Below are 72,089 nucleotides of genomic sequence, written 5' to 3'. Positions count from 1 at the left end.
GTTTATGGGATAGGGCTTAAGGATTAGCAGGTTGATGGGCTATGTGATTTTTGTATATTTATTATTATTTATTTATTTATTATCATAAACCTGGACATTATGATCTTTGCGATCATAATCATAACATTGTGGTAAGGTAAACATTTATATATTAAGTAAATGATGAGTTGTTACGTTAAGAATGAAGGGAAGCTAAATAAAGAGATGAAAATATGAAGAAAGTAACCACAAAAAATAGATAAATAAAGAAATATAAATATATCGAAAGTAACATGGAGAAATATAGATATTTGCATACACATAAAACAAACTTCGAAATATAAATATAAAATATTGATGGTGTAGACATTAGTATATGTTCAGCTATGGTTTAGAATATAATGAAGGTGAGTGATGGAGTGAGGTGCGATACACAGGACAACACAGGAGATGTTAGCAAGACAGATGAAGTTATCTTCTGCCTAGGGGCTGCTCTAGGCTGATGAGGACATAGGGAGCCCTGTTAGAGACAGAATGACTTACTGTGCTGAAAATGATGGAAATAAGTGAGGTAGATGGGCATGAATTTGATAGTCGTCGAGTAACAGTAAATCTGGGTGCGCAGGTGGCAGTGTATAGCAGTAGAGAGTGAATAGCAGACTGAGTGGGGAGTAGGCATAGCGATGACGAACAGGATCAAGAGCATGATAGTGCAGTGTATCGAGGAGTAATGGCTGGTGAGAAATATATCGGACTGTGATGAACTTCTGACGAAGGGATTCGAGATGAAACGTGATGTCGGGGAATGTGATGAGATTGTAGAAGTCGCGGGTTGGACTGGGTAACTGGATACGGTGTGCGATGCGGAATGCGTGACGCTCAAGGACACGTAACTTTTCGTAGTATGTAGGAAGAGCGGAAACCCAGGCGGTAAACCCGTAGGTAAGGACTGGGCGCATGAAGGCTTTGTATGTGTTAAGAACTGTTTTAGCTTGTAGGCCCCAGGTAGTGCCAGTTAGGCGCTTTAGGAGGTTCAGGCGCTGATAAGCTTTGGCAGCTACTTTCTTCAGGTGAGGTTTCCATGTGAGATGTGAATCGTAAAGAATGCCCAAATAGGTAACGGTTCGAGTTGGAACAATTGGAGTGTCATTAACTGTGAGGAAGAGCAGTGATGGATTGCGGTGAACCCTAGAGCGTTTTCGGGGTGGTATGAAAGTAATGGCCTGTGTTTTTGCGGCATTTATTGTAAGACTCCACTTCCGACACCAACTGGTGAACCGATTAATGGCTTCCTGGAGAGCGTGATTGATCTGGTGGATAGTATTTCCTAAGGCCAAAAAAGCAGTGTCATCTGCATATTGAAATAAATATACATCAGGAGGAAGGACGGGGAAATCGGCCACAAAGATGATATATAACAACAGTGAAAGAGCAGAACCTTGGGGTACTCCTGACAGAAGGAAGATAGGATGAGAAAGTTGATTATTGATGCTGACGTAGGAGAGACGACATACAAGAAAATGATAGATGAAGCGAATATAAGTAATGGGAAACTTGAAATGTAGAAGCTTATGAAGAAGTGCCAGATGCCAGACTTTATCAAAGGCTTTTTCAAGGTCGAACAGAAGTAGGCAGGATGGTTTAACGGAGTTATAATGATTTGTGATGAGACTGGTGAGGCGAAGGAGTTGATCATTGATAGAGTAAAATGGGCGAAAACCTGCTTGGTGAATAGGAAGGATATTTTTTGATTCTAGGTACGGGTGCAATCTTTTAACGATGATGCGTTCTAGAATTTTGCTAAAAGTAGATGTCAGTTGAATAGGTCTATAGGAAGATGTGGCAGTGGGTGGCTTGTTTGGCTTCAAGAACATGAGTGTTTTAGAGGTTTTCCAGTCCATTGGAAAGAATCCGGTACGGAGAATGAAAGTATAAATGAGTGCAAGAAGTGTCAGGAGTATAGGAGGACTTTCCTTAATGTGTCGGTAGGTTATATTGTCAAAACCTGGAGCAGGGTTTCGTTTGCGATTAACAACAGTAATGATTTCAGCTGTGGAAATGGGTGTTGTAAGTGGATGATTTGGAAGCGTATGTGATATATTGGGCTGTAACTGAGGAGAGTTCAGAGGTAGGTGGGAAACAGGATGCTGAGCGGGGATGTCGGAAAGCGGTGTGGGTGTGAAAATTTCCTGCAAGTAGTCTGCAAAGGCGTTGGCTTTTTCCTGATCACTCTGAAGTGGTGTGTCATTATGGAGTAGAGGATAGTGAGGTTTAGTGTATTTACCGCACAGAGCGTTAAAGCGTTTCCAGAATTTGGAAGGGTGACTAGTGTCATTGAGGTTGTTACAAGTTTTCACCCAGTTTCTCAGTTTATATGCCTTGAGATAATTTCGAACAGTGCGTTGCAGTTGATGATGGTGATGAAGGGTTTCTGGGTTACGTGTACGCACATATTCGCGATAGAGCTGCCGAGAGCGGCGAATCATGGTTAAGTATTGAGGTGGTAGTTGTGGTTTGTATGGAATAGAAGCTGAACAGGGAATATAGAGTTCTGATGCATGAGAAATGATAGAACTGATTGTAGTAATGCTCTCGTACAACTGCTCTTCCGTAGCTGGTGGGTTTTGATTAGCAAGAGATTGGGATATACGATCACGATATTTGTTCCAGTCGGCTTTGTCGTAACGAAGTGTTAATCGAGGAAGTGGTGTGTTGGCAATTTGAGGGGCGTGCGTGGTTTGATAAGTAAGTTTGAGAGGTGCGTGATCGCTGCCAATTAGATCGAGAACTTCGACTGTGCAGTGGGAAGTTATAGAGTTTGAAGAAATGACCACGTTAGGCGTTGTCTGAGAGACAGGACGAGACGGTTTTTGTAGATCATGAAAATTTCCTGTTGTATGCGATGTAAGAAACTGTAAGAACATAGTACGTTCATTATCTGTGTGACTATGGAAATTAATGTCTGCCATGATGAGATAATGTTTATAAGTATTTGAGATGTGTTGAAAAAAAGCAAGAGGGATCTGATGTCCAGGTCGGATATAAACTGTGATGAGAGTGATTGCGATATTTGGGAAATACAAAGTTGTGATAACATGTTCTGGAAGGTTGGGAAGCGGACAGGTATGGCGTCGAAAGGGCAAAGTATGGTAGAAGCCAATGGCTGCTCCGCCGTTAGCTCGTTGAGCAAGAATCTGGCCATCACAGCGAAGGATGTTGTAACGGGGAAAGCGGATCGTATCAGTAGGTTTTAAAAAAGTTTCGTTGAGAAGGAAGGCATTCACATTTTCTGCCAACAGGAGCGTGTCAAAGAGCAGTTTGTGTTTGGATAATGATCGAATGTTCAGGAACAGAAAGACAATACCCATGATAAGAGGTAGTATGTAGGAGTAGTTATTGGTTGGACGAAAGATTTGTGGTATGAAAATAGACATCAGTGTTTGAATAGGTCGCATTGAAGGAGGCGTGGAAGATGATGCGGGCAGCATGAGTAATTTGTTGTAAGATATGTGGACGGATAAATGGATGAATGTTTTGTAATGCTAGAGTTGTAAAAGCTAGAAGTTTATCAATAGTGACGGGGGTCGATTCTACGGGAAAGTCGGTATTGGTGGATGAATCATGTGTTCGCAGTGGGGCTACTAGTTCTGGATGGGATGTTTCTGGCGCAGGTTTACCCTTGCATTTGTAGCTGTAAGTGGGATGTTGTTCGTTGCAAGTAGCGCACCGAGGTGGCTGAGTTAGATTCGTACATGAGCGAGTAGGATGTGTGCCAGTACAGTAGCCACATACGACAGTATTACGGCAATTGGCAGTAGTATGTTGGTTATATGCTTGACACTTCTCACAACGAATGGGTAACGGGGGTGAGGACCGAGAGGGTTCCACACGATGTCGTTGCTTATAGATGTAAGCTTCATTAGCAAGTAAGATATCAATGGTTTCTTGAGAGGCACTAAGGATTCGCACCATATATGTGGGTCCTTGATCGTTGCGAATGCGAAGGGATTTTGTGATGGTAAGACCCTCTGCCCTTAACTCTTCTGAAATTTCGTCGTCGGTGTACGACGAATCGACACCCCTTATAACCACAGAAAGGAGAGGAGATTTCTTAGGTGGTGGAGGTTGTTTGCGCCTAGATGAACTAAGAGTTTCTATGGTGGCGTTCTTAACGAAAATTTCAAAGGAGGCCTTATTACGGACAGTGATGGCAAATTTTGGATCATGCGACTGCAGTATAATTCCGTTACGGGTTTTAACGACTCTAATGAGATTGATGCTTGGAAGATATTTGCGTAATTGCAGAACTACAAACTTGACATTTTCGAATTTTGGGTCAAACTTTTGGAGTAAGAATGAATGAAGCTGATGATCGAATGTTGAGGGAGTGCTCAGAGATGATTCTGAAGATATATTAGCAGTTCCCAGGTCCATGGCGTTAGCTGTTGACGGTGATGGTTCAGTTACATGCAGTCTCTTTGCTGGCGGTGAATTTCTGACACGGTCAGCGTAGTTCTCCGTGCGAATGGGCGATCGTGATCGGCTGGAGGCGTTCGAGACTGTGGAGGCATTGGAGCGCTCTGAGGCTCTACGATGTCTGCCGCCCTCCTTCCGCTTTTCCACCTTTGTGGCATGTGCCGGTGGAGCGAGAAAGACTGGGGTAATCCTCCGTGACGACCATCCATCGAAGCCCCAGTGATCGGATGAGGATCCGCCATGGAGATGAACAGGTGGGCCGAAGCCCGAACTTAAAGCACCAAAGCAGTGTCCAATGATGTGATGAGAGATGTTGAAGGTGAGGTGACCCGTTTGGATAGCCACCAAGGTAGGAGGAAGTTTCCGGACAGACCCGTAGCTCTGCACACCCTTGGCTTGATCAGTCTGGAGAGCAGAGGTCGTAGGAATGACGCAGAAAAGTCTCCGGGATATGGAAAAGGAAGGTTTCAAAAAAGCACAATAGCCACGCTATTGCGGTTGTCGCTAGCAGAAACTCGCTTGCGACCGAAAGTCTTTCATTGCAACCTACTTCTGACCCAATCCACTAACGGTATTATGTTACAAATGGTTATTTAAATTTATGCTTACCAAGTATAAGTGTTTTAAAGCATGTGTAGTTTGAGTTGGCTGCTTTATTACGCCCTTTAGAAGAAATATCTTTCGAGGCGGTACTATTCAAAGTCTGTGTACTTTTTATCAGATTTCTCCGAAACAAATATTAGCAGTTTGTGCTGCCATCTCTTGACGTACATTAAACCATTAATTTTAATAATTAATTTCGCTCTATATAAAGAGGTGCTTTATTATCTTTGGTTCTTTCCTCTTCTATTACCTACATAAATAAATAAATAAATATATATATATATATATATATATATATATATATATATATATATATATATATATATAGAGAGAGAGAGAGAGAGAGAGAGAGAGAGGGAGGATAATACATTTAGGGGCAGAATGGTAAATTTAAAGGAGAAAAATAGGTTGCGTCCAAGCGCATGTAGAGATAGTCATCCCTATATTAATTTCTAGATTAAGTGGACAGAGGGAATATATATATTACTGCTGAACCATTTCGGGTTAATTACTGGTTGATTTGTTCGTAGGTTAACATCGTCTCCAGCACCAAGGCTATATCAGGTATAACATTACAGGTTTAGATAGCATAAAAAAGTACTACTCTCTCGTTCAAACTCCATGATGCTTGAGGCGTCTCTCCTGTTGGAGTAGCCAGTGTTGCCAATAAGTTGATCAAAATGTCCCTAAATGAGAGATGAAATGACTCCAATTTTTGGGTGAAAAGTCGAAGTGTCTTTTCCGTAGCTTTTACGTAGTGACTAGCCACAAAACCGTAAATGAAAGAATCTAAACTAACAATAAATATTTCTATAGTTATGAGAAATTTCTCTTCAACGAAATCAAAAATACTCACGCTTCTACAGATAATAAACTTGCTTTTGGTAATATATTATTTGTGACTCGAAACGGAAGCCCTGCAAACTAAATTAAATGTTGGAGTTAATCCCCGTTATAGGGCAGGAGATAACAACAGCGATCAAAGCGGAAATATGGAGATAAATGCTATGTACGTTTCGAGCTCGTCAACACCTGTGCTTATTCAATTAAGCAACGGGAAAATAAAAATACGTATATTTGAACGGATTCGATCTAATAGTACTTGATTACAGGACAAGCTATTTGCAGCACAAAAGTAGCTAGATTTGTAAGTCGCCAAATTTCACACAAGAATCACCAAAAAGCCGCTGATAGGAAAATCTTTATTATTATTATTATTATTATTTGTCGCTTTGCTGGAAGTTTAATGTCCTAAATTAAGTGACTATTTCCCCAAATTGGAAACACTGGCAATAGCCAGTAGGTATTATGTTGCGTTGATGCATACGAACTTCATAATCCTTACTTGTAGAATTTACGCTAATACTCGCGATAAGAGTATTGTTCTTGGAAACTCCTTTTCCCACTCCAAATGAAAGACCTCGTTCTTCTGAACATGTACGAAAAAAATTACATTCATATGTCAAGTAATTCAGCTTTTATTATACATCTTTTGTTTACATGTTAAGCCACATAAAAACTCCCAGGCATCATATATTAATCAGCTGTATATGTATAAACGAACTTCGAAACAAGAGCCCATGTTGAAGATAAAATCCAAACAACCAGACTGCCTTTCAATAACTGGAGAAACAAAGAACCACAGTATCACCCTCAGTCTGAATGTTTACTTTGGGGTGTGCGGTGGAAGAAAATTTCGTTGTAGTTTTCAGATAGATTTGTTGTAGCGAAGATTAGATTAAACTGTATTATTTTTGTGTTTTACTATGTCCCTTAGTAAACCCAGTACAAGTAAGACTGATCGTTCTGCTGGTTACGGTAGTAAAGTTCGGAAAGTAGTGTTCAGTGTTTATTTATTTATTTATTTTTTACAAGATGGCCGAATAGATCTCGACTTTTCCAAATGCAAAGAACTGACAGCAGAGGTGTGTTCTGTATGTGTGTCGACTGTTTCACGTATATGAAGGGAAGTTAAGAAAGCAAAAACACAAGGTGCCCCAAAGGTATTTGTTTCCCCAAGAAAACTCATACACGTTCCTAAAGGAGTCACAAAATTAGATGACTTCGCTAAAGATATCTTCCGTCGCACAGTGCTCGAATTTTATGATAAGGGCGAATTTCCGAGAGTCAAAATAATTTCTTGTATACTTCAAGAAACAAATATCATATACTGGTTCGGTTTCGTCAAAAAAAAAAAAAAAAAAAACTGCCGAACATTTCTTACGGAACGGCATGACATTGTTGAAGCAAGATTGAAGATGTTGCGAAGAATGCATACGTAACATTAGGACATGGGAAGATACACGACCTGTATTCTATTTAGATGAAACGTAGATCAATCAAAATTACACTGTCCAATTAGTTTCGCAGGACTCATTGAGAAATGGAGGACTCAAATTACTCATAGGTAAAGAAAATAGACTTATTACTTGTCACGTGGGGTCAGAAAAAACATATTTCATTCATTATAGGAAATGGGTGTTTAAATCAAAATCGACTGGAGATTATCACCAGGAAATGATCTCAGATTAATTTCGAGATTGGTTTTTAAACAGATTTTTAAATTATTTAGAGGAACGCAGCATAATTATTATGGACAATGCTTCGTATCATGTTATCTGTATAAATAAAATTCCTAACTCGTCTACAAAAAAGCAAGATCTTACGCATTGTTTGGAACAGAATGGCATTCCCTTCTTCCTCTCAGAAACGAAAATAGGACTCCTAGAAAAAGTGCCCTCTTTTAATAACAGGCAGAAGATGTATGAATTCAGGCCGGTAGCCAGACCAAAAATGTAGGGCGGACCCGGCTGAAGTTAGAGGGGCGATCCAACTTTATTATAATTCATCACCATATTATAGTTCAAGTCTACCGTGAAAATTTTATGGAGGGCAGCAAAAATTTAAGTTGGAGCCGTCCCCCTAGACCCCTCTGGATACTGGCCTGTATGAATTGAATCAATTTGCGATCGAAAGAGGACTAAAATTATCTGACTTTTCCAATACCACTGACAATATAACGCAACTGAGCTTATGTGGGGTAAAGTGAAACGTGAAGTGGCGCAGGAAAACACTACTTTTAAAATTTTGGACGTAAAAAAAAAAAAAGTTACCGAAGAATTCGATAAAGTGACTCACGAGCAGTTGGCTGCTTGTGTGAAAAATGCAGAAAAATTGCAAGATGATTTCGTGAAAGTATTAGGAAGCGATGACATTTTAGATTTGTGTGTGTGTGTGAGAGAGAGGAGGATTTTAGGTTGAACAAGGAATGGGTTTTCTTATAGGATTTTTTGTTGGTGTGGTATTTATTTTTTGTAGTGCATAATTCATTACCTTGGAATTAAACATCAATTATTTGCATATGAAACTGCCGCTAGAGGGTTACGCCTTCTCTCTCGGCATATGATGTGTTGAAGACAAGTGCAAACATAAATTACATTAGTTGTACAATGTGACATAAAGAAATCTATACGTGCAAAATAGAATAAGTACTACGAAAAGAACAATATGCATGAACACATATAATAAACACGAAGATACTGAGCTTTGCGGAAGATATAACCTGAGAAAGCTATGAACAAGGAAGAAGCGACAAAAATAATGAAAAAATAAACTGAAATGATATATAAGATTATATGTTGAATATAATTACAATTCTTATAAATATATTTGAATGATTGATGAGATAAAAGTGCATTATACGCCACAACACAATGAAATGGTTAATATTAACGAATGCATGTTAGGCTTCTGTCTTGGGGTGGCCAGATTATTAGTGAGGGAGAACAGTGCAGCTATGGAAAAACATGAGGGACGGCTTGATGAATGATTTGGCGTTGAAAGAATCTGCGATGAAAGTGAACATTAAGAAGGTTGTTTACGTGAAGTGTGATCAAGATACCTAACGGTGTATGACAGTATTTGAAAGTGGAATTCTGCCCAGAGTATGAATATTGTGTCCAGAAAAATATCTTTATGAGATTCTAGGCATTTGGCTATGTATAGTTTACGTAAGAGTGAGATATGTTCTACAACTGGTGGAAAGTCTATTCGATTGTATAGTTCTCGGTTAGGATATGGTAATTTGATGGCATAAGCATAGCGCACTTTATGGCGCTCCATAATTTCGAGCCTATTGTAGAATCTAGATTGTGCTGCGATCAAGCAATATGGCCGAATGTAAGTATGTTACACATGAAAGCTTTATAAGTGTAAATAACCAATCTTGAATTTAGCCCCCAATGCTATCCTACGAGCCTGCGGATCAACTGTGGCCTTTTTTGCTTTAAACACAAGTTTCTGGAAATGAGCAGTCCGTTGTAATTTGTTATTGTACATTATTCCTAAATACGTCACTTAGTTAGTCGGTTCTAATCGGTGTGTTCCAACAGTGATATCAAGCAGATTAGGGTTGCGGTGAACTTTACTGCGGCATTTAGGTAGTACGATGACAAGCGTTTGAGTTTTCTCCTCACTTACAGTAAGTTTTCATTTCGTACACCACGCAAGAAATTGATTAACTGTGAGTTGTAAGTTTCTATTAATGTGTTGAATAGTTGTTCCAAGAGTTAGGAAAGCAGTATCATCAGCATATTGGAATAAATAAGTTGGAGGAGCAGGTACTGCTACGTCTGATGCGTACAAAATGTATAGAAGAGGAGACAAGCTGGGCCCTTGAGGTACTCCTGTGTAGGGAAAGATGGGATGGGAGATGGTATTGTTGATACATACATATGCGAGTCGATTAAACATGATGGGAGCGATCTATTATACTGGTTAACGAGACTGGTCGTCAAACGAAGCAATTGGTTATTAATACTGTATGATGGTCGAAAACCTGTCTGGAAAATTGGAAGGAATTGACGATCATGCATATATTGATGTAAGCGTTTTACAAGAATTTTTTTCCAATACTTTCCCCAGTGTTGCAGTCAGTTTTATCGGCCTATACGAACTGACAAAATACGGTGGCTTGTTCGGTTTTAGAAACATATAAACTTTAGGGACTTTCCATTCAATTGGGTAATATCCCGTACGGAGAATAAAAGTATAAATAGCTGCGAGAAGAATAAAAAACTTTACTGAGCATTCTTTGATAAGTAGGTAGGATATTTTATCAAAATCAGGCGCTGTGTTGCGTTTTCCTTTGATACTTGTCTGTATTTCGTCATGGGTGATTGAAACTGTTAACGGTTGATTCTCATCTGAGGTGTGAATGGTTGATAGCTGTAATAGTTGAACGATGGTAGTTTCTGAGAACCTGGGACTATCGTCATATTGCCGGACGGGCGGAGTGAACACAGTTTGTAATTGAGAGGCAAATGCATCAGCACTATCCTGATTTGAATGCAAAGGATCATTGTTTCGGAACAGTGGATATCTTGTTGTTGTCTGCTGTCCGGTCAACAAATGAAACTTTTTGCAATATTGTGTAGGATGAGTTTCTTCAACTGACTGCATGTTTTGTGCCACGTCAAGCGTTTATGGGCGACATTATAATTGTGCACAGTTGTTTGCCATCTACGTGCCTGTGTTAGATACTCAGGATTATGGTACGCTCATATTGTCTATAATGATGCCGAGATTTTCTTACTAATTGCAAATATTGCGAAGGCAAAATAGGTTGGTAAGTTTTACCGTGATACCTGGGAATATTGTCATGTGCGCTAGTTGCGATAACCTGCATGAGTCTAGTTATGGTTGTGTTTAGACTCTCCTCTGTATCCGGTGGTAGTACAGTTTCAAACGCAGCGTAAATATCCGAGCGATATTTATGCCAGTTAGTTTTGTCATATAAATATATGATGCGTTCGGCTATCGGAGAAACATTTTTACATACATCGTTGACCGTGATTTTCACAGGTAAATGGTCGCTGCCTATGCAATCCAAGACTTCGATATGAGACCTGTCTATGAGTGAAGTGGTAGAAAGAACAACATCCGGTGTATTTTGGCTACTTGGTCTGGTGTGCTTCGTTCGGGGATATATGTGACCATGTAAGTAAAGTGCTATATGGTCAGCAAACTGAGTCTTTTCCTTCTTGGAACGGCTATGGATATTCATGTCTGCCAGTATCAGAAGATGCTTGTATGTTTGAAACAAATGTGTGTAATACTCGAGTGGTATCACGTGTACGTGACGTACATATATTGTTAGATAGATATGTTAGTTGCTATGTTAGATAGATATATAGTTGCTATAAGATGTTCAGAAGTCGGTAGTGAAGCCAAGTCTGATGCTGTCGGTAAGGTAATTTGTTATTGATGCCAATTGCAACTTCGCCTTGCGCTCGTGCATTATCTTGTGAAAAGTCGTAGCGTATGCGTTGATACCGTGGAAATCGTGATGGCATTGATGGTTTTAAATCAGTTTTATTCAAAGCGAAAACGACAATATTTTCTTCTAAGAGTAGGTGTTCAAAAACAGTTTTATGTTGCGGCAATGACCGTATGTTCATAAATAAGAAGGCCAAACCCATGAAAATGTGATAATGTAGTAAGCTATTTGCTTAGACAGCAGTTTCTCTCGGAGATATGTGAAAGTGTACATAATTCCCTGAATATGTGGAATACAGATTGATATGGAAAATGCTCGTGGCGGCAGCAATAACATGTTCAAGAATGAACTGTCTTTATAAAGGAAAAAATATTTTGTAGAACAAGCGTGAAATATCGAAGAACATTTTCAACTGTAAGACCCGAAATGATTGATTGGTCGGCTTGAACTGGTGGATCAGTTGAACGCAATGGCACTGAGAGTTCAGGACGATCTGCTGGTGGAGTTGGCTTAGCTTTACATTTGTAGCTGTATGTAGAGTGTGACCCAGGACATACAGAGCAGTGAGCAGGCTTTTGGTGATTTGGACAGTCTTTAGTCTCGTGCTGTTCAACACAGTAACCACACTTAGGAATGTTAGGACATTTTGCTGTCACGTGTGAGTTATAAGACTGACATCGTTTGCATCGAATAGACAGGGGTGAATTAGTACGTGAGGGTTTGAATCTGTGCCTTTTCTTAAAGATGTACGCTTCCTCTTGAAAGGGGGGTATCAATAGACGATTTGTTGGAGGTTAGCACACGAACCATGTACGTAGGTCCGGTTTGATTTCTGATGCGAATGCATTTGTCGACAGGAATGCCTCCAGCTGTAAGCTCTTCCAGTATTTTTGCATCAGTGATTTCCGGTAGAACACCCCAGATAACAACAGATAACATTGAAGTCTTTGGTGGCGGAGGTGTTTGCTTAATTTTACTGGTAAGCTGTTTCAGCTTGGCATTTTTTCCAAAGATTTCACAGCTAGCCTTGTTTCGTAAGGTATTCCAAAGTTCCCATCCTCTGATCGGATAATGACACCATTCTTGGTGAAGACTATTTACTTGATGCTAGCTCTTGGAAGGTACTTAACTATTTGGTTGAAAATAAGCTGAGAATTATTGTGTTTGAGATCGAAATCCATCAATAGAAATGAGTAAACAGGTAAACGTTGAGGAATTAGGTTTTTAGCTCCTGGATTGTTTTCAGAGGTTGCATTAGACGAACATTGCATCGGTTCCTCAATGCTGGTAGATGGAGCAACATAGTACGGTGACTTAGAGCGAGAGCGCTTTTAAATGGATTCGATACTGCTGTCAGAAAGCTGTCTACTACGGCGCTGTTAACTGGGATCCCTCCCCTTATCACCCGGAGGTGGCGGGTCTGGGTCCTTAACTAAAGAATTCAAGCGATGCATGGTCTCTTGGTCCAGTAGTGTGCCAAAGAAATGCAATAATAGGCAAGGTAATTTAAGTAAAGAGCACCCAGTTAGGATAAGCACTCGGATAGCTTCAATCACAATAGGTCCGCAAACGCAGATGATAACCCAGGTAACACAAATTGGAACAGAAGACGTTTTTTTAAGGGTATCACATGACGTCATTTTTTTGGTGATAATGTCATCAAATATCACGTGATCTGCGACGTCTTCTGTAAGGTGCAGTAGACGTCTACAGAGGACGATTTGTGCACCGTCATTTCTTTCACCTCGATTTCGTCGTTCGTAGACGTCTACTGATGACCTATATGGTACCATCATGGTACGTCATCTTTTTAACCTCAATCACGTCATCCTGGTACCTACTTGAGGTACCCATTGCTTCGTACGTTTTAAGTCGTCTGGTGACCTTGGAGGTACCTTGAAAAGTGCTCTCTCAAATATATGGGTGGATTTGGAACGGATTCGACTAATGGGTTATGAGTGAAAATGGGTAGGTAGGGTCAATTTATTTTCGTGCTTCATTGCATGGATTTTGGGTCAGAATTGAACTTTCCATGGCTCGTCCACCCATGCAATGAAGTATCAGCATAAACTATTCCCAGCCACCTAATTAGACCCACAAGAAATGGATCGACTCTGTCCGAAACTACTCATTTATTCGAGAGTACTGGGGGCCGCGGTGGCTCAGTGGTAGAGCGTTCACCTCTGGTGCTTGGGGTCTCGGGTTCGATCCCATCCCCGCCAAGTGAACTTTGTGGTGGACAAACACCGTGTGCGTGGGTTTTCTCGGGGTTCTCCCGTTTCCTCCCACTTTCTTCATTCCACCATTTCATTCATTACTCATCATCACAGTCTCCTTTAGCCTAACCGGCATAACCGTGGGACGTAAAACTCAAAGATTTCATTTCATTTTCATTTGAGAGTACTAACGAAGGAACTTCTAAGGTCGATGAAAGTTACATCAACCGCAATCCCAATCCATGTTAGATGAAAGGAGGTTTCAGGTCTTCTGGTACAAAAATAGGAATTGTGAGTTGATTGAGATAACTATGGGTTCTGTTGGTCAATATCTTTGTACAAAATGAAATAACTTACTGTTTTTATGCACTGATTTAATTTTGGAACACATACTACAATATTGCAAGTGGTTTTACTGTATGAAACTCATACACATGTGTGTTTATTAAAGTTACAGAGATACCCTAATGTTCAGGAAACAAACAAAAGAAAAATCAATATACGTGCATACAAATATTAATCTGCAAGTGCTTTTGCGAAACACATAAGGGCAGCTTCAAACTTACATATTCTTTATACATGATGTTTGCTTTTAGGGAGTGGAGGGAATCATGAAAACAAAGCTCTCTCGATTTTTGACCTCACACACTTATCACCAAAAGATATTACACTCTTTATATAAAGAAAACGTCAAATACTATGTGGTTGCTCAACCATAATGTTCACTAAATAATAATAATAATAACATAAAGAATGAGGAGCACATAGAAGAGTAATGTTGGTCAAAGCTGTCCACTGCAAGCTCTTTTAACTTTTAAATAGAACAGGTTTCTTTCCTTACGGCAGGATCCACGCTGGTTAAAAACACTTTTAAAAGGTAAAGTCCACAAAGCTTTTCGATTTTCTCCTAAAATCGTCCTCAGGTGGTGGAAATGTAGGCGATTAATGATTAAAATATGTAAAAAAAAAAAAAAAAAAAAACACTAGCATCTGCTTTTAGTTCAGACCAATGGCATGGCTGCTAGCATTGGTCTGGACTAAGAGAGTAGACCAATGCTAATGCCAGAAGGGCAGCTGCTCGTTTTTTTCTTTACTATTTTTCTAAAAGTGTTTTTAATCAGCGTGGATCCTGCCGTAAGTAGAAATTATGTTATCCACGCAGCGTGTTCAATACATAAGTTTCCTTACCTTTATAATTTTAGCTTAGAAAGAAAACTGATATAGAATTTAGAAGAAAAAGTAACAAGTAAGTACAAAAATGAATATTAATTTTAACAATTTCAGAGGAAAACCTTTTTCACCCGTTTCTAAACACCACTCAATGGGTAGCCTTATGGCTGAATATCACTAGGCTTTCGCTCCATTTTCGGGTTACGTCTATTATTTAAATATCAGGGCAGCAAAACAGTAAGTAATTTTGGCTCGTTTTGTGCTTCAATAATGAGTACAATTAGTTTTAAACAAAATGCTATTAATGACTTAATACACGATTGTAGACACTTTTTGGATAAAGCAATGTCCTGAAAGTGTCCGCACACAATCCTGAATCTACTAGTAGCATTTGTTTTTTTTAAAAAATGTACTGATTATTGAAATAAGAAATGCACATTAATGCATGAAAATTATTTTCCAGTTTACCTAGAGTGCAATTTAAAAAACTGAGGCAAAACTATACCTTCTCCTTGACAGATTTAAGTGGCTTTCTTTAGAAAATTAAAAACAATGAATTAAAGGAAATGAAACAAACTTTTCTTTCAATGGCAACAGTACACACTTTGCAGCCACTTCATTCACACACAAAACTGAAAGGTTGTCAGACAATCGAGACAACATAAAAACGTCAAGTTTCTTTGATTCACATGGCCTAGTATATAAATTTTCGTAATTTCTTGACAACAAGCTGCAAGGAGTTACTGTTGCGTGGTTGAAGTACGTTGTAAAGAACAGCTACCTGTCCACTCTTCGTGAGAAGGAAACTGTCGGTCTCACTACATGCGACAAGCACAAATTTCATAAACACTACTTTCATATATTGCGTACCAGTAAACCCATAAGGTGTTGGCCCATCTTTGTGCTACAAACCTTTTGGAGCCGGACTAGTTCCTCGACAGGAACGATATTCCTCTCTGCTATCCTATTGTGTATCTGTGACAGAGCCTGACTTGGGGACCTCAGTTCTTGCTTCAACTGCCCTAGAAAGTTCTCAAAGCAGTAGGCAGAGTAAGAATCTAATGGCCCAAAATGTTCTGCATCGTTGGCCAAGTGAATTATGGAATGCACATTGTACACTAAATAAGAAAGTCCATACACATTCTTACATTCCTCAATAAATAACTTTAACACAATCTGAGCATATTGCGAGTACAAGGGTAAAAGTTTAGAGTTCCTCAGTATTGTTATTCCAACATGGAAAAGAAGGAAATGATTATATACATTTCTTTCCATGTGTTTCTTGAGAATTACTGGTCCAAGATACAGGAGGAAAGTGCGGTACTCAGTGCCCTTCCAATACTCCAAATCCTTAAAACCCCTAGGTCTTCTGTTAAATTCCAGAGGAAAATGATTCTGAAAAGCTATTATTTCGTCTGAAACCAACTGAATTGTTTGGCCACTAAACTTTGCCCCACTTTGTAAGTGTCGATCTTCTGCTCTGACATTTCCAGGTCCATTTACCCACGTGCGAAGTAACTTTCTCATTACACCTAAATCCACCGCATATATGGGTTCCACCGGCAACTGGGAAACAAGACTGATACCCAATCTCAACAAGGGTGAAACTCTCAAACTGTGCTCCTCATCCTCCTGGTTTTCTAACATCTTATCATCTCTCAGTCGACAATTCAAGTCGTCAAGAACCACACGTCTTTCAGTATATGTGCCATAACATACACATTTATCACATGAGGAGTAACCCCCATGTGATTTAACACATTTTAAGTAATCCCTGGCAGGCATATCACATACAAAACTATGGACATTAACTGCGTATGTTTTGCTGTTGACAGTGAGTCCATTTCGCCTGAGAACATTCATTTCATTAATGAAGTCCTCCAGAAAAGTTTCCAAGGGCTTTGGTTTCTCCCTTCCACAGAATAACCCAATTACAAACGGAGGAATCTCCAAACCATAAACAAGTCCCAAGATTGGCCAAAAGGAGACGCTGGAAGCCTCAAATAAAGGTATCCCGTCTATATTTAAAATAAGCTGGAGTTTCGAATCATTTTTAAGAACACCCTCATTTTGCTTCACAAGCTGCTGCAGGCAGCTTTCAAGTCCAATATGGAGATACTCTCCATTTTCAAGAATCTTCTTGTGTATTTTTCCCCTTGGGGTTCTTAATAAAGTTCTAGCATCTGTTGGTAAAGACGCGTGTAATGTATGAAGTCCTCTCAGCAATGAACTTAAGGCCTCGTGACTAATTCTGTATTTCAGAGACCAGGTGCACAAGAAGGCTTTCAATTCCTCGTCAGAATTTATGGGCGTGCAGACAGTATTTGGAATTTGGCCTGAAGTCTCTTCTGTACTCCTTTCTGGGTCAGCTTCCTGGCATTCACCCCAAAATATTTCATCCTCTGAAGATGAACTATTTATCGCGTTGGCAGGCTGCTTAGAAGAGGAATTGCCAGAGCCAAGAATTTCACTGACTGCCTCATTCAATTCCCTGGCAATTCTTCTTCTTAGCTGCTTGTATGAAACTACTCTAAACATGTTACAATGTAAATACAACTAATGTAAAAACAAGTACAAATATGAAAGCACTTTACAATGTAAATGTAACTAATATATAAAAAAGTGAAAGCACATTAAATGTAAATGTAACTAATGTACAAACAAGTATAAATGTGAAAGCACTTTCCAACAAAAAGCAGTTCATGAACAAAAACTTCACTGACTACTTCTCTGAACCATTTGTTTCGAGAACCGTTGTGGGGCATGCTTCAGCCACGTCTTAATTGTGTCCTCTAAAGTTCGTTCGGTAGAGTTTGGGTCATGCTTTCGTGCTGCTCCTAAAAAGAAAAGATATAATGGTAAGTAGAAAAAGAGAGAAAATCATTATTTGCATATCATTTAAATATATGCTTCAAATATTTTTTTAAATGTGTAAGAAATATTTAGATAAATTATGTTAATGTAATTCAGGTTAGAAGAGGAGACTACATAATAAACTCATCATGTCGAATTATCCGATGCTATAAGAATAATGAAATAATGAGAACTGAGTTGGACAGGCCACGTAGATAGAATAAGATAAAGATAACTTTCCATCGTTGTTGACAAATCGAAAGAAAAGAGACCGTTGTTCGTGCCAGCGGTGTAGGGGAAAAGTTTCCGCCTGCCATTCGGTACTGGGGAGGTCGAGCGTGCTACTCAGACCGACCATCCTGATTCAGGTTTTCCCTGGTTTTCCTCAGTCCCACCAGGCAAATGCAGGGATGGTTCCTTCTCTAAACAGGCCAGGACCGCTTCCTTTCCCAATTCTAGCTTTCCCTAAAGGGCCGATATGACCTCGCTGTTGGAGACCCGATTCCTTCCTTGTGTCCTTCCCCTCAATAAATAAATAAATAAATAAATAAATAAATAAATAAATAAATAGAAGAGACCGTTTTGAAGAACGAGGTGTCGTTGTGAATACAATGTTATAACGGGCCTTGGAGAATAGGAGCTCGTGGTAAAAAGTGGCTTCATCTTGTCCAGGATAGAATCCAATGGCGAGAATTGTTAAAAGCAATGAATTTTTGGGTAGTCAAATATGTGCTTACTTTCTCTCTCAACAACTACTTTAATATTGATTTAAGGTTGATAGGATTCAAACAAAGTTGAATTCGGTGCGATGTCACCTCTTGAAGTAGAAAATATCATCTCCTGCACTTGTAGAAGCATAACAGTAGGAAAGAATCGACAAGAAATTTTCGAACCTTGTTTTCCCTCTTCCCTTGCCCTTCGTAATCACCTCATACTCTCATATGAATCGTTTATTGCAGAAACAGCATAAGTCCAATGCATTTTCATTGGACTTATGCCGTTTCTGCAATAAACGATTCATATTACTGTTCGTTATAAGCCATATAGATCATGAGTATGATATAAAGAAAAAAATCCTTTACTTTTCCAGATTTTATCTGGGTTCTGATTAACTAATTCGTTTAATCAACTTTTCAGAGATAGTTAACTACGTTTTTCATTAACACGATATATTTTTAAAAAATATTTTTCCTATTTTTGTATTCTGTAAGAATCCTATTTCTGTATTCTTAATTTTACTATATTAAACTTATAGCTAAGATATGTGGTAAGAAGTGTACCGATAGTTTTTTATTTATATTCAGTAACCAGAGCTGAGAAAAATTTCAGTTTCGTAAGGACATGGAAGTACACATAGCTCCCCCCTCCCAATATCTTTTCCTTGCAACAGAATGGAAGTTTTGGAGGAGAGAAAATCCAATACTTTTTAATGACTTGTAGTCAGTTAATTATGTAAATGCCCGTAGGTTGCACAACCCAGTTCAATTTGTTGCAGAATTGAGGCAACTTTGACACATTAGTCATAAAACTTGCTGAATAATCGATCCGAGCGAAAGTTGTCTAAGACTATTTTCATTTCTAAAAGTTGCCTATGAAGCGTACATTGAAATGCAGTTGGAAAATATTTGTGAATCTTTTTAATAATAATAATAATAATAATAATAATAATAATAATAATAATAATAATAATAATAATAATAATAATATTTATAATAATAATAAAGACGAATTTGGATCAATACTCGCACAAGTTGTTTAATTGAACAAACAACTGAAAAATATGTACTAGTAGGAGTCTGACCTATGTGTTCACCATTGAAAATACGATTCGTTGAACTGAATTTTCTTAAAGACCTTAAGGTTCCTATGGCTTAGACCGGGTTATGGTCGAAAGGAAGATGTGGGAAGGTAGTCGGCCAGGACTTAATTTTCGAGCTACCTATCCCGGCATTCCCTGCCTGGTGTGATTGAGTATAAACCTCAGTCAGGATAAGAATTCGTTAGCATCGATCTCAGGACTTCACAAAGCTACGCCAATATTTTCCTAACACAGCCCCAGCCCCTCGGTATGAGATTCATTACTTTATGCAGGATATAACAGGACCTCTGATGCAAAAGTCGGAAGATGATTTCTTACATCAAAACAAAAACAAAAATCAATATCAACACGCGCCCTATGATGCGTAGGTGTGATGCTAGACAGCTCTAAAGACGTGAAAAACTATTTCAGTCGAGTTATTTTGAATACCAAAAGCTATACACCTATCGGCTTGTCGATTCGTCGAAGAAACAAGACATTCTCCTTCAGAAGACTCAGCTGTCATAAGTGAGAGAGCAGTGTGCAAGCGATGCTTTAAAGCAGGGGAGTTCCATGGATTTTTTTAAAGGAACAAGTCAGAAAAAAGCGGATATTTTCTGGGTCACTTGGAGCATGTTTGGGGCTCCTGGTGTTAATGTAGGATTTAGGAGGTCGAATTTTGCTGTCGAAAAATGGTCCAGTCGAATAGCATTACAGGGATATAAGACATTCCAAAAATAAAGATTTTTTTATTAGCTTTTGCAAGGTAAAATATACTTGTCCATTAAACTAAACGATTTTTCAGGGTCCTCTGAGTATGTGCGGGTTTCCTGGTAATATCACAGGCTCTAGGAAGTCAAAACTTTGTGTTTCAACTAGGATCCAGATTGTGACCTTTCGCAAGATTGTCACTGGATAAAGCGGTTTCCCGCGCCAAAGTAACATTCGCGGGCCTCCAGAAGTGAACACAGAATCTAGGAGGTCGAACGCCTGGTGTTTTAACTACTATTAAGGTACATACAATATATAGAAATACAGCATTAAGACCTTTTGCAAGGTAAACAGTACTATTCGACTGGACCAAACAGTTTTCGGTCCATGAAGTATCCGCGGTCGTCCCGAAATGAACTAGGCTCTAGGAGGTTGGGAATTTGGTATTTAAACTTGTACGTAGGTAGATACAGCATAGTCAAAAATAAAGTTCTGATGTCCTTTTACTACTAGGTAAAATATACTTGAGCTGGCTCCCACGGCCCTCGGAGTTTGCGGGGAATTCTTGGAGTGAACACAAGATCAAGGAGGTCAAAAACTTGGGCTTATAATTAGTGCTTAAGTACATACAACATATGGAAAGAAAAATTTTTAGTACCTTGTTTGCAAGTTACCCTTGAACTCCTCCCCCCTCTAAGTGCGTGCTGACTGGATTATACATATGCGGTAATTTCACGAGACTGTAACGTCCCATTGACACTTTCGATGTACTCATTGAGGACTATCATTAAACAAAGTTTTATAACATTTGGCCGGGACTCCATTTCCATAAGAATTTTCGTGTGGCCATTTTGTCGAGCGTTTTAAGGTACTGCGAAAAAGCTGTACCTATTTAAGTATTTCCTCTACAAAATTTCTGAAAAAAAAATCACAGACAACATCCGCGGGGTAACGAACAGTTATAACTATGTCCTTGATATTTGCTGTGCAAAATTTTGGGACCCTAAGATACGTTTTCTGTTCTGGCAGGGTGTTTGAATTTTTTTTAAGATGGTTTAAACAACAGCAGAATTTATATTTATATATATATATATATATATATATATATATATATATATATATATAAATGTAGGGTTTTTCACGGTATTGAAGAAACATGGTACGTATATCTAAGTATTCCCTGTGCAAAATTTCTCTACTCGAGCCACGCAATTTTTACTTAGGGCGTAAAAGTTTTACTAAATGTCTGAAAGTGCTTGAAAGCACCGGAAAGAAAGCTTAAAGTATAAGTCGATGAAAGTGTGGTGCTGTGAATGACCAAAACTAATTTTTGATCAAGTCATTTTTAAGAGAACTTTCGGTACTTTAGAAAACAGTACTTCGTCCTTTTTTACTTTTCTTTTTCCTTTTGAACTTGGAACACACAAAGTATGTGTAGTAGAAGTTATTCTTTGAATAAATTTTTACCACCAAAAAACGCTTTCAATTCAATTTCAGACATTCAGTAAAATGTCTACGCCACAAGTCAACTTGCTTGGCCCGAATTGATCCAAAAGTTTAACTGTGACTCCGATTACCTTTTAAGCATATCAACATGCACGGCAGTGCATGGCAGCCAAGTTCCGCGAAGCAAATGAAAACTGGCCTGCACTGCCGTAAGCATATTATACACGAACAAGAGTTTTGGGTAAAATCGCCGATTTCGAGGCTTTGTAAAAACGATTCTATTAAGGGTAGAAACATGAAATTTAGAATGTAAGGAGATATCCTACAGATTTACACATATGCCAAATCTCACATTCCTACCTTCAACCATATTCGAGTACTGGACCCCCAAAATATGCAGTTTTCAGGCTCACTGACTCACTCATCAAATTGATTAGGTACTTCCCAATTAGATAGAAACGCGAAACTTTGCATAAAGGTACCCTATAACAATTTGAGTATGGGAAAAGTCCAAAATCTGAGGAATGTCCTATGGGAAATTTTTTATGGGCAAAAAACTGTCCTTAGCCAGGAAAAAAATCGTTTCACTCACTCACTCAACAAATTGATTAGGCACTTCCCAATGAGATAGAAACTTGAAATTTTGCATAAAGGTACCCTATAACAATTTGAGTATGGAAAAAGTCCGAAATCTGAGGCATGTGCTATGGGAAATTTTTTATAGGCAAAAAACTGTCCTTAGCCAAGCAAGAAATCGTTTCACTCACTCACTCACTTATCCAGTTAATTAGGTACTTCCCAATGGGATAGAGACGTGAAACTCTGTATAAAGGTACATTATAATGAATATGGAAAAAGCCCGAAATGTGAGGAATGTGCTATGGGAGTTATTTATGGGCCAAGAACTGTCCTTAGTCAAACACAAATCGGTTCATTCTCTCCGTCATCAAATTGATTAGATACTTCCCAATGAGATAGAAACGTGAAACTTTGCATAAAGTTACCCTATAATGACTAGAGTACAGAAAAAGCCCGAAATGTGATTAATGTGCTATGGGATTTTTTGGGCGAGAAACTGTTCTTAGCCAAACATAAATATGTTTGTCTTCTCACTCATCAAACTGATTAGGTACTTTCCAATGAGATAGAGACCTGAAACTCTGCATAAAGGTACTGTACCTTATAATAGCTTACGTGTGAAGAAATTCCGAAATGTGAGTAATGTGCTATTGGAAATTTTTCATGGGCGAAAAACTATTCTTAGCAAAGCACGGTTCATTTAGTCACTCATCACATTGATTTGTTAGTTTCCAATGATAATGACGTGAAGCTGTGCATAAAGGTACCTTATGATGACTTGAGTGTGAAAAAAGTCTTAAATGTGAGGAATGTGCAATGGATTTTTTTATGGATGAAAAACTATTTTTAGCCAAGCAGATATCGGTTCATTCATTCACTCGTCACATTGATTAAGTACTTGTTTATGAAATATTGACGTAAATGTCTGTATATTGGTACCTTATAATGACTTGATAATGGAAAAGGTTTGAAATTTAAGTAATGTACTAAAGGAAATTTTTATGGGTGAAAACTGTCCGAAGCCAAGCAGAAATCGGTTCACTCAATGATGGACTCATTCATAGCATTAATTAGGTACCTCCCAATGAGATAGAAGAATGAATCTCTGCATAAATTTACCTTATAATGATTTGAGTATGGAAAATGTCCGAAATTTAAGGAAGTGCTATGGAAAAATTTTATGGGTGAAAACTGTTCTTAGTCAAGCAGAAATCGGTTCACTCACTCGCTCATCACATTGATTTTGTATTTCCAATGAGATAAGTCGTGAAACTTTGCATAAAGGTATCTTATAATGACCTGAGTATGGAAAAATGTCCGAAATGTGACGAATGTGCTATGGGAATTTTTTTATAGACGAAAAACTGTCCGTAGCCATTAGGTTCTTCCCAATGAGATGAAGATGTGAATGTCTATACGAAGGTTGCTTATAATGGCTTGAATATGAAAAATATTCGAAATTTAAGGAATGTGCTATGGAATTTTCTATGAGCGAAAAATTGTCCTTACTCAAACAGAGATCGGTTCATTTACTCATTGATTAGGTGCTTCCAAATGAGATAGAGAATTGAAACTCTGCATAATGGTACCTACCTAATGTAATGACCTGTGTAAATAAAGGTTCCAAATTTAAGGAATGTACTATGGGAATTTTTATGGGCGAAAAACTGTCCATAGCCATTAGATACTTCTTAATGAGATAAAGATGCGAAACTCTCCATAAAGGTACACTATAACGGCTTGAAAATGAATTTTTTAGGAATTTGCTACGGAAATTGTTTTATTAGCAAAAAAAACTGTCCTTACAATCAGAAATCGGGAACGATTCCGTTATTGAACACATCATGTGCATAGTGATAATGTTGTCAATCGTCTGAGTGGTCGAGTTGGTGCCCTCCTCGCTGGTGTATTGGCTATACTTAAAATACGTTATCCATATGTTACATACGCACTGCCCTCTTTCCCGCTTAGATGTTACACAATGTCGTTGCAGGATGTCTGACATCTAACAGTCTTCCGCACATTACGTACGTCAGCTATAAGTTACATACGGCCATCTGTATGTGAGATCCTGACCGCCTACATACAGTCTTTTCGTTCGTGTGGAAAGTACGTTTATTCGGAACACTTATACGGAAAGTACGTTCAAATATACTTTTTCAGTTATAAGTTTAGTGTACGTTAAGTCCAACAACTACAGGATTTACACATGTAACAAACGTTTTTACGTACGCCACATACAGTTTTTCTCAGTGTGCGAGTAAAATAAGTGAAAGCTAGTAATAAGTAGTTAAGCAAGTTAATGAGGAACGTTCTGTGAATCAGTTAATTTTTAAAACCGTGGGCTAAGACACGTACATACTGCCGTAAATTTCGTGGTTGGAAACCCAGACAAGGAAAGCCAATATTTTGTCTTTTTTCGATGAATATTTTTCCTTTATTGCAGTGATTGGTATTAAATAGATATTGAAATTAATTTGATAAGTAAGATAATGTAGAGGTGAGAATGTTTAAAATTAGTGAAGTTTTCGAAGAAATGAGAAATCCAATTGTTCGAATTTATGTGAGACTAGCAACAAAATGTAACCGATTTCGTAAATATATTGGTACCAGAGTTATATTATAGTTACCACAGTCGTTATGTAAAAATGTTCTTGATACTTCGTGTCTCTATCTGTGAACAGTGTGAGAATCACTTACGTATCAGCCTTTTCATCAACAGTGAATTTCGTGCCTTTTGCTCTTCATATTTCCTCAATTTGCTGTTCGGAGGTTCGCCCCCACACCCACGCCTTTGCTCGTCCTACTTCCTCACACCTCTTAAGCTTACAATTCCCGAATTTCAAGTTTATTTTCCTATTTCAACTATCTAAAAGATAAGATTGTGTATTCCAGGAAAACGCCTATTTAAATAACGTGGTGATTTCTTCATCTTCCTTTAGACTCCTTAAAAATTAAAAATATTCAATTTTAGCAATTTTCCTGTTGGTTAGTCTCGGGAGGATACAATCGTGCCAAATTTCATCATTCTAACCCTGCCGGAAGTGTCTAAACATTTTGGGGTTTAGAAGACGTCCAATATAAATAACATGAAAAAGGTTTTTCTGTTCCCCATAAAACCACTCTAAATTTGGATATTTTCATTTTTACTGACTTACTTAGGTAATAGTAACGAAAACGTTGAAGCATAAAGAATTTCACGTTTGTATTCCAATTTCAAGTACCTAAAATATGAGATTATAAGTCCAAAAAAAGGCCTATTTAAATAGCATGGGGAATTTCTTCATCTCCCCTTTAGACTCCCTAGAAATTAAAAATATTCACTTTTGGCAATTTTTCTGTCGGTTAGTTCCGAGAAACTACAATCACGTCAAATTTAATTATTGTAGCCCTACAGGAAGTGCCGTATAATTTTGGGGTGTAAAAGGTGTCCCATATAAATACGTACCATGGGAAAGATTTTTCAGTTTCCCAGAAAACCACTCTAAAGTTGGAATTGTTTATTTTTACTGATTTACTTAGGTAATACTAATGAAAACGTACAAGCATACCGAATTTCAATTTTTTATTCCAATTCCAAGTTCCTAAAAGATGAGATTATATGTAAAAAAAAAAAAGAAAAGAAAAGAAAAAGAAAAGAAAAAAGCCATTTAAATAACATGGGAAAATTCTTCATCCCTCTTCATCATTTCAACTTTCCACGTCAACCGGTAGCACCCCTTTAATTTATGCCAGTTCATGTAGCTTTATATACAGTTAGGATATGTTGGTGGCAAATATTATTAAGTTCTCAAGCTATTTGAAAGGTGTATATCATTGGAAAGAAAATCCGAGGCAGTATGAAACTGCGCAACATGCGCGTCATGTAATGAACTCCGTAATTTCGCAATGTGAAAAGGTAGAGAACAACTAGGTATATTGAAACACCAGCTATGTCTAGTGATGTAGCAGCGAGGATTCAGCATCAAGGGTTTTGGGCCCTGTTGATACTCTTCGTATTTAGGCAATGAAAAATGAGATGTTAGCGATCGTGATTTTGTAGTTCGGGTAAATGAATTTGACTCTCGTTTGGACATAACGCTCTGAAAGATATTTGATAGAATAAATCCTCCCCGCTGTTCTAGTGGCTAGCATGTGCGCCTTTTTTGTACAGGTCTTGGGTTCGATTCCCGGTGGGAGAGCCCTTGGGAACTAATGTTGTATGTGACACATTATGACTCCTTTAAAAATGTACAATTTTAAATTTAAATCCAGCAATATGCCACAATTGAGAATTCCAATATACGATATTGACATGGTGAACTACAAAAAGAAGTGAAATATGAACAAAAAAACCAGAGGTGCAAAAAGTGCAGCCAAGTTCGTCAGCCTCAAAAAGTGCTGAGATGAGGATGGATGAGCCAAGTTCCTTGGCCACTGCATCTGAAAGGGACACTGGAACTTGGCGCGAGGTGTCAAGGAAAATGATGTTAAGGAACCTTAGGGATAGTGGTGGTGGGCGTGGTGGGTTTGGGACCAGCATCAACCTTAGGAATATCAACTTTGCTAATGAGCTAAGGCACATATACAGAATACTGCAGTAAGATTGGTGGTTCGAAACCCAGACAAGGAAAACTTATATTCCTCCACGAAGTGTCAAAGTAAATGATGTTAACGACCTTAGGGGTGGTGTTTGTGAGCGTGGTGGCTTTGGGGGTCACCACCAGCCTTAGGACTGAAATGTATCGGCCGTGAAACTAGGAACAGACATCTTAATGTATTCGAATATGTTAGACACCTCGCGCCAAGTTCCAGTGTTCCTTTCAGATGCAGTGGCCAAGAAACTTGGCTCATCCATCCTCATCTCAACACTTTTTGAGGCTGACGAACTTGGCTGCACTTTTTGCACCTCTGGTGTTTTTGTTCATATACCTGATATTACAGGATTTGTAACTCATTTATCCTGCATATAGAAAACATTTTTCCAGATATATTTTATCCTGTAAATGCAGGATAACATTCATAGAAATCCTGCTTTCACAGGATAAAAGTTTTCTTTTTTAATTCTTAAATCCTCACATGATAGGATTTCTCTTCTTGTTATCCTGCAATGAGAGGAGACATGGAATTGAGAAAAACTGAAATATCCAAGCTGGAAGCATTTGAAATGTGGTGTTCACGCAGAATCCTGCGTATATCATGGACCGAAAGGAAAACGAATGAAGACGTTCTAAAAGGAGCAAATCAAGGACGACAAGTTACGAAGATAATATCAAAAAAGAAGAAGAAGAAACAGTATGCTTGGTCACCTTATTCGACACTCCGATTGGATTACCGTGAGGTCCACGTGTCATATAGTCTCGCTGCTGAAAGGGACGTTAAATAAAAATCAACTCAACTCAACTTGATAGAGGGAAAGGCGGAAGGGAAACCAGCAAAAGGAAGATCAGGATAGAATATTTTGATGCGCTTACAAAGAAAAAAACATACCAAATTATAAAACATCTCTGCCAAGTAAGAGAAAAGTTGTAAAATTTTCCATGTTGTCCACAAAACTATGGTTGTGGTGAGAAAGAAGAAGACATGAATTTTATCCAAGCACCTAAAGGTCATAATGAACTGGTGAATGTGTCGAGCTGGATCCTTATAATTGAGTGTTGCACTTCAATGGGGAACCTGAATATAGTATCCACTCTCATAATGAATGAATTCCAATATGGCTGTGTAAAGGTCTCGTTGTGTAAACAAACTCTCGAACACGTTCCGCGTTTTCACTCAGCGATTGCATATAGCCAGATCTGTAGGATAAATTTTGACAGAATAAGAAAAACCACATCCACCAAATACTTTTGATCCCTACTCAAACGAGCACCTTGGTTGTGAGAGAATTATATTTTCCGAAATGACCTGACTGGATCGAGTTAGGTGCCACATCACCTACATAACGCTAATAGGAGTCGTTCAAGAGAGATTAATCTTCTATTACTGCTCTCCGGTCGTTACTTCCCTCCGTGATTTTTTTCTTCTTGACAATGTTTTGACAAGTCTGCTGTTAATGTTAAGATCAAATAAGGACTTCCGGATCAAAACGCGCTAATGCACCAGATAAATTTTTTCAGGAGAGGCAAATAAAATCTACTGGGGCAAATCCGTAAGCCGTAATGCACACAGGCAAACCGCATTTCGATTTGCAGATTCTCAGATACAGGTGCACAGCCTATCTGAAGCTACCTTGCTCTTGTAAACCGCAAGCAATGTATCCAATGCACTGACTATTACGTCTTACAAAATGCTTCATGCTACTGCAACAGTGGTTTGACTTGGTACCCAAATCTTTGTCGTAATATTGTTGTATTTGTAAATTTCATTTGAATTTTGGAGGGGAACGATATTACAAGCGAAGGTCCTACAACTCGAAACCGATAGCTCAGTGGTAGAACGCTCATCTCTGGTTCTACAGGTCCCGGGTTCGATTCCCGACCCCACCATGTGAATTCGTGGTGGACGATACTGTGCTCGTGGGTTTTCTCGGGGTACTCCCGTTTCATCCCACTTTCTCATTCCACCATTTCATTCATCCTTCACCTTTATTATCCTTCATCGTCTCCCTTAGCCCTATCGTTGGCACAATTGCCGGATGTTAAAATTACACATTTACCCATTTTCGAAACCGATTTACTGTAAATTTAACATAACAGTATAATAGGCCTACGTTTCAGTTTGTTAACATAAAAACTACAATTTTTTAGACCCTAGTATATAAATTGAACATTTCAAACTTAATCCCTTTGATGTTGTAAAGCCATACTTTTGGTATTTTATTAAATTTCAGACCACTGTCAGAACAGAAAATAGGTTCTGTGGTTCTCAACTTTTCAACAGAAATTAACTATATGTGAATGCAATTTCTCATCTCTACCAAAAGAGATACTGTCATTAATGTGATATATTTTTCAAATTACATTTTTTTCATCTTTTTTCAAAACCTCAGATCTTATCAAAAGATATTATTCCAGGATTATGAAATTTTGTAAAGGGAATACTTAGATATAACTTCTCACTACTGCAAAGGCATTGTGAATTTTAGCTAATGTGGTATTACAGTGTATGTTATGCTGGACGCTCGCCGCCGCGTTCTACCGAAGGTCACCTGACGAAGCGTCCAAGGCGACATCTAGGGAAACCAGACAGACATGAACGCAGAACAGGAAACCCAGTATAATAAAGACACTCGTATATGTTGCATGAACATCAACAGTCCATAGTCCCCCCCCCAGAAAAAGTGCGTTTCTTCGGTTAAATTCCACAATAAAACCAAAAAAATCCACCTCCAAAAATGTACTTAAAATGATAACCTTCAAGTGATTTGAGCCTTCTCGTACAATTTTCTTGAGAAAAAAAAAAGCAGTCGAGAAATGTTACAAGCTGTGCAAAATTGAAACAAACACGGGATTTAGATCGGAAAAATTCCCGAATTTTTGTCTTTCACATCAGCTGTTGAGTCTTCGAAGCCGCGCGCTCGCAGTGGTATGGATTTAGGTTGAAAATCTTGCTGTACCTGTAGGAATGTAACTTGTGTGTGAAATTACTCGCTATTTAACTGGTCTCCTACCATTCGACAACAGACTTTCTCCAATATTTCATGCCATAATTTATTTTACTAGCAAAAAAAAAAAAAAAAAAAAAAATGAACAAGAAATTTCACTGTAAACAATGACGAAGTGTGGAAACAAAATCATTTAACAGCTATATACTGCATCACTTTCTCTAACTACCCATGACTTTTCTTTTTACCTACTATCCTTAATTCCGCTGCTTTTGAATTCTTTAACTTTCACCTATGAAGACGTATGAAACACAGGTACGTAGAAGTGAGAATGCAAGCTTACCACGTCTGAGAAATGTTGGTCGTCTTTCAGGAACTCTTCCAACTTTTCCTAATCTCCTTGTGTTTTCAAAGGGAAATCCACTGGTAGGTTGCAAATTAGTATACGCTGGATGTCTGAGGAAAGCTCGCTGTTCACTTTCTCCAGTAAGCTGTAAATCTGAACATTCTGCTGTCTAACTTCTATGAGGTAAGACAGGAGCTTCTTTTGTAGATCTGAAATGGAAAGTCAGGAGGGAAAGACTTCAGTGTCAGATAGAAAAGATCTCTGTAATACAAATCAAATTGCTATACAGAATTGCTTACCAACTACTGGGCTTTAACAGAACAATACATCCCAGACCAATATAGACGGCACTCGCTAACTGAAGTGATCAAGTACAATGCAAAAGTTGACTTGAGATAAAGAGGTTGAAGATGTACTTTCGTACGAAAAAGAAAGTATGATAAGTGAAAACATACAATGTACACATCGGAAATTTAATAACGGTGGAATACATACTGAATATTAGTTTCTAAAAGTTGGCGAAATCTTCAGGAAAACAAACATGTGTTGTAGTAAAAGAAAATTAAAACCAATAGATTAAATTGGAATTCGATTTAATGTTTTTAAGCATCTTCATCACAGGTCGGGATGGGGTAGGGGAGAACATGGGAAGGTTGTCGGCCAGGGCCTAGTTTTGTGGGTACCATCCCGCTATTTAACTGGTGCGACTGAGAGAAAACACTGGAAAATCCTGAGTCACGATGACTGGCCAGTGGGCGCAAACCCTCGATCTTCCGAATGCGAAGCCAGTTTTCTACCAACTGAGCTATGGCCCCTCGATTAAAACCATACAGTAGGATGTGTTAATTACGGCAAGTTAGTACAAATTTAATATTTGAAATTGGCAAAGTTATCATATCTCATGAATATCCTTTTCTTTAGATCAATAACAATACTCAACATTAAATATTTCTACAGGTATTATAACAGTGGTGCTTATGTCAATTTTCCACACTTCAAATAATTAAGTCATTAGTTTCATAATTTTGAAAACTGATTTAGTAAAAATTTGCTCAGTTAAAAAAAAAAAAAAAAAAAACAGTTTTCACTAGAATGTTAAACAGAGTACTTAAGAAAAAAGGATTTTTTTCAAGAAAAGTACAAGGAAGTGGAGGCTTATGTGCGATGAGTGAAGTATATAAGTGGATAATGAAATTGGAAAAGAAAAGTATAGCGACAAAATATGAAGACAGAAGAATTATTGTTTAGTTACAATATTTATATGCAAAGAAACACATACAGTTAAACATCTATGCACAATTTCCATGAGACAGCAGAAAATTAAACAATAGTTACGCGAAAACAATCAATATGTTAACAAAATATTCGGGTTTTTTTTTTTTTGACCAACAGAAGCAAGCATAGGTACAGGAAAACAATAAGTAGCACCAATGTGTCATATCTCATTTGGTCATTTGGTAAAGTGTAAGCTTACCATTCGGAAGGTCCTAGGATAGATCCCAGAGGACGCCCATCCTGATTGAGTTTTTTCCAGACATTCCCTCAGTCACACTAGGCAAATGCCGGAATGGTACCTTCCAAAATTGGCCCTGGTCGACAAACTTCCCACATCCTCTTTCCCAGCCTGTCATAGATGCTTAAAAACGTTAAATCAAATTCAAGTTCAGTGTAAAGAGGAACAATGCATAGAAGTTCTAAAGTCATTGGGCATAATTAAATATCAGTTGTGAACCTTAGATCATCATCTTACCTAAGCCAGCGTTATCTTCCTCTGGCCTGCTGTAAGTTCGTGAAGACAACGAACTGAAAGGCGATGAGTTTACTTCTGCTACAAAAATTTACATTTATTTTCGGGACGGTCCCATATAACACAAGATATGTTTCACTGAAGTGGTCTAGAAGCATAATTCATGTTCGTATACATGATGTGTGCAGCAAAAATGATTTGCATATGGACGTGGTACTAGTGGGGGGGGGGAGAGAGTGTCTAATTCAATGAATGTTTTCTGCGCATATTTTTTTTTTTGAAAATATTTCCTACATAAAACGATTTCATTATGCAATGGCTACCATTTCTTACATTATTATCACAAGTATGTGGCCTACACATTCATCATTTTGTCAGCGTAGGGTGGCTGCAAGGGTTGCCAGGCCCCCGCAAAGTAAATATTTTCATATTTTTAATGATTTTTTTTGTCTGTTCTTTTTCTACGAATACGGCGGGAATTTCACGAATGTTACCTCATTGGAATTTGTGGTCTATAAGCTTTCCAATGGTGTATAACTCATGACTCTGCGATAATTAGGGAGATCACCAGAGCCCCGAACGTAAGAGTCTACCATTTTGTTAAAATTCCTGGCGGGCGTCTAGAGTTAATTGTGTTGTTATGCCGTAGACACTAATCATTATTAGCTACCCATGTTGCAGATAGAGATGTATCTTGAAAACTGTTTAGTTAAAATATGTCATTTGCTCTTTGTAGGTTAGTCACTGCTCTTTTCTGAGTTGTATTGTATTTGTCAGAGCATTTCTTCTAGCTTATGATGTGAGAACTCTTCATTATTATGGAAATGATAGTGATAAAAAAATACCCAAGTTTTGAATGTGTGAATTTGGAAAAAATTAAATGAAATCTTTAAGTTTAACGTCCCACGGTTATGCCGTTTAGGCTAAAGGAGACGGTGATAATGAGAAATGAGTGAAAAGGTGGAATAAAGAAAGTGGGATGAAACGGGAGAACCCCGAGGAAACCCACAAGCACGGTGTTTGTCTACTACAAAGTCCACACGGCGCGAGCTGGGATCGAACCAGGGACCCCAAGCACCGGAGGTGAACGCTGTACCACTGAGCCACCGCGCCCCCTTTGTGAATTTGAATCTGAGAATAGTGTATAGTGTGTTTAATCTCCGTTATTCTTGGAAATTAAGAAATGTTGAAATACTTCATTTGAATTTCTGTTGGTTTAGTTATACGCACATTGATGTGCAGAATTTCGTTCAGTAATTGCCGTTATAATAAGAATATAACTCTGCTTCTAATTTACTCCATGCACAAATCCTGCGGGGGATGGGTTGTTTGTTAGAAAATTAAATTAACTTATTCAATCTGATATTTTAGTTGTTTTAAACATGTTCAACCACCATCGAAAAAAAAACACGTTTAAAACATTTTGTTTAAAACGTTTAAAACAAATTGAATAAAACAACAGTCCTCGTTTTAAACATTTTGTTTTAAACATATCAACCCTGATTTAACCTATGCTTCTCTAGTATTCCAGGAAGCACTGATATGAACAAGAATTCTGTGTTAGCTATTTTATTCTTTCCTGCTATTTGAATGAACGCATGCAATCTTGAAAATAAAGTTACTTGCTTAGTCACTCACAAACAGTTCTGGTCTGTCTACGATAATATCTGAGTTGTAAAAGCTGACAGCATATTTTCCTTGTTCTCAGCTGGTAGCTGTAATTTCCTTGGATGTTTAAAGAATGAAATTATATTTCTGCTTAAATAAATGGTGGAATTCGAACGTTATAGAAAGTCAAATCCTATAATTATTGGCATAGTCCTTTCAATAATTCGAAAATAATAAGTGAATGTTGTCTGACCTATTTTAAATTTTATTAATGCTATTTGATTTAATCAAATATTGTTTCCCGAAATTCATTTTACTATTGTTTGAAGTGGAATCAGTCTTGTCCCAGGGGGCAATAAATCGGACGGCCAGACAGATATCGTACTTCCCGTGTCAATTATTGCATCCTGAGGTCCTGTTTTGGTTCTAATTTTTAAATGTGACCTGTTATTGTCGTCTTCTAACGCATTGTTCTCCCTTTTTTCTGCCAAATGTCCTGATTGTACTCTTATCACAGGAATTTCGTAATTTAAGCTATTGTGCTTGCTAGTTTCTCTTTGGTCTCCCTGTTCCGAGTGATGATGACTATCTCCCCCCTTGTCAAGGGGCTGCCCTACACGTTTTCCTGACGCTTATAACAAACGGATGCACCGTGTTCCCCTTTCCGGCATATTGGGCATACCAAAATTTGATTTTCCGTGGGTGTAGTCTGCTGACTGTTCTGGGCTTGTCTCTTTTTTTTTTCTTTCCGTTACTATTGTTATTGCTCCTTCTGTTTCCCTGATTCCTGTTCTTCGGTTGGTTTCTGTAATTTGTCTGCGCTATCACTAGCGAGGTTGGAGATTCGGACAGCTTTTGATAGGAAGAGAAAAAGTGTGTACTTCTTAGTAGGATAACAAGTTCATAGGACACACCTGTTAATAGGATGTTCTTTGTATTCTTGACAGCGTTTACCTCGGAGAGGAAGTGGTCGTAATGAGCAGGATGGTTCAAATCGGCGTCTCTTCTTGAAAACGAAGATTTGTTTATGCAAACGGTCGTTGATAGTATCCTGTGATGTTCTCAGAATTCGAACTATGTTCGTTGCTCCCTGATTGTTCCGAATACGGATGCATTTTTAAAGCTACTTCTCACTTCAGATAGTTCAGCTGATATATCGTCATGTGTTATAGGTGGAGGGACCCCTCGTACTACTATTGACATGGTATGAGGCTGAGGTTGCTAGTGTCGGATGTTGTTAAGAGAAGTTAAAATTACAGTTTTTCTGAACATTTCAAAACTGTATTGTCACGAATCATTTTAGGAAGTTAGCCGACTGTGATTTAATGATTAAAATCCATTTTTTTCCTACCATTTGCGAAATATCTTTGCGCTGCCGATACTGGAGAAGTTACAGAAGTAAAACTTCGAACTCAAGTACTTTGGATTGTAGTTTTGCAGTAGGAAGCTGTAGACATGGTGCAGAGAACGATAAGCCGGTCGGAGTGAGAGTCAGAGCTCGAGATGCTATGTGCATTTGTATGCTTAAATGGTGGTGAACTCGTTGATGATGCTTGGTGGTTGGCACTGATTGGAGAATGAGAACTCTGATAACTTGGTTCAGTGTATGCTCTGTCTCGTCGATTTCTCCGCTTCTTGTTTATCTTCAAAGGACGCGTAAAAGACTGTCCATCGCCAATTATCATATGGGATAAAATAACCGAACAGAAGCAATATCCAAAAATAAGAGATGAGATCAGTATAAGAATGAAAACGGTCATAATGATGATCAAAAATCATACTACTTGTATACTCCAGCTAGCTTCCGCTCGTGAAAGCCCTCAATTTCTTGCAACCTCTCGCCTGTTAATGTGTCAGCATCACCGTGCACCCACACGAGTGCAATAAACACAGCCTAGGCTTGGCAACTACGCCTCACTACATGTAATCCAGCTGGGAAAGTTTGCGAATGCACTACTTTCTACCGGCCAGTCAAAATGGCTAGCAACCTATGAGAAGGTTACGCCCTCTGTAACGTGAGTGCTGAAAAGGAATTTACGTGCAAAGTGTAAGTGCTGGTCTGTGTTCTATAGAAATTTTAAAATTATACGGTATAACATCTAAGAAAAATCAAAAAGAAAAACAAAAAATTGGGCATAAGGAACTTTGATCCTTAGCATTATAAAGGAAGTAAACATATATAACACACAACTTAATATAGACAGATTAATTCAATATAAATACAATACAACTAGAGAAAATGAAAAATTTGTAAAGTGATAGCGAGGATGGAGAATGAGGGGAGGTGCGAAGCACAAGACAACACATGGGTATTTTAATCAGACAAGTGAATGTGTCTTCTGCGTAGGGTCATCTCTATATGATTATGGGAACCGGGTAAGCCAAACTGAGTAGAAAGTGATTACTGTGCAGGATATGATGGATCAAAGAGTGGAAGATGCTAATGAATAAAATAATCAGATATAACCTTCAGCCCCAGATTAGCCCCAATTCGTGACTTTTCTTTTAATTATTTTTGAACAACTGCAACAACAGTTTTCTTAATTGGTATCTTAGCAACTTTGGATGAGATACTTGTCTCTTTCCGGGGAAGATGTGGATTTCGTATTATATAACCAAAAGACTTGCAAAATATGGAATTAAAATGTTTAGTCTTGTTGGGGAAACATTATACTACACAACAAATATGGAAGCGTATGTGGGAACAGAACCAGAAGGTTCGTTCCAGATAGATAACTAACCTGAGGAAGTAGTGAAGAGATTGTGACAACCGATTTATGGTTCATCTCGCAACGTGACCTTTGACAATTATTGGTTTACAAGCGACAATTTAGTTAAATCAATGGAATGGGACAATAAGTTAACAATTATAGGGGCTAATCCTAAAAATAAGGAAGAGTTGTCCCCATGTTTGTGAATGCCAAAAAAAAAAAAAAAAAAAGGAAAGAATACAGGAGTGTGTTTGGTTTTCATTAGAACTGCACCATTGTCTCCTACGCACCTAAGAAAAATCGGTGTGTAGTGATGATCTCAAATATGCATAATCACAACAAATTAGATTAGATTACCGGAGATAAGAGGAAACCAGAAATCGTCACACTTTACAATGAAACTAAAGGTTTGGTGGACACAATAGACCAGATACGGACTGAATATAACGAAGACAGAAACACCAGACGATGCCCAATGGCGTTATTTTATCATTTCTTAAATGTAAAAGCGATCAATGGTAAAGCTATACATTCAGCGAAAAGAGCGAGTAAATTCTAAGAGAAAATACCTAAAGGAACTGGGAAAAGATTGATGAAACAGAGAGCACTGAATAAATGAAATCCCATAGAGCTTCGAAAATAGGACGCAAGGTTTTCTGGATTGATTCTAGAAGATGCTCCTGTACCTCCTCAACTAGGAAAACGAGGACGATGTTACATGTGTAAACACAGTAAGAGCAGATACTTTTGCCAAAACTATTGTAAGTGGATTTCCTAAGGCACGTAAAAATGATGTGTGGAGACTGCTGTAGAATTGAAACGTGAATTTCCTTATGTGTAATACACCGCTATTAGGAGGAATTCTGGTTTACTTCCTTCTAGTTAATAAATATTCTATTTTGAGTGCCGGTATTTAAGCAATAAAATAGTCACATAGTTATCGAACTTATTATAACAAGAAAGATATTGCTTCAATGAAATGAATGTACAGTTTCGCTTAAAGTGTATCTACTGTCTGGTGTATTCTGTATTTAATATTGCAAATATAATAAAAATTTAAATCCTAGTTCACATCTTATCAGGCAAAACTGTTTCTCGGTCCAGGAGGCAAAATGTAACCATTCATGAATTTTTTTTTTCACATTACCACTGTAAGGTTAAGAACGATGAATCTCAGAAGGGTAATGTGTACTGACAGAGCGTAAACATTAGAGACAAGGAATATGCTGATAGCGATTTGGTGTGGGGTCTAAAGTGAGATACTAGATACTGCATCAATAAAGGATGCTGAGTTTGGAAGCGTTTGTTGATATAGGTGAGATTGTTTTTCGATATGGTACTGTAATATGTGGAAAGTTGTGCGTTGGTATAGCTCCAGAGTGGGGCTAGGTAATCGGACAAGGAAACCTATGTGGAAAACTTATGGTTAGAAGATCAAAAGTTTTTGATAGATTTTGGATGATGCGGCTATCCACACCGGAAATCTGTGTTCGGCACTAAGAAAACTTTCAATGTACTTAGGATCGTCTATGAATAAAGTTCAAAAAGATGGCATCAAACTGTAGAAAAGTTAAGGTTCGCGCTCCTGTTTCGGGAAAAATATTTGTGCTTTCTCTGTGCTTTATCATTTCCATTGTGAATCCAGTAGTAAGCTTACAGCTAGAGTCTGCGTTTGACAGTATTTCCAGCTGGAAATGCAGTGAAATACCGTTAACTCTTATTGCTACATAACACTCAAGTAATATAATTTACAATGTTCAACACAGATGCCAAGAAAAGAGTGAGAGTGACTTGGACAACGTGATCCCACACTAGAGAAGTGTGCCAAATCAGGTGCTCCATATTCTCTGTTTAAAGTGGTGATGTACAGAAGAATGCTGATCAAAAGTGGAGTGAACAGAAAACCTCGTTTAAAGTATAATACCAAAATACACAAAGCGTTAAAAACAATTTTACGGACTATGCTATGAATATTAGTTTGTTGCCGGAATATGGCTGTTTAGTGGTGAGTGAAGCATGTTTGAAAGAATCGGTAAGGAACAGTGGGATGCCGTTTCTCCACCAATTCTCTACATAGATAAACGACCGCAAGACCATAGGGGCGGAGTGTTCGTAGTTTTAAAATAAATGGGGCAGCAGAGCACAGAATCATCTCGTACGTGAGTGTGAAATTATTTGAGCTGAGGTAAGTCTGTCCAAAAACACAAACTAAGTCGGTTGTTTCTGCTGACCATATGGAAACATTCCTCAAAGTTTACTTGAAACATGTCACGAATCACTTCCAGTTGCCATCACAGGGTGACAAAGTTGCTCATTTTGGTGATATAACTTGGGCTTAGATATCGATCGACAGTAAACATGGGATAACATCACACACAAATGACATCCCTTTGTCGACAGTTCTATTCAAGGAATCGATTTGGGATAATACAATGTTCATAACGCGCGTGAAAATAACAGCTTAGGTTATGTCATCTCTATTTTTCCCAAAGAATGTGTCATTTCATATAAAGAGTTGCTTCTCCCAGACCGCGATTTCCCCGTTCCATATCTTACTCCCAATCCCAGAAGACAGCAATCCAACTCAAAAAGAAAGTTTGTGCCTGCCTGAAGGAAGGCGCCTTTGGATGAAATTTGTAAAGTACTATGGTGTTACAGTGGACAGTTTTACTAGATGGAACAATATACGAGACAGTGGGTTCTTTCGCCGACCTTCTTAATGCAACAATAAACACTTTGTACTGTTCAAAAAAGTAAAAACAATGAAATTTCCAACAAGGCACGGCGAACAGTGTCGCCACACATTCCGAAATAAGAAAAAGCTTTGGGAACTGTGGTATGCATTTCCAAATGAACACATATCTTCAAAAGAATTTCTGATATAGGACTTCATATAAAAAAGCTATTGAGATGTAGCAAATACCTAGACTATATTTTAAAAAAAAAAAAAAAATCAGACACCAGCATCAACAACACTAAACAATTTTGGTCTTAGGTCTAAAACTTCTAGGATACCTCTTGTAATGTACAACGATGCAACAGGTGCAGAGGTTGAGGGAAGAACAGAAAATTTTAAAGAATTATTTTGTAATAAATTCTAAACTGCATAATCAACGTACTTCCCTGTTCAATTCGCTTGCTCGTCCACTTTATCTCATTTATCTATCACTTCTCCAGAGGATGAGTTATTTTTATTTTCTCTCCGGCCAGGACAATTCTGCGTTCGACTTCATCTATTATTTCTTTTCCACTTTCGCTCATTTTTCATAGATGTTTCAGGGAAACCTGTTTTTCCTGTTCTTGGAGAACAGCCCGTTTTTCTCCCATTTATAAATCTGGATTAGTAAGTTATGTGTCATCCTAAAGCAATATCTCGCTACTCTGAAACATATCAATCCTGTACGAGAAAATTATCAAAGACATTACTTCCGGTTCAGTACAATCTTAAAGTTGGTATTGGAGGGTGGATGGCCCATCTGCCGTCAGAGAGGGCCAAAACGTGATTTTTTTTGTTTCGCATTTACATAAAATGTAAGTAAAACTTCCATTATTTTTCAGTCACTGTTTCATTTTTAACATCCCTAACATCAAGAATAATACAAGAAGACCATATCTGTATCAGTTAGCATTAGAACTAATAAATGAAAACGTGAAAGCTCGTTCTGAAATCTCAATAGTAAAAAAAAGCTGCTGTTCTTGGCACTATACAGAAATCAAACTAGAGATGATGAACTGGTCTAACCAATCCGAAGAGATATTTGCTACATCTCCGCGTCAAGAGAAAACAGAACTTGCCTTGAATGTAATGATTGTGGGAAAAACGTGTTCAGAAGGCAGTCAACAATTACTACTACCTTCAATACATGCCAGAAAACTCAGAAAGAGTGCAGTGACGTGGATGTTGATTAACTTCGAACCCGCGTTGAATCTACATATTGTGGAAACACATGTGCAAGAAGCACTCAATGATTACTGCTCCCTGCAATAAATATCAACATCATCACAGCTAGCTCAGTGACATAGATGTTGATTAGGTTGTATTCTGTTCTTTAGTGTTTTGTTCAGTGTGTTCACTCATATTTAGCAGTGTTGTAATTTAATTTAAATTAAAAGTATACTTTTGGTCAACAATGATTTGTCTTAATATACTAAACCTAAATGCGCCAAAACATACACTTTGCATCATGCACAATGCTAAAAAATGTGATTATTCGACGACGGCCGAATTGGCGTCGTCACGAGCGGAAACGTGAATTGGCAGTACGTGAGCGGATCAAGGGAAAGGAACGTGATATTTAACGAATTTTATCGCGAACTTTTGACAACTAAGATGTTTCGCATTTGTATATTTTATCACATGTGTAACTTGACAATACCATTTTATGTACAAACATTATTTTTCAGTAAATGTTTCACATATCTTACAATATCTTTCCAGTAACAAAATGTGGACTTCATGTAAACGGTTTTCACAATTATGCATAGCCGTCTTTTACCTGTATGAGATAGAATGTTTACTCCCAAAAATTGAACTTCGATTGTACCATTCTTCAGTCTTCACACGAGCAGATCCTCCCCATCTGTATTAATATATCTGTTGCAAAATATAAACTTTAGTTAAGTCATTTCTACACACTTGGAACACTTTTGTTTTTAATAATATGTTTTCTCCTGTGTGTTTTAACATATGTATTGCAAAATGTGAGCTCCATACGTATCTTATTTTCAATTGTGTGTTGTCATGCGTGTGAGATTTTCATCTGTGTATTAAAATGTCCTGCCAAAATTTAACATACACCAAATACTTCTAAACTCGTCGTATGTGTGAAGTTTTCCACTTGTGTATATTAAAATTTGTCTTGCCAAGCTTGAATGCGCATCAAATGACGCACTAGAATCAGAAGTTGCAAACTTATTATTTCTAGATTTTACAGGATCACGCTTTAAACTTTATAGAAATATGTTGTAATACCAATATATCAATACAATGATCTAAAATTTTGTGTTCTGGTTCGTTTTCGACAGGTATGCGATGTCTTGCAGTACCAAATACTTATTAGGTAAACAGAACGTTTTTAAATAAAGTTTAAAACATGATTTAACAACTTTTCTTATAAAACGAGTGAAAAGTTGGTAAGTCAGTATACTCAGCAACTTCTGAGTACACAACAAAGAATAGGTAAGGAATACGAAACAGCTACGAACTTTAACAACCCACATGCACATTCAGTTTAGATCATCATCCCGCGCTTCAGAAACGACAGTGATCGAAAAAGAGTGGAAGATACTGTCTACCGAAGTTTTGGTACACAAACTCTTTCCGAACATACACCACGAATTCCGTTAACGTCATTAACACTTTAGATAAGAATGCCGTTAAAGTTGCTTTCAAAGCAAAGACGTTAACAACTGGAGTGAAATCATGTTCACTATTATTAGTGGGTCTTCTTTTGACACATACAACCTTAATACGATTTTTGCGTGAAGTTCGTCTGACCATTTAACCCACGTGGAAGGTAGGAGGACTTGATTTTTGATCGCTACTTTTCTTCAATTTGCCCAAAGTTTCCGTCAATGAGCATGAAAAAATGTCTTGTGAAATATAAATATATGCGGTGAAAACGGACCTGCGCAACTATGTATCGGCAGCAAGATGGGGCCAAATCACAGATGGTCCAGAAGGCCCTAGTGTTGGAATCGACATGGAACATGTTTTTCCGCTGGATCTACACTTGTAGCTGATGAGGAAGGTGCCCCTTATTATCGATATCGCTCAAACTTGTTACCCTTACCTCCTTTACATATATGAAGACTCAAGAAGGGGTATATTTGGAGTTATTATTTTCAGATAAACATTTACTTGAGGAATCGTCACTCGAATCTTCCTCGGCGTCAGCCACTTTTTCACTATGCTGCAATCCCTGTGAGGGGAATGAAGAAGCGCAGCTCGTAGAGTAGATGCGGAACCAATTTGCCGTAATATCTACCCCCAAATTACGAACTTAAAACTTGTCTTCCAAAACACATTCCTTTACAAAGGGGAGGTATATCATTTGAACGACTTATTGTTTCCTTTAATATTTAATATTTTTACAGACCATTTTTGTAGGATATTTATCATGAATTTAAGATTTTTTTTTTCAAAACTTAACATCTTGTGAGTGCGTCAAATCCCCTTGTATAACCTATGTCTAGTTACATGTCTTGCCAAAGCTGATTCCAAACTAAATCCTATTCACTACCATTTGCATGTGTTTGGTTATTGAAATGTGTTTTAATATTGCCATTTGCCAAACGTGAACTTCCAGTAAATGTTATCCTACCCTCTTCGCACTTGTAATTATTGTCCTGTGTGGATTAGCATGTGCGTAACCAAATTTGAACGTTGACTAAATGTCTTAGCACAATCTTGGCATGTGTAATGCTTTTCCCCTGTGTGGATTAGCATGTGTCTAGCCAAATGTGAACGTTGAGTAAATGCCTTACCACACTCTTGGCAAGTGTGATGTTTTTCCCCTGTGTGGATTAGCATGTGTGTAGCCAAATTTGAACGTTGATTAAATGCTCTACCACACTCTTGGCATATTTGATGTTTTTCCCTTGTGTGGATTAACATGTGTGTAGCCAAATTTGAACGTAGAATAAATCCCTTACCACACTTCTGGCATGTGTGATGTTTTTCTCCTCTGTGGATTAGCATGTGTCTAGCCAAACTTGAACTTCGATTAAATGCCTTAGAACACTCTTGGCAACTGTAAGGTTTTTCTCCTGTGTGGATTACCATGTGTGCAGCCAAATGTGAACGTAGAATAAATCCCTTACCACACTCCTGGCATGTGTGGTGTTTTTCTCCTCTGTGGATTAGCATGTGTCTAGCCAAATGTGAACGTAGAATAAATCCCTTACCACACTCCTGGCATGTGTGATGTTTTTCCCCTCTGTGGATTAGCATGTGTCTAGCCAAAATTGAACGTTGATTAAATGCCTTAAAACACTCTTGGCAGCTATAAGGTTTTTCTCCTGTATGGATTAACATGTGTGTAACTAAACTTGAACGATGTTTAGAACCATAACCACACACTTCGCATGTGTGATGTTTCTCTCCTGTATGGATTAACATGTGCTTAGCCAAACCTGAACACACACGAAATTGTTTTCCACATACTCTGCAGATGTGGGTCTTCTCACCTGTATGAACTAACTTACCCCTTGACAAATTTGAACTTTGACGAAAGTGTTTATCACTGTTTTGGTACGTATGACGCTTTTCACTTTCCTGTGTCAGCATATGTCTTGACAAACGTGATCGATGAAATCCTTTGCCAAACTGCGGCAAAGTATGACGTTCCTCATCTGAATGAGAAATGGCTTTGTTTAATATAATAAACGTTTTCTCTTCTCCGTGGGAAGCAAATACACTATCGGGCCTGTAACATATTCAACAAACAACGAAATGTGAATGGAGATCATGATTAAGTAGCAGAAAAAAGTAATCATTCGCTATATTTCATGATGAAATTACGCTCAATTTGTTTTATTAAATGAAATATTGTAGAAATATGAAATGGAGTACCAATGAGAAGTCTCCATATGTCTCTACTTTCAAAATAAGAGGCTGTAGTTTCTTTCATTATATCAAATTGAACAATCATTTATATCGTGGCCGTCATAAGTCTTTGACCATGTAATGGCGACTCCTTTGAAACAAATGGAGAGTATTAAATGTCATATCTGCAGTTTCGTGTGAAGAAAAAACAAAGTTGTGAACCAAAGGTTTAAGAACAACTCAACTTATTATTATAAACTGTACCGAAGATTATTCACTTATATCATCATAAGTGGAAAACGAAAGACGTTCTGAAACGAAGAAAAAAGTAACATACAACTTTACAAGCTGAGGCAAAGAGACTTAACGTAACAAGACTAAAGACGAATCGTTTACAGCGTAGTGTTCGCGATTCAGTGGTCTAGACGCTTGACCAGTAATCTGGAGGTTCTACCACCAAATACATGTCAAGCAACTTTTTTTTTCTGTACTTTAGGAATTTTGATTGCGATTGATCGGCAATGACAGACGTTTTATTACATTCAAATATTTGAATACTCGTTTGTTTCAATACTTGAACTATCAAATTTTCAGGAATAATACTAGTAGTAATAATAATAATCTCGTGAAATATTTAAACAATAAAAACTTATTATCGCACAGGTCATACCATTACAAGCAGAACGTGACGTTAGCCAAAAAAAGATATTTCGGTTTTGTGTAATGTTGCCTATTAGAAGGGGAATTTCTCATCGCGATTCTAAAACATACCGAACAAAATCTGGATGAGGCCCAACATTTTAATTCGAGACGGGACAAGGCTAACTCACAATATCGTCACGCTTTGGAGATGAGAATCGAGACGAGACGAAAAGTATCGTAAACATTGCTCGTCTCATCGCGATTCTCGAAAGAGTATATGCTACTCTTTAGGTAACAATTGCTCTGTAGACTGAATCTTATATATTATTTTGTTACCCTGTATTTCAGTGCTCAGTGAATTATGGTCTGTGTATATATTTTTGTAGCAAAGCTTATAGAATTACATCTGCAAACTGCAAATGTTAGTTATAACCCTTAGTGTTCAATGATATTCAGTTCTTTTATTACAGCTATTTTCCTGAAAACGTACAATAGAATATTTTCTACAGGAAACTTTAGCGGAAAATTTTCGATTAAATTTGAGTAGCTGCAGAAATCTCTCACGAAGGTACGGAACCCCTTCCCCGAAACCTCTACGTTTAAGTAAGTTTTGCCAAATTTTAGAGCAACTTTGAAACTTTTAATACCATTATTATTATTATTATTATTATTATTACTGAAGTGTTGTAAATTTAATGGTTCAACCTGTTTCAGCCAAGTCCCGCCTAGTGAGTATTGTGCTGAACAAACACAGTGTGTTTCGGTTTTCTCCGTGTTCCGCTTCCTCTCCCTTTCTTTATTCGAATATTTCTTTCGTTCTCATCATCGACGTCTTCTGTAGCTTAGCCGGCATAACCATAACTTAAAAACAAATTTTCTTACGGGTCTTGTGAATTCAGAATCCCTACTTTCTACACGAAATTTGTCTCGAAACTTTCCGTTATACCATTTAGCTAGTTGTAGGGATGTATGGAGAGGGTATGTCCTGATGGTCCTGACACTTCTCTTTTATCCCGACTATATTGAAACTTCTGGCTAACGCTACGGGCGATTTTACAGGCTTAATACAATGTGTCCTCGTATGGAATTTCTTATCTATATTATTATTATTATTATTATTATTATTATTACTGAATATTTGATACCTCAATATTGCGTCCTACTGCAACGCAAATAAGAATACTGAAATTACGAAAATGGAAATAAATTCTTTGGACACTCTATAAGGAGGAATTGAGTTGTAAGAGATACTTTGCAAGGAGAGGAAAAAGGTGTCAGCTACTTGACAATATGAAATTCGAAACTTCGTATGCCTTAACAGAAGCTAAGTAGGATTTGTCTTCATCGCGATACCCTTTCGAAGTAACACCCTTTATTTGGGTAATAGACGTTGGATTATGGTTGCGTTATATTGAAGTATCATCAAAACATACAAAAAACAATAGTTAGTAGTTATCAATTTTTCTTGAACGAATATATGGAACGTGTTGAAAATGGAGAAGGAAAACATTATTATTGTTTCTAGTAAGAGTAGAAGAACAGTTAGTAACAATTCAGGCAATTTTATGACTCATAGAGCTCAGGGATGACCCATTTGTATTCATGAATTGTTTTCGAAACAAGCGAAGTTTTCAGACAGTAGGAATCGAGATTGTGACGTCATGTAATTAGTTTTCCCTGTGAAAGAAGTCGTTTCAACTCTAACTTGTAAGAACAAGAGAAATTGACAATTCTTCATTTTATTATATATCAGAAATATTAACATTCTAAATTATATTTTTTTCAGAATATCCTCGAAGACAATCGAACCGCGGACCCCTAACACCCAAAGCGAACAATCAAGCCACTACCCTAAGACCGCTCATTTAAGTAAGAGTTGCGAATTGCTCTTTTATGTAAGAGTTGCTATGTAGCGAATTGCAAACATTTACGATTCCAATTTTTTTTATTAACCATTAATCACTGATTTTGGTCAAGATAACATAGTGTAGTCCAGTGAATTCAAGATTAAATTTTAAAAAGACCCAAAGTATCTCCGTAACTTATCTCTATTTTATTCGGTTATTCTTGTTTTACAGGTGTTTCTAATAACCTATAACGACCTGGACACGAACACAGATACATCGAGGACATTTAATATTTAAAAGGCTTTCCCATCGGGAATCGAAAGTGAGACCCAGTCTAATAAACAATCTGATGTGTGGGGTGCGTGGTTCGTTCTCAAGGCAAACAAGGTTGAGAGTGACATCGTGCTCGGGGGTTTTCTCGGGATACTCCCACTTTCTCATTTCACCAATTTGTCTATCATAATTCACTTGCTTTAATCATAGTCTTCCTTAACCTAACAGGCATAATCGTTGGACATTAAAGGATTTTATTTCCAAGCTGTTAACCCAAACCGATCCGAATCGAAAAAGTTGTATTTTCTATTGCTCATTAACGTTTTCTCACGAAAAAATATGTAGAAGAAAGCCACGGCAAATCGCAATTCTATTCAAAGATGAAACGGTAGACTAGCAATATCTTAACCTAAAATGTAACCATTACATATTGTTTGGAACTTTTCCCAAATCTGTACGGATATTCCGGAAAGTCCCACAGTTGGAGTTGTTTATTGAATCGGTTGGTAAGTCAGTCGTGGGTCAACAGCATATCACCCACTGCGACCCACCACCACCATGACACAATACAACCCACCACTCACCAAGAACCACTGCGATCATGACCCAGAAGTATGTTTCTTGTGCACATGAAAATACAGATATGAAAGACCTAATTCTCATAAGCTGCATTTGTTTCAAAGCAGTTGCCATTACCTGGTCAAAGACTTATGTCCGTCACGATATATACGTTATCAGAGTTAACCTGGTACATACCAAAATACTTATTTTGTGCTGTGTGGAATAAACATTTCATTATTATAAGTGAAAATAGAGACCCGTTGTCACTAACATTAATTATATATCATTACTTTTTGTGTCAGAAAATTTAAAAATCGGAAGAACTTGTTGCAATTGCAGCAACCAAAAACTGTCGCTATGATTACAAAGAAACAAAGTGACGATATAACAACTTTTAAAATTTTGCACAAGATACGTGATTTCCGTAAGTATACAAATTTCTAGTTGCGATTTTATATAGTCTGATACCTTGAGATAGTAAAATTTTGCCTATATTGATATGTAGCTACGTAGTTACATCTGATACATTCTTATTAAATAAATACTTTTGAGAAGCATAGAGTTTTTAATTTCTTGTAATTTTTATCTACTTATTTGAAATACATGATATAACGATTCCAGAATTCCACGTTAAGATAATGTGGACAACCATTAAAACCTTCGTTACTTCTAGATTATTACAAGTGCTTTTATCTTTGTGCTCTAAAGATAGAATTTAAATTTATCATAACCTGGTGTAATGTCATTCGCACAAATCGAAATATATATATTGGGTTTGGAATCTTGCTATTACAGGGTTTTTGCAAACAATGCCTCTCGAGCGTTATTAGCATCGTGAAACACTCTAGTCGTTATTGTTTTTTACTTTAAAAATAAATAGGGCGTACGAAGATAAATGCTACACTCTGAATACCGAAAAATTGAAGAAATATGTTATGCATCACATTATAAAATACAGGCAGCTGAACTGTTTAATATGTTGAGCGTCTACATTTAAGTGGCATTTTATTACGTTACGTTAATTGAAATGGGTATCATAAAGATGGGAAGAGGATTAAATTCGTACGTCAACTCTTATAATCTAAGTGGTCTCTCCTGTTAGAGAAAGGACAACTAGCACAATAGCTTTTTTACTTTTAAAAAAGTGTCGCGAGCAGCAGCGTTCTCGGAGTTACAACATTGAAGAGTGAGAAGACGAACAATCTGCATATTATACCTCAGTACAAAAAAAATTGACATCAACCTAATCTGGTATTAACTACAGAAATGGCTGAATCAATTGAAATTAAATTTTACATGTCTGGAATTAGCCAGACATGTATGATGTATCTCATTTAGAAAACATTTTATCTTTTCTTACGTTACTGTCTCTAGAATGAACATCTTACGAATAAGAGAAAAGCTATAAATCTTACGCTAAAAGCAGAGTATCTGATGAGTGGATTATGCTTGGGAAGTGAAATTTATCATGAAAAATCTTTACTTTATACCAGTGAGCATGTTATCTACGACTTACGAGATGAAAACGGACAATTTTGCGCAGATTTCATAATACATAAATTTACCATATGATATAAAATGAATATGCAATGTACAGAACTTAATCAGGCTTTGTCTGATGCAGTCAAGTGATCACAATTTTGCTACCATAAAAAAAATGTAGAAAAACTACGTTTTCAAGGGGATGTTGTGAAATTAAGCTGAAAACTTCAAATCAACGTATGGACTTCTTTAGATATTTTAACAAGAGCAACGCCAAAAACAGCAAAAAGACTTGTTGTATACGACTTTAAAAAATTACTCCGAAACAAAGTATTTTCATCATTTGTCATTCAAACAACGCCTTTATCATTTCCGAACGTTCTTCTTTACTTTTATGGAGCAATTTACTTATATGGAGAAGTATATCTACTTACTTCTTGGGAAAAAAATATCGAAGAATCACTATTTTTTCCTCGATAATTTACAGTAATATTTCCTGTTTCATTCCCGCGTTACTACAATATTCAGGGAAGAACACTTACGGACACTCTTCACTAAGTATATCTACGTACCTTTAACGGCATCATACATAATATACCTTCTTTAAACACGCACTTGGAGGAACAGAATTACGTAATACTACATGACTAATGTTGTAACGAACACTGGACATTTATAAACACTTACAACGTGAAAACAAGAAAATAATAATAATTAACATACGAAATAAATTTTCAAGAAAATCTTTTCCCGACTTTACCATCGCATTTCGAAGAAAGTATACATTTTGTTTATACTATTTCAGTCAAAATATGTTTTCTTCGCATAAATGCGTGCTGAAACTAGTCCGCATCTCAATAAAGTACGAGTTAAAATCAAGTTCCTGCACAAATCCTGAACCAGGGACAATAAGCATAAGCTTGGTTCTAGTTGTATTTACTGTACTATCTGTGAAATTTCAAAGTTGAACTTAAGCATTGGTTTTCTGCACACTTTGTTGCAGAGGTAGCACCCTCGTAATCAGGTGTTTGTTTCGCTGGTTACAAGAAAGTACAACATGATGAACATACGTTCGCAAAATTGTGAATGAAGGCCGAAAGAGTAACTCAATTGCAAGAAACGTGACCTTCATTTGAAGTTTTCATAGTAATTTTCAATGTGTAATTTTAGCAGTAATAGCTTAAAAAGTAAAATATATATTCCACTTTAAATTTTAGTATACATTCAAGAATATACGAAACACATTCACCCAGTGATTAACCAAACCCGAAGTCCCACAACTCATAAATTTAACTTCTCGACTAGGTATCATCCCACACTAAACCATGCCAACTTCGATCATTATAACCCATTCTTAAGAGTATCGTGTCCTATAATATTATCTTTTCGTTTTTGACACACCAAAATTTCACAAAAGTTTTACAGTTCACAAGCATATTAGTGACGCAAGCGACGTGACACGCCTATCGTAGACATATCGATTTCATTATTTGTGTAAGAATGTGATGTTTTTTATTGTAAATGTTAACTAAATATATAGCACGTAAAATTTCTTTTCCTTCATCTCACGCTACGTAAGTTGTTCAAAATTTAACATCTTTTTCCTGATTGTTAATAACCATTTTTAACTCTTTCAGCACTGACCTACACAATTGTGCAGGTAGTTAGAATCACCAACATACACAATACCGGCCGAACATTATGTTTACAATAAGGTAACTATAATGAAGAAGTTCAAAAAGTTACAAAATTCGTAAAATATCTCTGTTTATGAACAACTGATACGGTGTTAGCGGAATGTGTGAAATAACCAACGTAAATGTCGGAATGGTAAAATCTTGTACTGGTTAAAACATACAATATTAGCTCGAAAACGAACAAATAACAGCAGTGCCTAGTACTAAAATAATATTTCAAATCAGGATAAAGGTTAAAATTCATGCCAGTAAAAAAGAAAGTGTGAAGGTGGCACATTTTTTATTAATCATTCACGTAACTTCTGCCAAATATCTGTTACGTAGCTACAACTTTTTTATGCATGGCTAAAAGTATCAACCTGGTGGGGTTTATTAAACATTTTGTACAATACCCAAAATTAAACAAGTGAATATCGTTTCACAATCGACTTAAAAATTATGCGAATTCAATATTCAAACATGAGGTAGTACATCTGTAACAATATGTTCCCATATATTAACAAGATCGAAGAAGGAATCTGTTCCTTGTGCGCTAGATCTATCAAATATCTATTACTAGTTATCCGTTACTCTTTCATTTCTATAGAGATAAATGTTGAAAAAACTTTTAATTTGAAGCACTTCTAATCTGAACAGAAAGCTAAGGAAGAAGACAGAATATCTTTGGAACGCTGAACCGATCGCAGAAGAGCTGCTCGACAGCTTATACAGTTTTTCTCTACGAAAATTCAATAACAGGATTACTAATCACTTACAAAACCACAGCTGCTACATACCTGTTATTATTTTCGTTTTATAGCGATAAATGTTGAAAGCGGAGACGGATAATTTTAACCATGTCCAGTTGGAATTGAATTTCAACGGAAAAAATGAACATACTTTTTGAATGCAGAATCGATTACAAGCAACTGCAACGTGATAGATTTTAGCACTCTTCCTCTAATAAAATAAGCAATAAAATTGGATATAATAGTAAATTTGAACTACTTCCGAATAGTCGAAAAAAATAGTCGTGATATTACGCCAGATTCGACACCAGTTTTGGAATATGTTAATTTTAAACTTTGTTAACGAAGCCTCGTATATGAAGGAGGACACTGATCACGTGAGTGCTGCATTTCTGGTGACTGTTTCTTTATATCTGACTTTCGGGACAATCACCCTCCACCTACGCACTGCTATAACTAAAAGCTAATAGGACGATAATTCCGGTCCCGATGCTAGGAGTGAAAATCGGGATTTTCCCGGCTGACCATATACAAGCTTTGTTTGCTAAAAGAACCTTGAGTGCTTTGCACGAACGCCTGGTCGTCGCTCGGAAGGGCACACACGAAGGCGAGTGGGGTGCATTGTTCTAAAGTAAACACACATTATACTCTTATGAGTGCTCCCCTTGTACGGATTGAGCTTCGCAAGCTAAATCGCCGTTTGCATGCGTGAGGGCCGATTTTTTTTAGTTTATCATCAGTGATTGTACGATATTTGCATACTCATTCGTGTAAAATAGTTTTTTCTAATATTGTGCAGAAATCAGTAGTGAAGTGACTAGTACATATGTGTTAGCACCTTAACATTCGTTTGTAATTTCAGTTTTGTGTGATAAACTCTGGCTCCAAATCATTGAAAAGGAACGAATAATTGTGCCGGCTTGGACGATCGTTTAATTGTGCCGGCTTGGACGATCGTTTATTACTATCAGCAAAGGACTCCAGCGGACCCTTGGGATTATCCGATGGAACGTCTGATATTGTTATAACTGCAACGCCCCTGAAGGAGTTGACCGGTCGAAGATTATTTTGAGTACGTGAAATCTTAATTTATCAATTGTGCCAGACGGCCATCTGTATTAAAAGAAAAAAAATAAGATAAAGGTGGAAATAAAGAAGTCGAAACGGCCGTAAACATATACAATAAAAGCTACTTGTGCATTTTTAACCTTTTGACGTTCTTTTAATTTGTATGAATTACATTCAGTATTATTAGATATTCTATACAGTTTAACCAGGTTTTGTGATTTGCACCGCAACATAATTTTAGTTTTTTAATATCTGAGCTTAATTTGATCATTTGCTCACTTTTCCACTTTTACGATATCTACGCTTTGTCTACCGTTCTCCCCAGCTTCGGTTTATGACAAAACGTAGGTACGGAAGTAATCGTGATTTGCCGTAGGAAAGCTGGGATAAACGGAATAAACAAGTGACAGAGAGAGAGAGAGAGAGAGAGAGAGAGAGAGAGGGATGTGAAAACTTTTGGGAAAAAGGTGAAAATCAATATGAGCGTTACGATTATATTTACAAGATTCTAACAACGACAAAAAAACACGATTTCACGGCCACAGGAATAAACCATGCAGTCAAAAGAAAGAAATAGAAGTGTAAAGATATTTGACCAAAACAAGCTTCAACTAACCACTGGTAAATAAAATTAAGATATCTACAAGAAATGCAGAAAACAAATTATTAATAACAAAACAATATGTTTTGAGAATTAAATATAGCTTGTACCAGGCGACATTTCAACGCGAGTTATTTTAAAAATAACACTACATAGTTCCGATGTATTCCTGCGAGAGCTTGCGCATATTATTTTCGTAGTTTTATTTACACTGCACGAACATTACCTAACGAAGCTACGAAATGTCATTGCCGCATGGATTATCGGTGAGGACACCTCCTTGAAAAGGTAAAGCTGGTTTCGTAGATTTATGGAATCAACTTTCTAATCATCCTTAAGGAAGTAGTGTGAATATCGTAAATTTGGGAGATCCCTCTTCAAAGCATCGGTTTCTTCCTGATCCCCCCAACCATAGGTAGGTGGGCAACATGGAAATTATGAAATTTTTCTCTACCATGGAAGATAAGTATTAAAATTTCATAACGTCTCTTCTTCGTAACTGTCTACATACTATATCCTTGGTCTTCGTTTTCATGGAATTCCTATTGCATTTCCCGCTATCAGCATGGTGATAAAATCGGAGTACCGAATAAGGTAGCCAAGCATGCTTTTTCTTTTTTTACTATTATTTTCATGATCTGTTGTCCTTCATAAGCGTCCCTTAGTCCTTGCTCATTTATTATTTTTCTGTCCATGTTATACGCAACATTGTGCGCCAATACCAAATTTGAAGTGCTTCTATCTTGGATAGATTAGCTTTTCTCAATGCAAGTCCTCGATTAATCCCACATATATGTAGAAGCAAGAGTAAGTTCTGAATATTGTGGATTACCTTTTGCCTGATCTTGATCTACAGATCCAAGGTTTTCTTTCTGAAGCCACATGTTTATCCATAGACATCTAAAAACAGTAAATAAAATTAAAAATTGAAATGGAACCGGGGGCAACTATATGGCAGTGTGCAGTTATATGGCTGTTTTGAACATACGCCTTAGATTGTTCCTCTATTTGGACTGTGTGTGAGACTCATTTTAAATATTCTCCGTTCCATTCGCCTACAGTTTGTTTTTTAATGAATTAAGCATTGTAAATTATGTTCGCTATTGATTTTAAAAGCGATTTATTCCGTAAGGGAAGAGAAAAACCCAAACAGAAAGATGGGGCAGGAGAGAAATCCAGACTGTCTATGCTTAAGAGTTAAAATTTTGTTGTTCTGTCCATCTTTCTCTGGCTCGGCATGATGCACATTATTATATTCATTATGTTTGCACTAATTTTCATATCTTAGAACTCAACGTGAATGAATTTATCCTATCTATCTAGTGCTTCTCTAAGTGATGCCGAAATATTAATTCTTTCTTGCTCCAATTGGAGAAATATCCTTGCGTGTCATGGTCTTTGTCCAGCTATAAGACATACACTGAAACAATTCACCTGGATGAAGGAGCTACTATTTCTTAGAACGCCAGCCTCCTTAAATGTTAATGGTTAGCTGACTAGGACAAGTAATAAAAAATTGGATTAAAAAGAAATAGGTGAATATTTAAGAATTAATTCTAAAAATTCCGATTAGTAATGTACCTAGAAACAAGCATCAAAAGAAAATGCCAAACATGGGGAAAATTAACCATAAAAGGAAAAATCGAAATAATACATTCCGACTATTAAAATTAGGAAAGGTAGAAGAGAATTACACAAAGAAACGATGGAAATTGTTACAGGTCATGGATCCTGTAATTTTTATACTAGAAGATTAAACATCAAATATAACTAACATGTTACTGCATGGTAGACCAAACGCCGAACTAACCTATCGGCCATGGGTTTACGCTCCCTACAATCAACGGCTTTTGGGTCAAATATAGTGAAATGACACATGATCGTTTTTCTGAAGTTTGATTCCACAGATATAAAATAATCAATCTATGTGGGCTACTCTAACTTTGAATTATATTATATTTAACTTTTCAATTTGGAATTCATGCTAAAATTTGTACATTTAAATATTTTGTTCTGTAGCTATATTTTGCACATTTCAAGTTGGTAGCATTGTTATCCTGGATGTGTATATAAAATTGCCTTCTGCCAATTTTGATGACTCACTATGGTACCTGTGTTTCGAGCAGCTGTGTTTCCAAACCTAGTAACTTATTGTGAAATAGCTATCGTTTTGCTGCGATTTTTTTTTTTTTTGAAAGAAGAAGATAAGATAAATATTGTGTAGAAGCTGTACCGTATACTGTATGAATAGTGTATAGAGGCTGTACCGTATAAGAGATGTAAAGAGTAGCTACCAACCTTATCTCTCAAGATTTGTGTGCTTCTAAGACTCCTGAAGGCAATGGTTTCATGGTAAATTCAAGGTCCAAACATAACAGTGTCTGGAGGAAGGTAAGATCATTATGTCGTTTCATTAAGTTTCTGGTTTCAAGTTTGTTAAAGTTTAGTTCTGCGCTTAAATACAATTACTATTGATGCGAATACAGTATATACTGGACATTTCTGACTGGGTATATACTAATCATTTCACTCCGTTTGCTTGTTTGGAAATAGTTCCGCAGCTGTGCTAATGATGACACTACGAAAGTAGTACCCAAATCGTGTGCTGTCCTATCATGATATTATTGCCACCTTGCATACAGTTTTGATATTTCGTGACTTTTCACGTCACACTCAGTTAAAATATAAATTAGTTGATTAACAAATTGTTCAATATCATAAACAAGTAATAAAAATGTAATTTAAATTACTTTGACGATTCTCATACTACTTGCGTACAAAATAGAAAATATCTATGTTGCAAGTGCTATGTTGCTACTTGCTAGTATCCTATGAGCTCTGAGCTCTCTGCAAGTGCTAATCAAACAAATGTCAAGCGTGGAATATTTTGCTGGTAAATTATCAGTATTTTGAGAACCTTTAATTTCAAAACTGACTTCGAAAAAATCTCAGCCTTCCACTTTTTCGCCAACTGGTAATACTACTTGAAATGTAAAATTTAACTCTAAATTTTAAAGCTTCACTCGTAAACTGCCTGATTTTATATGGAATAGCTCAGCGTTTACATCTTTAAGTGAAAAAATATGGAACTGTCCAAAAAGGCAGTATGAAGTATGATAAAAGCTATCAATACACACAAGTACTTACAAAATGGTAGAAAACTCATATCTTGGTGGAATTCAATCGAAAATAGTGTGAAAAAAAAACTTTTAAAAATTGAGAAAAGGTTCAAATTAAAGAAAGGGAAATATACGTGGAAACACAAAATATATCAAAAAGCTGATACACAAGTAAACTATAAACAATTAGCACCATAACCTTCTCGTCACTCTTGGTTCCTTGTACTCTTACGTTCCTGCACTTTCGATTGGATCATGGAATATATTTCCCCGTGTAAGAAATATAATAAAAGTGGACAATAGCTTTTCTTAAAGCAGTTTATATCTTTCTCTCATAAAACCTTGGATTCATAGCCAGGATCGTGCTTTCCTAATGCAAACCTGCAATCCAGAATGAAATTCAGCTTAGACAGTGTAGTTTTCTATGCTATTAAAATATTTTGTTCGAAAGGCGGGATGTACTTAATAATTTCGTATTTACAATTATATTCCTAATCTGGACTGTACAGGGCTAATCTATAAATAAATAAATAAATAAATAACGCTTCCCTGGCATTTTATGAGTACATCTCATTAACCCAAAATGAAATTTGACTTAACATCGTTCTGAAATGAATTTAAATAATAATGATGATGTCAGGCTACAGGAGTTCTATATATAGGAACAAAAAGTCCATTATAAATTACAGTTCTCAAAAGCACTGCGAGAACATTATCTGATAAAATGCTGCTGCCCCTTAACAAAAATTTAAACTATCGTTACTCAGAAATCGATTAGTACTCATAACGACCACTTCCCTTTAGAGGAAAGCTAAAAAAAAAAGCCGACGTTGGGCACATTTTTAAAGGTACTAAGATCCTATTCTGTCAAAAAACATACTTTGCATAGTTATTTTGTATTGATAAATCTATTCTTAATCTTCTATTCCAATGCTTTTCTTAAATAAAAAATACAAAATCCTGCGGGACTTGTATCTTGGGCCATTCTCACTTGACTAAAATATAAAAGCAGAGTAACAAAATTTATTTCACTCAAATAATAAGAAGTATCTTGAGCTTAAATTACATTCTCTGCAATTAGAAGCAAAATAACTGGCAATAGCCGATAAATTTCGCAATATGTTTCAAATAGAATGGTTGGTAAATTTTCCAAAGTTTGTTCCTGGGTTACTCTTACAATCGTCTATATTCTCGAATAAGATCTCAATTCATTTCACTCGCCTAAAAGAAATGAAACAGTCTCAAATTATACCACCCGCAGATTAGGAGCCGTTCTGATCACCAAATTTGAAACAAGTTTAATGCTACGATCAAAATTTCTTTCATTGTTTGTCAGTACAGACATTAATGCTTCCTTCTTCATTTGAAAAAAAAATACTCACGAGTTACTTGCCTCTTATACTAGGAGTAGCAGTATGTTAAATATATACCTCTACGATAGGCTCAGAGCACCGCAGAAAAAGAAAAAATCGAATTGGAAAGCGCTTGAAATAGAACGAGTTGAAACTTTCTTTGTAGTTTCCAGCTAAAGATATTCTTACAAATTTCTAAATTGTAGAAAGCACACTCCTAATTTGTTAGTTAACTACTAAAACTGAAAATAAATATATTATTTATTCCGTAAAGTTGGTTGTAGAATAGCTGGAAAGTAAAAGGTACAAATCCGAAACAAGGAAATCCGAAGTCAGGAAAATATTTCCAATCCTTCTTCTTGAAATATTATCAAACTTGTGGTTGGTAATAATACTTTTTCCGCTTCTCAACACCAAGGATATAATTTGCAATCGTCTTATCCGTAATAACTGAAGGAAACACATTTGTTGCTATATGATACAATACAAAACATACAATTATGTCTGTATGTAACAGAAACTAAAATCATCCATTTCTTCTATTTTTATACCTACTCTAAATTTTGACCTCTCATTTACGCGCTCTGAGGGACTGAGTTGGAGTTGTTTCACTTCAAATCACATTATCGCTACCCGATGAATGAAATAATTAGTTATTATTTTCTACAATCTAGGAAGGGATAATAATATCCTAGGTAAGAGCTATACAATTATACCCAATCGTTTTATTTGTAACATGTTCACAATTTGGATCTATTAATGGCGTGCGTTCTGCTTTTCACCATGGGGGTTATAATTTGAAATCACACCATTTAAAAGACAAGTGAAATGACTAAAATTTTCGAGGACCTTACAGAAAGAATGGGCCTAGATATGAATCAAACAATTTCTTACTTTCTTATTTGAGACCCTGAATATTTCAGGGTTTTCTTCCTGGCCTACAAAATCCCGGGAAGGTATTTATTTCAATTTCTTTACTTTATCTTCCAAATTATAAGAACAATATGACTAATTACTTTATTTTAATATATTATGACTTACTTCTAGTTTTTAAAGAATTAGGTCGTTAAAAAATCTAAAATTATTTGACTGTACTTTATATAACTAACAATATGATTTTCTGAAGTTCCATTTCCATTTGAACTAAAAAGTAGGGTAACTGTTTAGTATAGGGGCCAAAAACTAGCAAAACGTAGGACAATTTACGGAACAAAAGAGTTGATAGTAATGTTCAAGTACTCAAGAAAGTATCGAACACAATTTTTTAGGGCGGTAGGGAATTTGCACAAACCGTAAGTGTAAGAGAAAATGGTTTATGTGAGAAAAGGAAATGAATTGCTGGTAACGAAGATAGAAAACAAAGAGCCCTGCGGGGCTCTATCCCGACTTCACTCGCTAAAGCTCGCTCGGCAATGCCGTCTGAATTTAATGTTGGTAACGTAATTTAGCATATGAAGCCATAAAACAACCGTATCAGAATAGAATATCGCGAAAAGTAGACGCATATGATGGCCCACCAAAGATAAAAATTAGCCAAAATAGCAAAGTACTAATTTACAAATGATGAAAAGGAAACATTTTGTAAAATAATGTAGAATTACGTAGAAATAGAAATATAGCACTATTAATAAACCCTGAAACACTGTTAGTTATAGACGTCGGTCTGTCTCCTGTCTCTGGCTTGAATTTTTGAAGAGGTATTCAGACTTCACTTGCATGTGATTTAAAGCATGACATTTCGAGAAATGGGCAGGAAGAAAGGTCGTGTGGCAATATTACATGCAAAATTCTAAAGATAAGAATTTTTCTTGCAAATATTGTGAACATACATATTTATGCCTAAATGTTGACAAAATTGTGGGACATGTGTCTTCTGGCAATTACACAACCTAATTTGTTTATAACATGTACAATTTAATATGTTTATATCAGTAGTAGAGTCAAGTTTAGAAAATCCATTTACATGTAAATTTAAACTTTTTAGCGGTTTGAAAGTATGTGGACTTACTATACCATTTTTGAAACACATTTTCTTTCGTAGAACATATTGTAAATAAATATCCATTTATGCCCATTTATGCATACTCTCTAAATATAATAAAATATTAATAAAATAACATAACATCGTTCAGAATATACATTTTAAAGACTCCTCTGGGGACAACTGTAATAATATACTGTGATATAAAAACGATTTTAACTTTGAACTGATATATAGAAACAGAATGCATTTTATTTGTGATTGTTCATAAATTCCCAAAAAATTCTCAATTTTGGGAATCTTCCCGAAAAATATCTTCCCGGGTTTTTGTCCATCACTAGTCTTGTCATGTTCTTGTCATAGGACAGATTGTGCATGTGGATAAAGACTTCGCCGTTGTTCGAATTCCTAACGAGTGCCATTGGCGCACGTGGTCCCGACTTCGATTCCCGACGTAAAATATTTAAAATTAATATTACAATCAGTTACATTAATTAATTACCCGTCATCAGCGCAGAAGTTAGAGGGAAAATGAAACAAAATCTATTATGCCAATAGTTTCGAGTAGCATGATCTTAATTATATCATATTTTAGTTAAATTCTGAATTGCAAAGTAAATTAATATCAGTATAACATATGTATTGTAGGAGAGCTGTAAAGTGGTACTATTTTATTTTTATTGGAGACACGGTGGCTGAGTTGTAAAGCTATGCTGGTTCGTTTAGCTTCCGTCAAGCGGGTTTTCTAGTTGAAGAACAAAAACGTGTACCCGGGTTTTCGCGGTATTCTGACGTTTCCTCCCACTTTTTCACTCTACCGTTCATTCATTGCTGTCATCACCGTCTGCCTTGATGCATAATTAAGTAACATTAAAGTAAAATAGTAGAAACTAGAACACCTTCTTCTTAATATATAAAATGATTAGCGCGCTGGCAGGATTCGGGCTTACAAAGCATAAATCACATCTGGCCTGAGTAGTAATTTTTAAATATACAACCATATTTCTCGGGGACTAGCTTTGTAAATGTGCTTTACAACGATATTTATTGGACAGTTCCTTCTGGAGGACTTTCAAAGCACAACTGCATAATTAAACCTCCAATTGCTGTAAATAAAAATACAACTTTCAACAATACAATACAATACAATACAAAAAATACAACTTTCTTCGTAATTTCCACCTAAAGATATTCTTACAAATTTCTAAATTGTAGAAAGCACAAATTCCTAATTTGTTACAGTCAACTACTAAAAATGAAAATAAATAAATTATTTATTCCGTAAAGTTGGTTGTAGAATAGCTGCAAATAAAAGGTACAAATCCGAAACAACTCGGGAAAATATTTCAAATCCATATTGTTGAAATATTATCAAACCTGTGGTTCATAATAATAGTTTTTCCGCTTCTCAACACAAAGGATATAATTTGAAATTGTCTTATCCTTATAATTGAGAGAAACACATTTGTTGATATACGGTACAATATAAAACATACAATTATGTCCGTAGATAAGAGAAACTAAAATTATCCATTTCTTCTATTTTTTACCTACTCTAAAATTTGACTTCTCATTTACGCGCTCTGAGGAACTAAGGTGGAGGTGTTTCAATTCAAATTACGTTATCGCTACCCGATGAGTGAAATAATTAGTTATCATTTTCTACAATCTAGGAACGGACAATATTATCCTAGGTAAGAGCTATACAATTATACCCAATCATTTTATTTGTAACATGTTTAGAATTTGGAACTATTAATGGCGTCCGGTCTGTTTTTTACCATAGAGGTTATAATTTGAAATCACATTAAAAAGACAAGTGAAGTTACTAAAATATTCGAGGGCCTTACAGAAAGAATGGGCCTAGATATGAATCACAAACAATTTCTTACTTTTTTTATTTATTTGAGACATGTTCCCAAACTGTAGTGATTATTGATGTCATTTTCGATTTCGAGTGTTGAATGTTTTAAAGATTATTATAAACATTCTTATACATAACTCGAATCATTATGTATTGTCCACGATTACTCAATAGGTTATGATCATTAATATATATTTTTTGCTATATATTTTTTATGTTATGTTAAACAAATGATACACATTACGATTTTCTTCTGTATTAGGTATTAGGTAGTATTAAGTAAAAATTCATATTATAGTACTGTACAAACTCGTATTTTACCATGCGCCAGGCGAAATAGCACTAGCTTCAGGCAAAAAATGTGCATACAAAAAATTTTGAAAAAGAAACTGATAAGAATAAATAAGAGGAGCAACAATCTTGTGATTTTAATGTCTTTTCCGGTACATTTCTAATTCCTTATCATAATTATAATAATAACTATTATTATAAAAATTAAACAAAATAAATACCAATGAGAAACACCTACTGCGCTAGAAGACTATGGATTCGATAGTCATAGCGGCCCTATTTGATCATTTTCTCATCTCTACTCTTCCTAATATTTTGGGGTCTTTCAAGTCTATAGTATCCTACTCCATAATGTTAGTTGTAAGTGTATATTAACTAGCTCTTAAAAATTAATATACGAATCGAGCTTCATCCTCCTAACGTGATGACAGGGAAAGAGAAAGAGGGTAAGTCTTTACTTTGACTCCAACTGTGACTTTAATCGGTTCTTATAGGTTCAGTTACTTCCTGGAACTGTTTGTGCGTGAGTCACTTGTTGGAACTGTTCGTGCCTTTGGTGTGACGTCTTAGTTCATATTTTTCCCACTAGGTGTCTGTGTAGTCATATGGTAGTTTGTTAGTGTGATGTCACATGTTCTGTGTGTATGTATGTGTGTGCTGCTGTTTGTGGCATGCGGGAAGCGCGTAATTGAATTGTTTGAATTGAGTTAGAGAAAACCTATCATAGTTGTGGTCTAAAGCTGAAGATATTTTCGACGTATTGTAAAAGTTGACGTTTATTGGTTTCTTGTTTGTAATAATAGCAAGTGTGCTCGGTTTAATAAAACGACTTGTGTGCGGAAAGGAACATTTTTCAGTAATGTTGAGTATTGTGCATGTGTTCTTGGTATCTTATTTTTTCGTGTGTGGAATCAGCAGTTATGAGTTCATTCTTCATGAGTGTTCTCCTATGGCGAAATGGTGAGTGTTTTCTTTTTTTAATTCATATTATTTTTATTCTTGATTTGTTTTGCATTTGAATATTAGGCAAAGTATTTGGTTTGCTGCTGCTTGTCCTATTGTCTTGTTGAGATGTAATTTTTTTTTCTTTGTCATACACTGATTTATGATTAGAGACGAGTGTTTTTTTTTTAATTTTTCCCTTCTTATCTTAGCTTTATAGTAGTGGTGTGATTATTTATTATTATTTTGGATGTTTTTATGGTACTTGAGCGGGGGGTTTGGGGGGCGGTAGCCCCATTTAGATCTGAAAATTCATAGTCACCGCTTCACCTGAATTGATGTTTTGTAACATTGTGGCCCTTGTACTTATAGTGTAATTCTTAACATCGTATAGTAAGAGTGTGGCCCTTGTACTTATAGTATAATTCTTAACATCGTACATTACTTTCACTTTGTTAGTAATTGTAATCGGATCACATGAATCGGTTGAAGTCACTGTTTGGCTCAAAGTAAAAATTTGCCGAGAAAGAGTAAGTTAATAACATCTTTAACACTTCCTTTTCCCAAGTTAAGGTAAACCAAATAATGATATATAACCTACCGTTTAATCAAAACTAATGTCTCGCATAAAACTACTTTGAAGTACCATAAGACGGGGTTACTTTGCACAAAATTTGAAAAGAGATTCACAGTACTCTGTCGGTAAAACCATGAACAGTAGAGAGGAAGTTTCAACTGCCACCGTAAGATAGAACATTTAACTGTATTTCGGCTATAATGTTTGCGGTTAATTCAGTTCAAATTACCGGGAAAGTTTGTTCTAGTAGAGGTAAAGGCTGATAAAGTCTGCAAAGTCACTGTAAAGGATGATAAAATTTAACAGATATCATCTATAAGAATTTCCGTCCAAGTTAAATTAGTTCCGTAGAATACTACCATGTATAATGAGACTTTGATGCAGTAGTTGAAATTCAAATGTGAAACGTTCTGAAGTCATAAAAAACGTAAAACTGGGAGAAGGCGTTAAAGCCTTTACTACGGATTAATTTGCACCAGTGCAAAATACAGCTTAGATAGGAAATTATTACCACTGGAGCCTCCTGTGTTTTAAATTTAGGTAAATTTCCTATTTAGGTAGATGCTGGAACGGACTGCTTGTTAGAAAACAAATAATGAACAGTGGCAGATCCAGAAAAGTAGTATGAGAGGCGCTTCATTTAAAAAAACTTTTTAAAAAAATCACTAGACTTTTAGGGACTGGGCTTGCAGCTTATACACGTAGGAATCACTAGCAAGAGATTTTTAGGCAAATCTTTACTTTGACTCAAACAGTGACTGCAACGATTTATCTGATCCGGTGTCGGAAGCAGTTTAGGAATGATTCCCAAAATGCTCCAGTTTGCTCCCGGAACCGGATCAGTTGAATCTGTTATAGTTACTGTCCGAGTCAAAATAATATACAATGTGAAGAATTATACTATAAAGACATGGGCCAAAATGTTACTAAACGCCATTCTTAATCAATCGAGGTGAAGTGGTGACTATCAATATTGATATCTATAGGGGGACTACCACCCCACCCACACCCTACTCAAGTACCATAAAAACATCCAAAAAAAAAATTTAGTCAAACCACTACTATAAAGCTAACGTAAGAAGGACAAAAATTAAAAAAAAAAAACACTCATCACTAATTATAAATCAGTGAAGCATGACAAGGAAAAATAAATTACATTTCACCAAGATAATGGAACAACCAGCAGCAAAACAAATACTTTGCCAAATACTCAAATGCAAAGCAAATCAAGAATAAAAATAATATCAATTAGAAAACGAAAGCACTCGCCGTTTCGCCACACCAGAACACTCATGAGTAATGAACTCATAGTTTCTGATTCCCGAAAAGTAAAATGGCAGAAACGCATGCGCAATACTCAACTACACATTACTGAAAAATGTTCCTTTCCGCACAGACGTCGATTTATTAAAGCGAGCAAACTTGTTATTATTACAAACAAGACTAACCAATAAACGCCCAATTTTACCATACGTCGGGAATATCTTCAGCGTTCGACCAACATCCATCACAGGTTTTCTCTAACTCAATTAAACCACAGTGTTGAATAGCGATATGAGCTAGTATCCGAATCTAATACAAACTTATTTATAAACGACAAGTTCAAATTCTTTGAAACGAAAATTCAATTACGCGCTCACCGCATTCCACCAGCAACAGCACACACATACAAGCAGCAGAACATGTGACGTCACAGTAACAAACTGCCATATGAGTGTACAGAGACACAGTGGAAAAAATATGAACTACCACCAATCTCTGAAATAAGACGTCACACCAAAGGCACGAACAAGCTACTCACGCAGAAATGAGTTCCAGCAAGTGACTAAACCTGTAAGAACCGATTAAAGTCACTGTTTGAGTCTGCAGACTTGCTGTTAAAAAAAAAAAAAAATCATGCAATTTTGGGTGGGTTTCAGCCTGAAAGTTACAAACCCCGTAAATCTTAATCTGATTAGTGTTCGGATCATATTCTTGGACAAAGGGAATAACCAAATCAAATCAGTTTAAAAAAAATATTTTTTCTGTTCGTCAGTTGGCACTATTGTGGGACATATTTTAAACTATTAGAATGAGGTTTCAGAATCGGTACTAGAAAATACATAATTTCCTTTACAAATATCGATAATTCAAAGTAAGTACTGATACCGATACCATCATTATAATATCAATGTTAATAAAATGCATGCAGTTTTGTGTAGAGTGTAAAATGTTTAAATACTGAATGCAAACCTTGCACAGTAACTTATATTCAACATACTTTTTTGTATGTTGTTGAAAGGAACCCCACGTATGAAACGTTTCACATTTCAGTTTCAAGAATTGCATCAAAGTCCAATTATACGCACTAGTATTCTACGAAACTCACTTAACTTTGACGGAAATTCTTTTAAATTTAGGCTGTTTTTACAGTAACTGCTTGCCATACTACTACAACAAACCCTCCTGGTAATTAGAGCTGATACTAACCCCAACATTATAGCCAAAATACAGTTACATGTTCTATCTTACAGCGTAGTTGAAACATCCTGTTTACAGTTCATGGTTGTACCGACAGAGGACTATGAAACTCTTTTCATATTTCGTGCAAACTAACGACCGAAGTGCAAATTAACCCCATGTATCTAGTAACCACTGTAGACGAAATGGAGTATCAAAATTCAATGTGTCAAATCATGACACGGGACTAGAAAAATGTTCGGGAATGCAGGAATCCATATAATTAAGAAATTACGTCCCTAATGTATTGTGGTACTAGGGGAACACAAATATGCAAGCAAAGAAAGCATTTCAGAATGTTACCTATAAAAAACTCGCAAGACATGTAAGTTTATCCTAAATACAGTATTTTGCGCTATCCTCGTTTACCAACATTCTGCGTAATGCCCTAATCTACATAGCAATCTTCTATTTACTGGCCATCTAGCGCATGCTCGTTATAGTTGTTTGTACAATAATTCATAAATCATGTACGTTTAGTAAGCCCCAAAAGTGATCCTATATTGAGAAATGGAGGTCCATACCCTAGAAATGATTGCTGAGAATATAAAAAGTCGACTTCCTTGAAAGAAATTAGTGCAGCTATGAAATGGATTTGTGTATGAACCTCTACAATTAATAAACATCCATTGTTTGTAAAAATATTCTTTATTTTGTATTTTGCTAATGTCGTTCTAAGCCCTCCGGAGAAATGAGGCTAGACCCATTTGAGCTAAATCCTGAGTAAAATTACAAACGTTCATAGTGTTTGTTCCAATATAATACATTTCACGTTTAATTTGGAAAATTTTAGGATGAATATCATTCTCGCGATTTCTTATTTTACAAAAGTCTCTATATAAATAAAACAATATCGTCGAGCACCTACATTTTAAATATGTGCAACAATTAGTGAGGAATGTCTAATCAATAATAAAAGAATCATTTTTTTTATGAAGATATAAACTACATAAGATTTGTATGAGTAGTAGTTTATATCTTGAAAAAAAAATATTCCTTTATATCTTGACAAAAAATCTATTTCTTGTTATTATTTGGTATACAGCAAGTGTATGTGTGCCACGCCATTTACCAATTGTAGATTTATTAACTTACGTTCGAGATATCTCCCATACCTAAATACTTCTTGTGAAGCATTTCTTTTAACCAATTTTCCAAACCCATGTAACCGTATTATCAATCTGAACCAATTAGTATATGAAAAATTGAACATTACCTTTCTGGCCGAACTGAATTTAAATTTTTTGTGGTTAATTGTTGGGAGTCATTAGAGTACGACGCGCAAGTCTCCTGAACCACTATTTTTCTTAGCGTTTCTATATTACTTTCTAATGCAGGATCTGATTCTGCAAATTCTGATTTCAGCATATCAACGGTCACTTTCACATCCAAAGCTGTACCCTTGTCCATTGTTTGCTCTCCTTCCGTTGTAGATAATATTAACTCTTTGTTGTCAGTCATCAGTTCGTATGTCCACCCTTTCCCTTCGAGTGGATCTTCCTGAGGTAAGTCATAAACAATTTCTTCTTTACACATCAATTCCAACTTAACAGACGCCTCACCAGCCATTGTGAATTCAAATGATATAAGAATTTAACACTGTTCTTATACTTCCCTTATATTGTTTGCCAGTGTTTTAATGAAATGATTTACGAGAACTTTCAGAAAAGTAACATTATTTTTCCAATCTTCTTCTTCTGCAGTTACGCATTTCTTTCGTAAAGTGATTCAAGGTTAATAGAATGAATAAAGTTGGGTTATATCGGTAAAGGGACGCTGATTGGCTGGTGAAATGACGTCACTGCAGGATGGCGAGAAAGTGTGGAGAAACAAACAAGGGAAGCGCACAGCCACAAGCAACACAAGACAAGGTTTGCACAGGAAATATACAATAATAAATAATTTTAAATAATAAACCTACGTGCCTTTTTCTGCTTAGTTGTTTGTTGTAGGCCTCACTGTGGCTGAGGCATGCCTAGTCGAGATTTTCTTTTATGGGCATTTGTTGGTTTTAGAATTTTATTTCTATTATTCATGTATTTTATGCGAATGAACGACCTAGTTCTTACATGTATCTTAATTAAATGTTCATTCACATCAGGATACTTTTCACTTATTTTCGCGGTTACTCTTTTTACAATGTTTTTTTCACCGGACATAGTGCTGGTACCATTAATGTCATTGAAAATAAGTTCAAAACCTTTCATTTTTGACATCCATTCCTGGAACGAGGAGACGACCACGCGACAGAAACTCGATCCAACCTTCAGATGCTGTTGTTGATTTGGGGTTTAACGTCCCGTTCAGCAGCGAGGCTATATGAGACATGGACCTACTAATTAACGTGGAGTCCGACCCACCTGAGCTCCCGCGGGGAATCGAACCCGGGTCTCCCACGCCAAAGGCGCGTACGCTAACCGCTTAGCCACGGAGGAGCTCCCTTCAGAAGCTGTACCGGGTATGGAATAAAGTACATCTCTAGATAGTGTACCCATTGATGTGTCGTATTTTCTTCCTTGATGAGCGATGTATCCAGCAAGAAATCGAAACCATTCCACTGAGCAATCTGTCTGTTGTTCAATAGTCGGCGATTCGGTAGGTGTTCTGTCATCTCATACAAAGATATTTTCGATTTCGGTTTCGCCTTCAATCATTGCCAAGGGTTGTGTCATATCTGGTAGAATTTCTTCTAATAATTTCGATGTCAAGAAATCTCCATCATCTTCTTGCGCGATACGAACTTCATTTGAAAGAGAGATTTCATTTATATTTTTCCCCATAAGCAAAAGCCGCAAACGGTGTTTAAATTCGATTGGTGTCGGATGGTCATATTCCATGTAACCAAAATGACTGGGACAACGTTAAAATATGGTTGCATTGATCTTTGGTGACAAAAGCAACGTTGGTCCAGTGTTCTTTATGCCGTTACTAGCAACCAACCAAGTCCCAGTGTTGGCCCAACATCATTTTACATTGGAATAATAGTTGAATTCAACCAACCTTTTTCCAACAGTGGGCCATTGTTGATTTTTAGGTACATATATATATTAATGGAAAGTAAAACAGAAGAAAACAGAATTACGTAATTTAGATATATTTTTCATGTTGAAATTACCAGATTTTCACGTCTAGTTCATACTGTGGAAGGTAGGAGGCAGGAGTCGTTCCTACCCAGAGTGCATCAGGTGAACCGCCAGACATCCGCCAAGCAGTGGATTCCGTTTGCTGGATTTCGGTAAGTTTTCATGCATTTTTATAATTATATGTCGTTGTAGATATGTTCAGTAGCATGCCTAACCTATATATAATAAGTGGTTGTAGTTCATTACGCAATCAAAACTCTCGGCGTACATAAATTCCAGTGCTATGCTCGCTAGGATTATAAACAAAACGGCAGGTAATTCTATTGATATATGATTGCCCATAATAGGTGTACGTAAATTTAAAAACGGGTAAAGCAATGTGGGAAGCATTGCGTTAGCTGGTCCCTCTTCTTTATAGGTTCGTTAAATTTATGTGAGTTTGTTTCAGAAGTGGTAAAATAAACACATATGATGTCAATAAAACTTGCAAAACTCTATCGTGAGCTGCGCACGATATGCGCCATTAACGCGATTGTACCAAGTAATTTCGAAACAGGTTTGCTTTATTGAGTACGGTATCCTAAAAAGATGCGATAATAGGTCAGATTAGCACCTGTCGCACATCGTCGGCTATGATGCAAATCATCGTTATTTCATTGCCAGTGATGTGCATGGTGCTAAAAAGGGTGGTATGCAGTGTGCGGGCATATGAGTACAAGCGCACACATAATTTCAGCAATGTGTCCTTGCGCGCAAAAGAAAGCGTTGGCTATTGTGCAAATTATCGTTATTTCGTTGCTAGTAACGTCCAGAGTTCAAAAAGTGATATAGTGTGTGGAGTTTTGAGTGCAAGGTCACATTGCCAAAAACGTTTATGTGTCCTTGTACTCAAACACACACCCTCTTCACCGCCCTTTTTAGCATTGTGGACATTATTAGCAACAAAATAACGATGATTTGTACCATAGCAATGCTGTATGAGGGAAGGAGCAATTCTTGTAGTATTTTGCATTAGCCACTTCTCTCATATATGTAGCTTATGATATAAATCAGTGTTATTTTGGTTGCTAATAAATGTGAAAAACAGAAAACCCAAAGAACAAACCTCAAAAAGGCTGGGAGGAGGTACCCCATGTTACGAGCGCGCTATACACAGTCCCGCTACTCCCAAATAACGCTATTTGGTTATTAATTATGTCCACAATCGTACAAGCATCAGTAACTACCTAATTGGTGTTAGTTTACATTAGCCTCTTCTCACCCATGTACAACGCTAGCTGGCGTGAGGCTTTTCAGTGATTGGAGTTGCCAGTTAAAATGATCAGCATATATTTGATTACCACAACCAATTCTATGAACGAGAGAAGATGGTTAAGTAAGTGTCTTATAACGGTGTGTCCTTAGAGGGCGGAAACGCGGCAAGGTGACGGACGTGTTTGTGCACTTTTAACACGTTCCTTTCCTTCCACAATGAAATTATTGATCTTTGTAAGATTATGGACATAAGTAATAACCAAACAACACTGTTTGGAAGTATCGGTACCGCGTATATGGCACGCTCTCTTAAGGTGCCTTTTTGAGGTTTGTTCTTTGGGTTTTCTGATCTTATCATTATTAGTAACCAAAATAACATTGATTTGTACCATAAGTAACACTGTATGAGGGAAGCGGCGGCCATTGTGCACAAGTTGGGGACCAGTTTCTACGACGACAATTGTGTTATTTTCTTTACATATTTTGTCATTTCCTTCTTTCAAAGTTATGTTAGGATAGGTTAGGTTAAGGTCTGGTTGTTTCACTATTTCCTACTTATCTTCATGATTTGTACAACTGCTCAGTCTCTCTTCCCACATACATAAGCACGAAATTTAATATTGAAATATCGCACGATATGCAAGATTCGGCCATTTAGGTACTTATTCACGGCTATATCGTGATTCACTTTCATTTGTTTATCTTATTTCTCGATAAATTCGTTTAAATTTTTGTCACAATTCACTGAGAGTTGAATTACGATTCAGTGCTATTCCAGCCCAATGATAACATTTGGAATCACTAACTTTTTATAATCATAAATCTAACATTAATTTACCCTGTTTTATAATTTACCTGTTACCCTGTTACCCTTTTAATTTACCCCAAACTATCTCCCTTCGAACTGATCATAAATTGATCGAAAGTGATTTCAAATTTACTCGAATGATAATGACAATCATTACCGTATTTGATTGTTTCAGGGGAAAATGGAATTGTCGTATCATGTTTTTGAGTTTAAAGAAGACAGTGGCGGAGGTGTCGGGATCGTACATGAGTCTTTGCTGACTCCCAGGAAAAGAGAGACGTATTGGCCACCTCGCACGTTAATGTTTAAATATAATAAACTCTTAGCGGAGAATAGTACGCCTACGAAAGATTGACCTCTACACACCATAAAGAGGTTTTTTATCACACAGGTTTGTTCTCATTATCTTTGTCAGCGACATGGAATAACAAAATGTAGATGTTATTGAAAAAATGTTAGTTTGTTTAATGAGATAATATTAACGTGATAATCTTCTTAGCTGATCTTGTGTCGAGTCGGCCCTGTGCCCTTCTTTTGTGCCCGAAGTTTAATGTTCAGTTGATATTCAAATTTGTAGAAAATGAAACGTAATAGCCCATTACCGGGTTCTGTTCGTGCGTGTTTGCTATTTTCTTTATCACTGAAAGAGTTTTATTGATTAATGTATAGGAGGCATTTCATACGAATTTACCAGAGGCATGTTGCTTCATAGTCACAGATTTCGCTGATATTAATTTTACTGCAAACTAGTGTTATATAGGTAACAGAAATGCAATATGAAATTATACTAACAGATACTGCAGAAAATACAGGGTGTTCAAAAAGTGATGAATGTTCCCAAAGTGGTCGTTTCTGAAGAACAGGAACAGAAGCACATCTCAAAAACTATATTTGGACAATTATATAATGATTTTGGTTTTATTTGCATATGCCGGATAGGCTAAAGGAGACGGCATATTTGAAAGCGAATGATCTGTGTAAACTAAAAATGGAGTTTTCGCATGTCAAATCCCAAAAATCCGAGAAAAATATTGAGCAGTGTACTAAAAATATTGCCCCAAATTACATCCGAAGTGAGACCTTTTCTAATGGTGAATCCCGGGTGGTAGAACAAAATAATTTAGTACATCACATTATGTAGACATACACAATAACATACACAAAAGATAACAGATAAAAAAAATAAAAAGATAATCTCTCTAACAACTGTTCTTAAATTTTCTAAATGCGGAATCAAACCACGGGTTAAATATTATGAGTAAATTCACAAAATCCTAAAACAAGATATCATGAGCCGTCAAGAAAAATGTATATCAAACCGTGAAAATATAGGGCAAAAACGAAGCCTGGGGTCCGTCCGCACCCCAGGTATGTGTTATAAAGTTAAAAAGTACCTTTTGAAATATTCAAGGTCAAATATTATGTTACATAGCATGAATAACAAAATCCTGTTTAATATCATTATGTTTATTTTTTTATGAGAGAGTAATGTTTTGGCTTTAAAATAAGCCCTACACGCTGTTTGTGCCGTAGCTATAACCAAAGTTATGCAAGGTTTTCTTCGGTCTTGCACGTTAAAATTTACTTAACATTTCAAGTTTGGCAACTCTGCAACATGAAAACTGCACGTTAGTGGCAGCTGTTATTTTGGAAATACTCTTCTCTCATCAAGTACTTATTATGTCCCAATTTAATGAAATTTGAAAATGGTGAAGTAGAAAAGTTATTATTTTTATTTTATTTTATTTTTTTTTTTGTGATTTGTAATGGTAGTCCAAGCCTGTGTATGTAAATGCCATCAAAAAGTCAAGTTGATGCCGCAAGCCACC

General features: G+C 36.6%; 2 protein-coding genes across 3 annotated transcripts; both read right to left on the bottom strand.

The window, feature by feature from the left end:
* Positions 1-13,914: 13,914 nt before the first annotated feature.
* On the bottom strand, positions 13,915-36,416 carry LOC145669642 (uncharacterized). The gene is made up of 3 exons (XM_081737883.1): positions 31,730-36,416; positions 29,977-30,188; positions 13,915-17,558 (listed from the first exon to the last, which is right to left on the bottom strand). The coding sequence occupies exon 3, from the start codon at positions 17,257-17,259 to the stop codon at positions 15,577-15,579; it is 1,683 nt and encodes a 560-aa protein (XP_081594009.1). The 5' UTR covers positions 17,260-17,558; positions 29,977-30,188; positions 31,730-36,416; the 3' UTR covers positions 13,915-15,576.
* Positions 36,417-39,723: 3,307 nt separating this feature from the next.
* LOC145669641 (uncharacterized) lies at positions 39,724-66,867 on the bottom strand. Of its 2 annotated transcripts, none has more exons than XM_081737881.1 (2): positions 66,332-66,867; positions 39,724-43,472 (listed from the first exon to the last, which is right to left on the bottom strand). In XM_081737881.1, the coding sequence occupies exons 1-2, from the start codon at positions 66,682-66,684 to the stop codon at positions 42,386-42,388; spliced, it is 1,440 nt and encodes a 479-aa protein (XP_081594007.1). In that variant the 5' UTR covers positions 66,685-66,867; the 3' UTR covers positions 39,724-42,385. The 2 variants fall into 2 exon arrangements, with proteins under 2 accessions (XP_081594007.1, XP_081594008.1); XM_081737882.1 differs by lacking the exon at positions 39,724-43,472 and adding an exon at positions 55,927-55,990 and having other exon boundaries at positions 66,332-66,857.
* Between the last annotated feature and the right edge of the window lie 5,222 nt (positions 66,868-72,089).

This window comes from Thermobia domestica, chromosome 14 (assembly GCF_964235325.1).
Source record: "Thermobia domestica chromosome 14, izTheDome1.hap1.1, whole genome shotgun sequence".
Classification (NCBI taxonomy): domain Eukaryota; kingdom Metazoa; phylum Arthropoda; class Insecta; order Zygentoma; family Lepismatidae; genus Thermobia; species Thermobia domestica.
The sequence above is the reverse complement of the archived record's forward strand: the minus strand, read 5'-3'. Positions and strand labels throughout refer to the sequence as shown.

What these genes read in the sequence shown, in the direction of transcription:
- LOC145669641 (XM_081737881.1), bottom strand. Translation starts at nt 66,684, where the DNA reads ATGGCTGGTGAGGCGTCTGTTAAGTTGGAATTGATGTGTAAAGAAGAA. An exon ending in AATTCAGTTCGGCCAGAAAG is followed by an intron (nt 43,473 to 66,331) that starts GTAATGTTCAAT and finishes AATATGTTACAG; the next exon opens with GCCCGATAGTGTATTTGCTT.
- LOC145669642 (XM_081737883.1), bottom strand. Translation starts at nt 17,259, where the DNA reads ATGTTTAGAGTAGTTTCATACAAGCAGCTAAGAAGAAGAATTGCCAGG.